This window comes from Anguilla rostrata, chromosome 3 (genome assembly GCF_018555375.3).
Source record: "Anguilla rostrata isolate EN2019 chromosome 3, ASM1855537v3, whole genome shotgun sequence".
NCBI lineage: Eukaryota > Metazoa > Chordata > Actinopteri > Anguilliformes > Anguillidae > Anguilla > Anguilla rostrata.
Window position 1 is genome coordinate 54,681,560 of NC_057935.1, and position 72,089 is coordinate 54,753,648.

Genomic DNA, 72,089 nt, shown 5'->3' on the forward strand with positions numbered 1-72,089 from the left:
TTCCTGCGTCATTTACCTCGCAATATCTTACACTTGTCTAAGTCTATTTAAAGGTGACGGATATAGTGAAGTCAAAAACTACGTTGCTCACCTTGGACAATGTGGTTTTGTGCTGCATAGAATGATCGATTAGGTCAATATTTCTAGAAGAAACTGCATTAATAAAACAACTGTCTGTTTATTTTCATCCCTCAAAATGATGCTGATAATAAAAATTTCAGTCGAGCAAAGGGACACTTGCATCTGGATTCAATGACTCAAGCACAAAGATTTTGTCAATTAAATTCGAATTCCAAAGTGCGCCGAAATGCTGACATCCGAGGGACAGTCAACGCACGTGAAGATAGCAAATTATTGCTTTCTCGCTCTGCACGGAAGAGACCAAGGGCCAGAGACCATAAATTAAAACAAGTGGCAATTAGAACGATACAACCATGTACTTAAATCCCGCTCTTGGTCGACTCTGTCCCTAATGACCTATTTTACAGGGTCGGCCTACCCAAGAATTTATCTTAAGCGGCTTAACCTCCGGAGAGGCCTCCGATTCGAAGACAAATTGAATTGCATTTTAATGGTATATTTTGCTTTATTCTGAAACGTATTTTTATTTTATTTGTACAAAGCTAAACACACCGTAACTTAAACGTAAAAAGTAGTTTCTTATATATTAGCCATATGGGCAGATGATACAAAATTTCGAAGGGGAGGGCGTATGTTGTGTATTATAAGATACATACATGGAAATATAGACTAAAATAAACCAGTAGGCCTAAAACGTTATTTTTATGTATTTTCTCAAGTTAAAACCATTTACCCAAAAGCCTGAAGCTTTGTAAAATAGATTTTGAATGGATTCCTCTTCTCTATAGCCATTACTTTGTAAGAAGCACCCATTTTCAGGACATAGCTCGACGCACCATGTAATGCCACATGTCATTCAACTGATGTTCCTTCATGTCCGTAAAATAAACACGGAAGCAGTCTTCTGTTTTATTTGTGTGAGTCCTCGGGTTGCTTAACCCCTCTCGTGCCCTCCAATTGGCGCCTAGCAGTTTGACACAGAGGGCAGGTCCTTTACCCGAAGCGCAAAACATAAGGGAGGGGAGAAAGTCTACCACTACAAACCAGCAATTGGGAGACATTAGGGTAAATGAATCTGAGATTTAAATGTCTGCGCGCGCCAGCGAGGCATGTCAAGTAAACGATTCCTCTGAAACAGAAACGGGACTCCAACGGAGCTTGTGGGCGGTGGTGTGGGCTCCGAACTTCATAGATGAGAGTGAGAAGTCCCGCAGTGAAGTTAAGCTGAGGACAGTGGATTTTGACTGGTTACAGCATGCAAGGTTTGAGCTCTCGAGCCCATGCTTTCTCGGTGGAAGCATTAGTGGGTAAGAGTATGTGCAAGAGGCTGAAAGTGGAGCACGGCAAAGAGGAAGATCCCAACGACACTGAGAATCGCAACCAGCAGGATCAATCGACGTGTACCGTCATCAGTGAAGAAGAGGACTCCGGTTAGTGCACAGCATCCATTGTCCAGTCCTGCCTGTTGCTTGGTTTTACGCATCGTTTAAGAGGATTGTTTGTGGAAAGATTAGACACATCCAGTAGCAGCTGTGCGCACGCGTACACTGCATATTCTTTCTGCCAATATTCTTCACTATAGATTTTCATTTAAGCAAAAACGAGCTACATTATAAACATCGGAATAATATAATGTTAGCAGGTTGTTATGTTTTCAATTTGGCTAAATCTATATTATTTAGACTATATATTCGTGCTATTATTTAAGTTAAGCGACCATTATAGATAGATTATTAAATAAATCACAACAAAACTAACATCTGGTTTTGAATAATCGTTCCCAAATAAAATGAACAGGCTTTATAGCCGAGTCTGTTTGAGGCTTTTAGCGGTACCCCTACATGTTTCATGTTACAATTGGTGTTTTAATTTGCGTGAAATGTAGTGAAAAATAATTGAAACTAAATTCACTATTGATTTCTAATGGACTGTGCTAGGCCACCAATGTAGCGGCGTTTAAACGGGTGCCAATAGTTTCAAATGGTATATGTATCTGAATGTTGGCTAATTTACTTTCATAATGTACACTGTGATGATAAAGATAATCAGACGGAGAAGAAAAGAAAAGGCGGCTTCATACTGAGGAATTCCAAAGAAACCGAGAGTGAGACGGAGGTGAGAGTGGAGCTTCAAGGGTCTGACCTATGGAACAGATTTCACGAGATCGGCACAGAGATGATAATAACAAAGGCTGGGAGGTAATACTAAAATGTTGAATTTATTCATTGTGGATTTATATGAAACAGTAGCCTACATGTCGTTTGATGATCTTATTAAATGGCAAGCTTTACCTGCCGCTAAAATAGCTACACAGAAAAAAATGATCAGTGTTAAATCAACTCTTACAGAGTAGGCCTACATATGGTCCCGATTGGCCACTGGGCATTTTACTGTGTGCTCTACATACATTGCATGCGTAAATACTGCAACTCCGTTTCAGTTAGATCATGCGTTAGGCTATACTGTCGCAGAGTTCGTTAATTATGCCGCTTTAGTGGAATGGACTTATATTTCCAGCGGGATACCCCTGTTCATTTACCATATAAAATTGTAACTACTTTTTATGAATGTTCTGAAAATGTGTAATGTGTTTATTTAAAAGGTATCAGGCTCTATGTCAACATGATTTTTTTCCTGCCTAAATCGAAAAGAGATTACTTGGCTTATTTTCATTGACTTAACCGCTTAGTTTGAATAATTGTAGTGGATTCTAAACGCTTGCCATATTTAGACTAAATTAAAAGAAATTCAAAGAAACCGAAAATAAATAGATGGCACGCGGCAGAACCTCATGGGTTGAAACAATGTTTCTCAGGTGTGACAGCACGAGAAGTTTCCCTTTTTTAAATTTATGGTCCCTTGGTTCCAGCAAGTGGTCGTGAAGCACCATTCAAAGCAAAATGTTCAGTGTTAAATCAACTCTTACAGAGTCGGCTACATATGGTCCAGATTGGACTCATATATACTTTGTTAGCGGTGAATTAACACTGGACATGTTACTGTGTTCAATGACGTGCTGTAAATGTTCCCTAGATTTTAGAATGTGCTTTTCTTTTATTCTAGCTCGAAAATACACTTATTTAAAATTCACATTCTCCTCATAAAATCCCGTGTTGGGACATGAGTCTCTGGTTTAAATCTCAGGAACCATATAGGCTATTTTACTATGCTGAAACCTAGACTACACGGGGAATTCAATTAAAAAATGTATATTTTTGAAAATGTTTTCACTGCAACATGAGTTTGTCATCCAAGACACTTGCATTGGGTCAAAACATTTAAATACTCAAACTTTTTCTTTCTGCCGGGTCTCAGGGGGATATAGCCTTTCCACTGATATTTGCCTATAGGCCCAGCTGTGAGTGAGCAACGGGTCCAACTGAATTCTGCTAATCATCCTCAGGTGGATAACAAAATTCTTACCAGCTATCTTCATATGGCTAAGAAATTAAGGCTCACATTCTTCAGAGTTGTTTGTTAGACGTGCTTTCAGTCACACACAATTATAAGAATTAAAATCACGGTTTCCTTAGAGAAAATTCCATATTTGCCTTCGGTAAAGCGTAATGGTTGGGGAATGTAGTGTGATTTTATGACCATGTTTCCTAGGTGGCCCATTGCGTAAAAAATGCAATGTTATGCTCAACTGGCAAACCCACAGATATGACAAAGCCAGGAAAATGCGATGTGATTAAACAAAAAATAGGCTATACAGGAAACGTTCCCCGCCGTTCTCAAGTCCCAAAAATATTATGTAGGCTAATTCAATGTAATTTAATACAGAACGTTCAGATGTACAGATGAACCATTAAATATTTTATTCAATGGTTTCGTACGAATTAACATTTTGGAATGTATTCCCTTGACAGGAGAATGTTCCCTTCAGTACGCGTAAAAGTCAGGAACCTGGATCCATTCAAACAGTACTACATCGCGATGGATATTATGCCCGTGGACTCAAAAAGATACAGGTAAGACCATATAGCGAACCAAGATATTTAATATCTGAAACCCACTTAATCTAAAATTACTCTAAATGGTAAAATAATTCAGAATAGACACAGTTTACTTAGAGAACACAGACATGCTCTGAATAAATGAGAATATCACATCTCCCATGAGTTCAGTAGGCCTAAATAGCTGCTGTTTTACAAGTAGTCGCCTTCTATGTTGTGGTGATTTAGAAGGACTTTTCACAATGGCAAACACGGACTTATTTGTTTAGAAGTTGCAAATAATTCCCAAATGAAGTAGTTTATAGACATTTAGACATTTAGACGCTTTAAATCATATTTCGAAACTAAATATTACTTTAAACGAGTCCCTGTCCAGAGGTGCAGCGATAACACGTCTGTGCGCCTGAACTCAGACATTTGATATGCGACGCGCCTTTCTGGGGAACCATAAAAGTCTGCCCTGTGCTCATATTCTTTCACGACAGTAAAATATGGACACAGTGAGCGCAGGGTTGTGTTTTTATATACACATACAGACAAGGCTCAAAATACACGACAAAATAGTACAATTTCTTATGAAACGCTGAATCCTGCCAAAAATATACTGATTTTTGACACACAGGACTTGGATTTCACAAAGGCCTCTGGTAACACGAAAAAAGTGACCTGAGAATTAGACACGTGTGTTTGCGCGCGTGCGCGTACACATTATTATTATTATTATTATTATTATTATTATTATTAATATGAATATTATTATTAGATTTGACACGAATAACTAACTACCGAACGAATTATTAAATAAAATTATTATTAATAAAAAAATATTTCCCACATTAATTTGTTAGTCTCTCCAAATGTCATTTCATATGAGCTTCAGTTTAGAGTCGACTGAATAGTCTCCATATTGACACTTACACAGGAAAAAAAGAATTTAAAAAATGGTGAATGATTTTATGAGGACAACGGGTGTTTCAGATGCTTTCGTTTCTGCGTTTCTGGTCGCAAAAGTCTGTATGCTACTTGCAGGTACGTGTACCACAGCTCGCAGTGGATGGTAGCGGGCAACACCGACCATTCATGCATTGCGCCCAGGCTCTACATACACCCCGACTCGCCCTGCTCTGGGGAGACGTGGATGCGTCAAGTCATTAGCTTCGATCGTGTCAAACTCACTAACAACGAAATGGACGATAAAGGACACGTGAGTTATTGTATTAAGAGTTTTAAAGTGATGATAACTATTGTTTAACGATGTTTTTTGAGAGAAATAGTCCAAAATCATGAAAATTGCGGGTAATGGGCACAAGCTAATCCTAACAACTGCTCATAACTTTCACGATTTAGATAATACTACAATCAATGCACAAGTACAAGCCGCGCGTTCACGTGATCTTGCACGACCCGCGACTGGACCTCTCACAGATCCCATCGCTCCCAGACGAAGGCGTGCACAGCTTCTCGTTCTCGGAGACCCAGTTCACCACTGTCACGGCCTACCAAAACCAGCAGGTAGGACAATCATTACTGTACTTTAAATTTTACTTTAATTTTACTGTACTTTAAGTTTTGATGAATAGTCTTCTATGAATAAGGTCAACACTGGAATTCTGGCATTACTGCCTCTTATTTTGATTGTTCATACATATCCTCCCTCAAAAGACTGACAGACACACACACTAAAGGATAAAGGATTTCTCATGTCCTGTAGATCTCTGTCAGCAATATTAAGAGATAAAAAATAAATAAAAATAAATAAAATTAAAAAAAATATTGAATCCTAATCTAGAGTAAAAATTGTACAGTATTGGTACCAGGGTTCTGCTAATAAATTATGAAATCAAACATGATTGGTATTGCAGGATTGGTAGACCTGAATATGTTTGGCCCAGTTTTGGGTGGACGTAAGCAGGAAGGGGGTGTAGACGCTGAAAGACCAAGAAATTGGCACATTTTGGATTCGTAGCATAAAATCCAAACTTTCAGACTGCCGTCTCTTTCTGCCACATCCATTACAAGCGATCATTTTATTATTGGAGATTTAGTAACTGCTTTTAACTGGGCCAGCTTGTCAAGTCTTGGCCATAAAAATGCTGTATAAAATCATATGTAACAAGTCCCATGCTATTGGTGTGTTGTGTTTGACCTGGCCAGGGCCCTGTGTGGTGTTGTAAATTGCAGAGCTAGAGGCACACTGCTCTGCAACATCCCATAGCAACCTAAAATCTATGTAACAAGACCAGGTCAAAACCTGATATGGCTGGCTGGACCTAACACACTTCATCCAGCCGACCAATGGTGTAACTTCATAACTCGGCCGACCAATGGTGTAACTTCATCACTCACTCAGTCACTCAGTCACCGACATTCACGTTTGTAGGGCTGGCCCCGCTGTTGCGGTCCAGCCAAAAAAAGATCACTTAATGTGTTACTGCAAATAAATGAATTAATGTTCTTATTCACATCCTTTTCTCATTCTAAGATCACAAAATTGAAGATTGACAGGAATCCATTTGCTAAAGGCTTCAGGGACCCCGGCAGGAACAGGTGAAAGATATTACACACACATGTATGCATGCAAGCACATGCACGCACACACATACACACACATGCATGCAAGCACAGGCACTTGCGCACACACACACATGCATGCAGCGCACGCATGCAAGCACATGCACACACACACATGCGCATGCAAGCACACGCACACACGCACACCCACACATACACTTGTTTATTACAATCCCACAAGCCTCTTTTCCCTGTTTTTCTTTGTAGGGGGGTTTTGGATGGGATCCTCGAGTCGTACCCATGGCGAAGCCCTCTCAGCCTTGACTTCAAGCCCTTTGCTCTAGAGACACAAGGTTCATTGCTTTTGAGCTCAGCAGCCCCCCCCCCCCAACCCCAACAAACTGGCACACATCATTTGAGGATCACACATACAGGTACAGCTCACATGTCTCACACTGTCCTATTCTATTTCTCTTCATTCCAGGAGGAACCTCCAGGTCTCTGTCGAGCTGCAGCAGCATTTCTCCCCTGAAAGACCTTTTGTCCCCGTCCTGCTCGCCCACGTCCTTCCCGTTCACTATACCCTACTCAGACGCTGGTGCCTTACACAACGTGACCTTCCCGCTCTGCTACAAGATTCCTTCTTCGGCTGCTGTGCTTGGAGGCCGACCCTATAGCCTACCAGTGGCAGACAGGCTGCGGGGCTACCCCGGGCTGCGACCGATGGTGGACTTCCCCCTTCTGTGTCCCCTGCACGGGAAGAAAGGGCCCAACTGCAGGGGCCCATGCCTCCAGGGGCCCCTTTCAGGCCCCCCCGGCCAGCTCTCTCTGTCAGGTCTCCAGGGGACTGGGGGCTCCATAGTTCACCAGTCCCCGATGCACCATGAAACTCTACCACCCCCCCTGCCTTCCGCCTACAGCGTCTGTGGCTACAGCATTCCTGTAGGTCACCGGTTTTCAGGCGTCGCTCGCCACCTTAAGTTGGCGGACGGCGTAAACCTGGCGGCCAGCGAGAGCCTGCTGTCCCAGACACCCTGGCATCCTGCCATCAACCACTGCCTCTGAGCACCCTGGCACCCTCCACCACTGCCCTCCCTACCCACGTTCCCCAAACCACCCTTGTCACTCCTGTCAAAACTGAATATTGGAAGGGGCAGCCTGCCATAAACAAACACACCTTTTTTTCATTATGAAAATAGAAGAGAAGAAGAAATATACAGGAAGTACCATTATATGGTGAAACAGCGCAATTAATACAAACTGAAGTTTAACCTGTTGAACCTTGGCTGGAGAGGAACACCTGGCGCGAAGAGAAAAGTGGGGGAGCGACAGCTGGAGATTTGGGGGGTGGGGGTGGGGGTGGGCAGAGAGACAGGCAGTTGAACAGATAAAACCTTTCACTTTTTAAGTTAGCAGGTAAGTTTGTTCTAGAGATAACCAGTACTTACATATTTACCTTTTAATATGCTTTTTGTATTTACTGGTAGGTCGGAAAATAACACATAAGCAGGGAAAGTCCTGAACGACCAAGTTTTTATTTATGTACGATGTTGTATTTTGTATAAAATGTAAATAAGACTAGACAGTGTCCCAATTTCTGTATATTTTAAATATACTGTATATAAAAAAGACAGAAACTAAATAAATGTTTTTAGCCTATCATTTTGTTAACATTGGTGCATCATTGACTGAGAATGCGTCATGTCGCCATCGTATGAGGATACATGAAAGGTCACTGTAGTTGCATTCAGATTTAAAGGTTAAAGTATAAAAGAGGAACGCAGCTATTGAAAATGAGAATGGAGTTATCCCTTTTTTAATATTCAAACCACCAAGAACAAGCACCGTAAATACTTCATACAAAATTGAAAAACGCACACATACGTGATGTAAATGAATTATATGGTAATTATGGTAATTATATTAGTGGCGGGATTGGCGGATAGGACATGAGTTTTGTTGCTAGATAGAAACCAAAATGGTGTTGACATTGATTTTGCCATCACATCATAATTTAGCTTTTGCTAATTTAGAAACATACAGAAAACTATACGCATACGTGAGCTTATGGTGTTATATTATATGAAATATGGATATATAGCTGGACGATTATATATAGGCCTATTTATTTTAAATCGCATTTAACCATTTTTCAGCAACTGTTTCATCTTGGGTGGAAATAAGAACAATACATAATCGATAGTCTTCAGAATTTATAAAATAATAGTCAGCATAGCGACGTTGCAATTGCTAAATATAAATGTATTATTTTACTCTAATGTCCAATGGTATAGGCATACTGTTCGTTGTGTTCTTACAACGGTAGGCTTATTTCGCTTAAAAAAAAAAAAAAAAAAAAAAAAAAAAAACTTACTCAAGCCTTTTTTGATCGAATTTTCATTCACTTTACTCATTTATACCCGTTATAAAGCACCCAGCCTAGTCGATTGTCAACAAAATAAATCATAGCTTACACCACTCGAATGAAATCAATGTGTGCATTGTAGGAACCAATGTGACAAAGACTACATGGTCTAAATTTTATGTGCGAGTGATAACATAATAGTGTTCTGTATTAAACTCCTAGAGTAGCCTAGGCCTACCTTTGATCCGTACTGTACTCATAAAACTTTGTTAGTATAAAATTAACATTCAACCTTACACTTTAGAGACAGTGGGATGTTTGGATTTTATTAGTGTATAGCCAACTTATGTTTTATTTTCATATGCAGCTAATTGTGGTCGAAGTCACAAACACCCCATCACTATGCCACGGTGCCATGTCAGTGTCACGAAGTAAATGTAAAATCATGCAAGTTTATCGTGTAAATGCGAGAGTCAATTCTTCCTGTATGGCGCTTTCAACGCGTTTTTCTTTCTCTGGGGAAAAAAGGACAAATCAATGGCACAATTGTGCTGGTCTCCAGTGGCTAACTACGTTTCTTGAATCGCGTCAATTATGTAATTTGTTCAGTTTAGTTAGACTGGAGAGGAAGGACATATTAAACGACATCGGTTCACATGGCTGGAACGGTTTTATATATATATATAGGTACAGGTTCGGACAAACTGAACGACAGAGAGTTGACATTTGGTAATGGAATTTCTTCTAAGGATAAAGAAAGAAAAGCAAACCACTGCAACAGCGTGGAATGAAAAAAGCAAATGGAACACGAAGTACGCCAGCGCAGGGTCTGCCTTAAGATGTCTTGAAACATACAGGCTTGAACAAGCATGACTAGTGGAATTCAATTTTAATGCTTATATTTTGCCGTTGTAAAAAAAAAAAAAAGTTTAACAAGCAACGTCTTAAAGAAGTTCTAAACACCAATTACTTCATTTAGGTAGTCATACGACGCGAGTACTTTCGCCTTCCTGTTGTTCTGCGGTGCCTGCGTGGATTTTACGCACATAGGCCTACATCAGATCCCAGCTCCCCTTTCTTCTCTTTACTTACGTCATCCCCTAACAAAAATGTTAATAAACACAATACAAATATGAATCAATAACAACAATTAATAACACAGTTTTTTTTCTATTTTTTTTTTTTAATTTTTAAAATAAGCCTAAGTATTTTGATGTTTCAAAACGTGTTACTGGCAGCTCATGCTTCATAACAGGATTTATGAATCCCTTACTTTCCCATCACTGAAAAGCCGCAAATTGCACTGGGATGATCGGATCCGTACAGATCCAGTATAAATCTAAAGGCCTATATCCAAACAATGCATCTTCATACGACTCCTTCTCCAATGATATAAACAGGCCGTGGCGTATAAGTATATAACATGCGTGTAAAGCTATGGTTTCCTTCTGCTTCAACTACATCGCCAAAAGTTTCCTCTACATCATGTGGCGCCTCCTCTACACTTTGATGCGATAATTGAAGCCCTTCCTCAGAAAGAACCGGGGTAATTTCTCCCTACTCCCAACGTCAACGGATGGGGATTATCTAAAGCGGAGGGTGGGGGTGGCCCGATCCCGATTGACGGTGAGAACCGAACAGCAATTTAGCTGCCAGGGCCGCATGACATGCCAACGAGGTAACGTCTGTACGATTTGGAAATAGCAGGAAGGAGGATAATGGTTGTGGCCTGGTGAAGCCGTGGAAGGCTTTCGTCTCGGATAGTTCAGGTGCATCGTTACTAACACAGCCCAATACGCATCAGAGCACTCCAATCAGTCAAGCCAATGTCGACTGCCTGTCGTGTGCAGGTAACTGACCCCGACTTCCCCGAGCACAAAGTCCCGCATTTGTCAAAAGCTTGCAAATTCCATCTCAATGTAATTGGTTGTGTTTTGATAACCATGTGCCAACAATAGGCACCTGTCTGATCAATTAAATCCTGTCCCTCAGTCTCACCGCCCCATTCTACACGTGACTCCCAATTTATATTGCACCAAACCAGATCCACCTGTCGTCGTTGCTTGGGCGCAAGCACTGCATGCAGTCTCCAAATGTCGTTCCAGTATACTTCCTGACATTTACCGAGACGCGTTTGAGTAACAATCTGTGGTGATTATTCGGTCTGTTTCTCATTATGGCTTTCCGCCTTGTAGTGCAGGAGAGGGATAGTCATTAATTTGCGAGGATGTTACAGGGATGTACCGAAAGCAAGTTGGAATTTCGTTCTAGAGTTTATGACATATGCTATTGTTAATACGCGTAAATATGAGATTAGCTTTGAGGATGGCAAAATTTCGATTTTTTTTTTCCATTTGGAAAGTGGGAATAAAACACAAGGTGAATTCAACAGCATATCACTTAAATCAGCATTCTCTTAAGTTAAAACATTCTCACCAGCATAGCTCATTATAATCAAACAGAATAAAGTAAATATAGAAGATGAAAAATCGAGATTCTGTGAAACTGCAACACGTTTTCTATTTCTCGTTGTATGTGAAGTAATTCCAGGCTACCAGTCCCTCTACTAAAATAACACACAGAGAACAAATAAAAGGAGCTTGTCATTGGCAAGCTTGAAGGAAAAATAATGCAATGTAATTTCACATATTTGACAGGACAAAATTACTGAGGTCACATTAAACACACACACACAAATGCGCGCACACACATCTGGTTTTACTAAAGTGAAGCTGTCTCCTCTCTATGGAGGATATATAGGATAAAATTGGACTGAAACCTGGACATAAAAATTCCCACACAAAATTCACCAAAACAGAGCCATCTGACTGATGCACCCAGAAAGGGTACACATTAATATAAATGACTTTATGCTTAGTCAGCCCCTCTGGGCAAAAAGCAATACATGCCATCACGTGGAACAGTGGAACCCAAATTCACTTAAAAAATAAAAAATAATAATAATCTTTGTCCCTAGTGGGATATAAGGCTGCAACAGTGCACTTTGATTTAACTGAAAGAAAAAATCTGACGGAAAGTGGCACTCGCTTGACAATGTTTTCATATATTTCAAACAATAATAATAATAATAAATAAAAATGCAATGGGAGAAAGGAAAAAAATGACATTTCCTTTTGAAAGTCATTGCATTTAGGCAAGTGAAAGGGGGATTTAATATCAAAATGAAAGCAAGGCAATGTATTAACACTTAAAATCTTCTCAAATTTAACTTATTGTGACGATTGCTTTCCGCTTTTACTGAGGAAACACTTTCCTGAGGTGAAACGTACAAGTACTAACTCTACACCTGCGACTGTGGTGACACAGTAGAACCAGGAGAAATCAGAGCTTTTGATCAGACTTTCGCCTTGCAGGGAAGCGCAGAACAAGAGCTGGTCGGGCCTGGGTGGGGTCTCATTCACTCAGAGTGATTGACTGCTGGAACATGGCAGAAGGTGAAATCCAATCACTGAATCAGCGAAAGGCTTGGCGGAGAGCCACCGAAAACGACCCTTTACAGGGATTCACCATCCATCTGAAAGCAGGCAGTGACAGTGCTAATGTATTTTGGCTATCAACATGGAGTGTGCACAAAATCTGCCGGGACTTAGCCTCCATGCTGACATGTCTGCATTTGTTGTACAATTAGCGTCTTGGCAGATTCCTGCCTGTGCTGTGTAATCCCATGCCCTTGTGTCCACTGCACCTCGACCACAGTGCAGCGAGTCTGCCCCTGGGCACTGCCCGTGTTTGGGTTCGATTAGCCTGCTCAGGAAAGGTTTACATTGGACTGTATTTTCTCTGCAAACTCAATAAAAGAGGATTATTTATCGGGTCAGCTTATGGGATGTGACTGAACGGTGTTGTAAAGCAGAAAGTGGAACCAGCTGCTGGTGAAATTGAATTACGCCCGGCGGATAATGTGAAAAGCAGGGGTAGTTTAACAGCTTATTAAAGAGGGCTCTCCTCTATCCCTCCTTCCCTCTCTCTTCCTGAAAAAAAAATAACAAGACCCATTCAGGCCAGGCCAAACACATTCTCCAAATGTGCAATCTATGCAAGGATCCTCAGCACCGATGCATACCTTAAATCTGGTTAGAGTCCTGACCAGTCTACACCCCCTCTTCTCCTGCTTCATATGGACAGTATCTGGAAAAGAGATGCTCATTTTTTGAGAATTTAATAAGCAATAGTTTTCAATTGTGTGAAGTCAAATACAGTTCTGATACTTATATCCATTCTTCTCCATTTTAATATATGCACCATTGCAAAAACACAGAACATCATAAGAGACAAAGCCACAAATAAGTGCATGTGCTATCATGTACTATAAGCAGTATGCTTTACATGAAGGCAGTATGTATCACAAACAAATCAATAATAATAATAATAATAATACAATAATAATACAAAGAGTTAAACAAAAAACTGTGTGACCATACCAGGCACAAATCTTTAATGCAATACTTTTCATAAACGAAAATGAATAAATAAAACAAACGAATGAAGCCCAGCTCTGTGTGGGCAAGCCCACTGCAAATCTGTGAACAAATGTGCGGCCAGCGGGGTCAAGTAGGTGTCTGTCAGGCATGTGTCGGCCCGCTGCCCCGGTTTAGAGGGGGGCGTCGGGGTCAGGCGACCCTGGAAGAAACGGCTTAAACATGTGGCCTCCCAGCCAGATCCGCGGCAGGCCTACGGGCCCAGTCCGTACTCGCCGTATTTGCACGGGCCTTGCTTTTCCCCCCTCTCCGGCGGAGCCTCTTCAGGGGCCTCCTGCTCTGATGTCATCCATCACATCACCTCCCCCGAGGAGCACGTTGAGCGTTAATGACCCGAGCAGCGCTCGCACTTCCACGCCGGCTAACCCAAACATGCGCCGGTCGAATCTGAGCGACCGTAAGGCGAACAGCGCTCGTTCAAGACCGTCCAGCTGTGCGATGGGGGTGCGGGCTGTTTCTCTCTGTGCTGAACTAGATGCGTTAAGCAGCTAAGTGCTCAGCTACATTTTTACATTCACGGTTAGTCTAGACTGATGACTGACTTCCTGCTACGTTCTATAGTAGCCAGCCATCGCGCTTCAACAAAAAGGATACAAATCCTTTCTTGATGAATGCAGATTAAAAAGCAGCGCCTCCCCTCTCAGCCCTACTGACCCCACACCCGTATAAACCCAGCCACCCCTGGTTCAGCCTCAGTGCCAAAACAGGCCCTCGCTGGTGTGAAAGGGAAGTGAACTGTAGAGAGAGCTGTCAGCAAGTCTCAGGGACTCAACCAGGACCAACAAATGCTTTCCACATTCTGACCCTGGCTGTCTGTCACCATTGGTGGAGAGTTGTGCCCCCCAGCTCCCCCCCCCAGCTCCTGTGCTCAGCTCTGATCACTTCTCCAGGCCAGCAGCCTCTGCATTCGGGGGTGGGGGGGGGGGGGGTAGTCGACCCCACACCCAGTGGAGGGACAAATCTGTTGAGGACTGAGAGGGGGGTTCCTTGTTGACAGAACTTGACGGCAGCGCAGACAGCATTACTCTCACCACTCACCCTATCCTAAAGGACATCCCAGTACCCCATATGTTTGGCCCACTCTGCCTCTTGGAATTGTAGTGTGTATGGAAAAGTGGGTTTGCTCTGTGAGCAACAGAGAAATCTTTGATTTCTTTGAAAGAGAAAACCAACTGAACATTGGAACAACTAACCTGCCCAAGAGGAGAGCAATAGCTATACTCTGTATGTGCGTGCATGAGTGCGAGCAAGTGTGTGTGTGTGTCTGTGTTGAATGTTTAATCCCACATTGTCCTGTGCCATATGCTGTCACGCAGGTCAAAGTGTTTGCAGGGGAAGGCGAACAACCTCGCGCGTTTCGCCGGTCCTGTCGAGGACGAGCCAGACAGGCTCCCTTCCTTTTGAAGTGCCGCGCTGCTCTGAAACAATCACCCGGGTCCTGACAGCCACAGCGCGGCGGGATTGATGTCCGGCGCATCTGCCCGCTTCCTGTGTGTGACAGGTTATTTATTCTGGGCGGAGAGGGGGGCATTTCTGGGCAGCGCAGGGCGCACCGGGTGGAGGATGGGTATCGGGTGGCAAGGGAGGGCGCGTGATTTAGTGCTGCCCTGTGCCCGCTCTCTCCACGGGGCCCAGCCGCTGGGCCTTTTAAGTGCTGCCCAGGGTCAGGGCAGCGGGTTGGCCGCAGATGCCGCTGTCAGTCTGGGCTCCCAGGCTCTGAACTGCAGGATGTGCAGGCCTGGCCCTCACCCCCCCACCCCACCCCCGCCCCCGCCCCCCCTTCCCCCGTCCTGGTAATTGATTTCAGGGAGAGTCCCGCACTCCCAGGCACGCTCACACCCCACCCCCAGGGCTACTGCGGATCCCCCACACTGCCCACTGTGTGCTGTCAACGGTAATTCAATTAGAGACGCAGGAGTGTGACTAACTACTCAGCGGCAAGCGCTTTCCCATCTGCCTGCAGCGCTGCTCCGCGCATTCCACACACAACCGCACACACGCATGTACACATACACGCACACACACACGCACACACACACACACACACACACACACACACAGGGACAGTTATGTGGGCTCATCTCACTTGCTTTCACTCACAAACACACAGGCATAGACATGCACACATGCACACACGACATAGCTCAGTCGGAGGGTTGCCGGTTCAAACCCCGCCCTGGGCATGTCGAAGTGTTCTTGAGCAAGACACCTAACCCCTAACTGCTCTGGCGAATGAGAGGCATCAATTGTAAAGCGCTTTGGATAAAAGCGCTATATAAATGCAGTCCATTTAACATTTACCATTACACACACACACACAGGGACAGTTACGTGCACTCATCTCACTTGCTTTCACTCACAAACACACAGACATAGACACACACACGCACACACACCTCTGAGTGCTGTCATTCAGCAGCACAAAGTGTTCCCAGCGAGCTCAAGTCAGACCGTTGCACACGTCCTTATGAGACAGCCTTCTGTCAAAGTTAAGCACGGAGTCCTGGGGACGAGGCCCTCCTTCGCCTCACACGATTCGCCGCCCCCGGACCCTTTTCCCGCTCCTCTCTCTCCCGGGCCCGGCCGCGGGCCGCCCGTCCGGCCCGCCGCTCTCCCGCTCGTCGCCTAACCCCTTCCCCGAGGTCAGCGCCATGTCATCCTGTCACCAGCCGCGCTGGGGCTGAGGTCTCATTAACCTCCCCCAACCTCGTGCCTCTGCCCCAGTAAAACACTGCTGAGGGGGAGGGGGCGGGAGCGCCATACATAAAAGGATGTTATGACACTGCCCCCCCCCCCCTTCTGTCACTGATCTGCGCTCTCCTCAGGATCATGTCATATCAGTTCCTGACAGTAAAACGCTTATTCTAGCCCATGACTGACAGCTCCAACCGTAGACAGAAATGAAATGATGGACTGGTGTTGTGGCGTGGGGTGGGGGGGGGGGGTTCTGTGATAGGGTTGTAATGAGATAGTGTGAAGGTGAACGGGCTGTAGTGGGTGAAACTAAACTGGGGGGGTGGGGGTGGGTTTGGACCTTGGGGAACGGGAATGATGGTGCCAGGTGGGACGGAGAGGGAAAAAAAAGCAATAAAAACAAATTAAAGGCAGCGTTAACACATCCGTGAGGAAGCGGCGGCCGTGGCAACGGGGTGACGGGCAGATGCCCCCTGTGTAATGGAAGCCGGGGGAAGCCCCGTGGCCGAGCGATTGGACGCGCTCTGCTCTGACATACCGAGCAGAACCAATGGACAGCGCTTCCTGTGTCAGCCGGGGCCTCTCCCACAGCCGCCGGGTGCAGGGAAAATTGAATATTTCAAACGAGATAGACGGGTGTGTGGGGTGGGTTGGGGGGGGCGAGAGGGGAACAGCCGACCTCACCTCGCCCCAGCCGCCCCGCCCGTAGCCTGGAGCCTGGCCCGGCGGAGCACACGGGGGTGGGGAGGGGTGGGGGTTGGAGTGCTCTCAGTTTCGCACCCTGGGACTACGGACGGGGGGCAGGGGAAGTGCCACGTTAGCCCCCGTGTCCCGTATCGGCCTCCCGCTGCACTCTCCAAAATCACTCGTTCCCCAATCTCCCGAACAAGCCGTAAAAGAGGGGAAGAAGGCAAAAAGAAGGCAAAAAGAAGGCAAAAAGAAGGGTTAGGGTTAGGGTTAGGGTTAGGGTTAGGGTTAGGGTTAGGGTTAGGGTTAGGGTTAGGGTTAGGGTTAGGGTTAGGGTTAGGGTTAGGGTTAGGGTTAGGGTTAGGGTTAGGGTTAGGGTTACTGTACTAGTTAGGGTTAGGGTTAGGGTTAGGGTTAGGGTTAGGGTTAGGGTTACTGTACTAGTTAGGGTTAGGGTTAGGGTTACTGTACTAGTTAGGGTTAGGGTTAGGGTTAGGGTTACTGTACTAGTTAGGGTTAGGGTTAGGGTTAGGGTATGTATGTTAGGGTAGGGTTTGGTTAGGTTAGGTTACTGTACTAGTTAGGGTTAGGGTTAGGGTTACTGTTACTGTACTGGTTAGGGTTAAGGTTAGGGTTAGGGTTACTGTACTAGTTAGGGTTAGGGTTAGGGTTACTGTACTAGTTAGGGTTAGGGTTAGGGTTACTGCTAGAGGGTTAGGGTTAGGGGGTTAGGGGTTAGGGGTTAGGGGTTAGGGGTTTAGGGGTTGGGGTTGGGTGTGGCGGCTGGGTTAGATTAGGGTTAGGGTTACTGTACAAGTTAGGGTTAGGGTTAGAGTTAGGTTACTGTATAGTTAGGGTTAGAGGTTGGGGTTGTAGGGGTTAGGTTAGGGGTTAGGGTTGGGTTGGGTTAGGGTTAGGGTAGGTTAGTGGGGTGAGGTTGGGTTGGGGTTGCTTGTGCACGTCCTCCGCCCTGCACTCTCCAAAATCACTCGTTCCCCAATCTCCTGAACAAGCCTTGAAAGAGGGGATGAAGGCAAAAAGAAGAGGGGAAGAGGTGGGGTGAGCTTTGGGGGCAGGGGGTGTTTGAACGGGATACACACTCACGCACACACTGATCCCATTCCCAATGACGCTCGCCTCCTCATGTCTGTGAACCAGCCTCCTGGTGCTCGTGTGCCGTGTTCCACAGGTGTAACGCTCTGCTGGACCACCGCAACCTCCTGCCGCCTGGAATATCCCTCAAGTGAGCTGCCAGCGAGGCAATGGCATCGCTCCACAGGAGAACACCGCACCTGTCCATAGGGGGAGGCAGGCGTGCTGAACGCAGCGGCGACGCTGTTCAGCTGTCAGTGAAGAGGCACTGGGCAAGTGGCCATTTACGTGCCTTTCTTGCACCTGTTCAAGAGAACAAGACCCACTTCCTCCCTGTGATACTGCTACCAAGGGGGAGGTATGGAGTGTGGAGCGGTGGTAGAAATGAAGCCATTTTTCACACTTTGCAAAAACTGTGTAAATGGGAGCAGGTAGAAGCATTCACATTCGCTTTTACAGCACTAATCAGCATAATCTAAACTAAAAGCTACTGCAAAAACAACAAATACATTTTCACCACTGCTTTGTGAGTAAATCTTTGGTTACAAAGTCTAGTCTGCAGAAATACCTATTGCTGGGATTATAGCGAGACACCCGTGACCCTGGTTATGAAGTACCTCAGTATATGCTGGTTTTTATTCCAACGATGATTACAATAATTGAATTATAAATGCCTGGTAGTTGTTTTTAATGTGAGACTAATATCTAATGAGGGCTGATTTATCTCTTAATGGTGCATTATGTCCAAAGACTATTCATAGTCATTTAAAAAGTTTTAAACAGCTCAGTTCTCAAAGGACTTCTCCGTTCTTCTTCTGTAATGTGCTGCCGCAAATGATTCCTCTTAATTAGGCTTCATTGTATTAATTGATGGACCTGTAGTTCAAATCAGCTCGGTAAATGCTGAAAGGTGAACATGGGGTCACAAGAACAAAAACATTTATAGGAAAAGAAGAGCTCAAAGACAAAGCAAACAGTAATGAGCCAACCTCGCACTTTGTTCAAATCTTTTAAAGCGGGTGACCTTAGAACCCTGATCAATGGAACGTCTGGAACAAAAAGCCGCACACACAGGGGTACTCTAAGACCAGGGCTGAGAGCTCCTGGACTAGAAGTACTGAGGGTTCATAATCAGGACAGGAAAAGGAGAGGTAAAATGGTCTACTAAGTATCCATGCATCAAACAAAGTAACAGAATCGTACCTGTGCAGTGGAAACTCGAGTTCCCTTTAGTATGTGTGTCTTATATCATTTTTAAAATACAGTCTGAAGCATTTGCATAATTGCTTACCGTACTTTGTCGGTAATTACATGCCGAGCCTCTTAATGCCTGCTTGATTTGACAGTCGTTGGCAGATTTTAGTTATTTTTCTGACCCAGATGAGTAGTGCTGAAGATTAGGGCCTCCCCCCCCTCACCGGCACCCCCACCCGCTCCCCTGTCCGCTGCCTCCTAGTTCTTCCTGCCCCATCAGTAGAGATGGGAGAGAATTAGGGGACGCACACGGCTCGCTTTGGAGAGAATTACACGCAGCTAATGGCATAACAACAGGCAATGAAATTGTCTGTGCCAATGATTGTAATGGGGGCTTCTGCCCAGCTGTACGGCGGTCGGGGGCTCTTGATTATAATTGGGCAGGACGCAGTTCCTCCCGCGAGGCAGAGGTCACGCGGTCCCGGGTTTGCTCGGATCCGCTCGGAGCGGGCCCGGCTCGCAGGCCTGAAAGCCGGCACCTGAAATCGTTTGCAGCTGGAAACAGATACAGCGCTCCCTTCATCGCCACGGTAATGACGGCTTGGCATGCGAGTGACTGAGGGCCGCTTCCGACGCAGGTGAGACATTTGACCCCTCATCTGTTTCCTGTTGGACCGCGGAGCGGATGGAAGCAGAAAGGGCAGGCGGGCTGGTATCAAAGCTGACCATTTAGAACTGGAGGGGTGGGAGGGCATGGGGGGGTGGGGGGGGGTAGTGTTGACTTTCCATTTTGGTTTGTGACGCAAGGACGTGTCTGCTTCTGAGATGGCGAGGGGGTTAAATGGAGAGGGAGGGTTTGGAGTGCGGGGAGCTCATCCAGCCCCAGGCTACCTCGTTAAACCCCAAGATGAGTGTTTTCTAGTTCAAGCGTAACTTGGCTTTCAAGTGGTAGCCCACTAAACCCACAGAGACCGAGACAGTGAAGCTCTCCTCACCAGCCTCCCCGCCGTCTTTCAGACAAGCCAGAGACCGACGGGCTGTTTACGGCTGGCCGTAAACAACGCTAGCAGCCCCTTAAAACCAGGTGCGCAAACAAACCGCGATTCTCTGGCAAACTTGAACTTGTCCGCAAGTTGGACTTTTTTTTTGGACGAGCTCCGACCGCGCTGTTGGTTTGTGCATTAGAGCCTCGGTATCAAAAGTGTGCTCGAAAAAGAACGTGCGTTTTTCTTTTAATAGAACCCTGGAGCCATGCGTCAGAAGTGTGGTCACACTGCCACAAGTACAGGGAAGACTAAGAAAAATACAAGTGCCATTCAAGTCAGGGAAACCAATCATTTCTGCCTTCTTACTTTCAGTCTACACTGAAGGTGTTCTGGTCCATTACCCAAAGATAAGACTCGGGCTTATTTACCGGACCGGAGGAATAAAATTACAAACAAGACAAACAAATCTATTTTTTTCAAGACAATCTATTTTGGATTAACTTTTCCCTTCCGTGCCACACCACCCTGTGGCATGCGGGGGGGAAAACAAATGAGTAAACAGAAAAAGACATAGCCTGGTACCATATGATGGGTGGGAACCAGTCATCTAATATCAGTGACAGCTTTACTCAAAGCCTACAGCGTGGTAAGCTTCTAACACACAATACGGGCATTCATCATGAGAATGGCAAGCTCTGAGCAACGCGTGTACTTTAACAAGAACAAAATGAGGCGAAACCCCTTGATAATCAGCCAGGTCATCCGTCTGAACCAGTCAGCCTCGAGGAAAGCATCGGATGGGAGTATGACCTTGACTCCCATGACAGAATGTACACCGTTAGCAGCGAGAGTGGCCACCAGCTCATAGAGAAGAACAGCTACATGGCTACAAATACCAACTAGCATGTGGAAGGCAGGTGGATAGGCTTTTAGTTCACAAGTGTAATTCTGAACTTTCAAAAATAAAAAACCTTGAAGCCTCAGAGGTGCTAAACTGCTCGTAAGTATATGTGTAAACAGCACCTGGATGCTGAGACAGTTTGCTCAACCCAACCGTTTTACCCGATGTAAATCTTCGGAAATACAGTTTCATAAATCACACAGCAAATGCCAATGACCGACTTCTGATAACTGGGCCTCAATGTTAAAAATAAGTTTATTGACTCACACCCTAATGACACCAAACAAAGTTCAAGAATGGATCCATTAGGAGCGCAAAGAATTCATATCAGAATGAGAGGCAGTCGTAAAGATCAAGGATCATATAATCAAATAAGTCATCTCTATATTATTTCACAATGCAATCTCAACAGTCATGCACAGAGAAAAAGAAAGCAAGAACGCACCTGGACTAAATATGCCAGACAGGATCTTAAGAATCTCGGTGAACATTGTGAGGTTGCTTCATTTATTGTCAGCAAATTCTTACTTACCCTCAGCCCTAACTACTTTCACTGACATGGACGCTTCAGGCTAATCAGGCAAACAATTGAAAAAAATATCTACAGTGCCATGAAAAAGTATTTTCCCCTTTCCTGGTTTCCTCTATTATTGCATATTTGTCACACTGCATGGTTTTTCTCTTTAGACAGAGAAACTGAGAAAATGCACCCTTGTGAAAAAGTAATTGTCTAACCCCTTAGTTACTCAATCAAGTAACCAAATTTAATTGATAATTACATTCAGCTGATTGAACACAGCCCTCTTGACTGTAAACCCCACTAATATTGAACCCTACCATCAGAGTCAAGTAGTCACCAAAAGATTTCTTTGAGCACACTATCCCACAATTAAAGAAAATTCCAAAGGGGAGGAGAAAGTTGTTGAAATATATCAGTCTGGAAAGGGTTACAAAGCCATTTGTAAGGCTCTGGGACTCCACCGAACCACAGTGAGAATCATTATCTCCAAATGGAAAACACTCGGTACAGTGTTGAATCTTCCCTGCAGTGGTCGGCTTGCCAAAATTTCTCCAAAGGCACACTGACAACTCATCCAGGAAGTCACAAAAGATCTCAGAAGAACATCCAAAGAACTATAGGCCTCTCTAGTATCAGCTAAGTTAAAAAATGTATTTTGAGTTTACTCAGGTTCTCTTTGTCTAATATTACATTTTATATTACAAGATCAGGAACCACTCGGTGTGACAAATATGCAATAATAAAGGAAATCAAAAAGGGGGCAAATACTTTTTCACAGCAATGTATGAACCTAAAAGTAAAGGTGACTTTGGTTTTTGCAATCCAAAGCCGTCTTTACTTAGCATTCCTTTGAATACTACTGTAGTCTATCACACAGTCAAACGAAGGTATAAACAGTGACTCAGATTTCAGACATAGTGTTTGGCTGAAAAATAAATTCTGGAGGGGGAGGTACTCGCATCTAAGTTATATTCTGCCGGTTTGTTCCAGAATTTATATGAATAAATCTCTAACAAAAAGCTGTATCTCCTGATATTTCTGCATACATATTTGCTTTGCCTTCACATACAATTGCAGTCTCCCTTTAGTGGACAGCTAGAGCAGCTGCTGCAGGCTTGATCGACAGTGATGTTGAAACCTTTCAGGTGAGAATAGCAGACCACACTCCATTACCAGGTCTGATCTTAGTCCCCAGGATTAAGATATGGAAAAAAGATACAAAATATACATTTTGATTGTTATATTTTGACCTGTAAATATATATCCATAGTTTACACTGCAATCATCTACGTACAAAGCATTTCTATTCCTTTAATGTTGTCTGAAGTGGAGTAATAACAGATTAAATTGCTGCATAATTAAATGTGGCTTCACACTCCTCTAGTTAACAGCAGGCTGAAATCTCCATCAAGCAAACTGGCAGGAAAAAAAACAAACATAAGAAAACAGAAATCAGCTGTTTTACACAAACACACATGCATATATACATTCTATATATATGCATCAAGACATTTTTGCACCCTAGGCTCTGCGCAGTTTTCGCGATTCTGAACCTCGCGCACAGAGGTAGAGTGTGACTCTATCCAAAATTGAAATGGCTGAAACTCTCAACCAAAAAAAACAAAAAAAAAAAAACAAAAATAAAAACGTCACTTTGGAGTCAACTGAGAGGACAGAGCGCCTTCTGAAAGGGAGGACCTATGAGGCAGAGAGGGGTGGGGGCAGGCTCTGGAGGATGCTACAGCCGCAGGTCCAGCGTAGTCACCACACGGCCCGAACCCACACTTTCAGTCATACAGTGCTTTTGCGCTCCTCTACACCTGGTCTCGCAGTTTCGCCAACCTCTGGGACAGCTCGTCCTGGAGACAAGCACAAGAGGGGGCTCAGGGTTAGGGAGGGCGTCGGCGTGCCAACGTCCCAGATGAAAGCAATTACCAATCAGCGAAAAGGGCCCGGTACGAAAAGTGAGCGCGTGTGAGTAGGCTGCATGCGAATGTGTGTGAGCGCGCTAGCGCGCGACGTTAGCGTACCTGCTCAGCCGATGCCACGCTGGTCCCCACGGAGCCCGTCTGGCCCTGGGGCAGCTCCATGTTCAGGTCCAGTCTGCAGTAACACACAGGAGATACAAGGAACGCCATTACACCGTGCTCGGGATACATCAGCACCTGCAGCTTATGCAATGGCCGCTCCTGTCCACAGCGCTAGTGGAGAATTCAGGAAAGCCGGAGCCCGAGCGCAGCTGTTCATCCAGATAAGGACTGTGGCCGCCGTCTGTGACCCTGGACTGCTGAGTGTACGCGTGTGCGCGTGCGCACACACACACACACACGCGCACACACACACAGGCCTGTCACATATTTCCCTCTCATACACCACACACACTCTTTCTCCCCCTTCTCCTGTCTGCTCACGCTCAGGCACTGTGCACTCACGACTGCATCTGCACATCCTTCTGAAAGCACCAGAGCTCAGGCAGGAGTATCTACGGGCAGCGCTGCCTCCCCCTGCTCTTTGGAGTCATCAGGACCGGCATGCAGGGTTCCCCTTCCCAGGCCCATCGCTGGGTTAACAGGTGCAGGTCTGCAGTGACTCATTCACACAATAAAGCACCCAGCTTACCCAGCCTCATCTGCCATTTCATGCATCAGGGAATCCACTTCATTCTGAAACACACACACGAGCACAAATAAATAAATGCATATTCTTCAGCCGCCCCTGATCAATCAATCAATCAATCAACAAATAGTGTTGTAATTCTGTTATTTGTTATTGTTAGAATGGACAGGATGGAGGGGAAAAAAAGAGACAAAATATAATACAACTGACTGTTGTTCGTATTAGTCACCACAAGAGGGCACTACTGCATAGCCCGAGGTCTTTGTATCTACTTTCGGATTACTGCTCCGTGACCAGGCCTAAAGCTGAACTGAGCTCAGATACTGAGCGGCAGCACATGCCAAATCCATTGAGACGCTGTGTCAAAGACGCCAGTGATGGAAAGGAGAAAGGGGGCGTGCCCCGAAGAATGAGGGGCGGAGCACGTCACCTGTGGGAAACTGCACAGCCAGTTCGTACCTGCGGCGTTGTGAGGGTGGTTGTACTGCTCATCGTGTCCTCCATCTGCGCCGTCTGAACGTCCAGCGTCTCAAACTGCCGCTCAAACTTATCCATTAGGGCTGAGATCTGGAGTAGAGATGGGGAGGAGCTACATCATTGCACTCGGGCCCTAACAACGGTTCTTCCCAAATATATGCACTAACAAATGTCCATTAATCTGTTAAAATTAATTCCGTAATTTTCACAAGTACGTTGATAGCATGGGATAGAATATTTTTTAGGGATTGCGAACTAAGCTTTTTAAGTGTTTTTTATACTTCAGCAAGCCTGCACTAAAATACTGAATCACAACAATGCGCAGCTTTAATTGGCAACAAATACAACAGACCTGCACACTGCAGGATACATTGCATATAATTTATTCAGTTTGATAAGAGGAAGTGCACAGATTTTAGATATGTTAATATATTCCTTCATTAAATATGAATGTAGATTCCAACCAGATCTAAAAACACAACACTGGTAAAGACAGAGAGCAACTCTAGCAACATACAGTGACACGCATGGACGCACACACAGCACATGCTACAGACCAACGTATGCACACATACATGCACACACTCCATACCTTCTCCAAGTTCATGCTTTTCAGCGTGGCATCCATGGACTTCACAACTCCGGCCATCGATTTGGTGACCTGTGAGGAAGACAAGGACACACTCTCACTGTCTGCACTGTCACCATCAAACTGCCAGGGGTGAATGGGGTGAGCACACAGGTACTGCAGGTCTCTGCCATAGCTCTCTGTGCAAACACAATTCCACAATACCATTTGTGGCCAGAGGGGGAGCCTTAATGCACAACCTAAATATGCAACAACATAAATAAAAAAAAATCATCTACATCTATGAATTATGAGGCTGTACTGAGAATACTATTATATAAACAATACATTAATTATATAATCACAGGAAGGCTACGCAGTCAATGTGAGAGAGGACCTGCCCTATTTACGCAGCTGAGTTTGACAACAGGGTAGTAGGAACAGCTTGCACAAGGGAGCAACAGCTGTGCCACAAACAAGTTTCAGAACAAAAGCACCGTCAATGCCGTAATGTATAAACACAAGAAAAACACTGCTTCATGTATCGGTGAGAGTTACAGCATTAAATAAACTGAGAGCACAGACGTAGAGTGAGGAAAGACTGATTCATTTAGTGGTAAGACCCGAAGCATTCAAAAGCACTGTCTGCATACAAAAGAAGGAATATTTAAAAAATGATTAGTAGAATGAGCAGCAGGACGTAGACTGGAGCCGATTTGCATGTCCTGGCCCCCGCTATAAATAAAACACTTAATTCCGAGGGTAGACTACAGGGTTTTAGTCACAATTTTTCAGTTTTCAAGATCTTAAGAAAATCCTAAGAAAATCTCTAGTCTTTGTGCGATCACTGCGTGCACCCGTCTCTGACGGCTGTTTAAAGTGAGACTGTCTGAGACTCAATTTCAGTTCCCCAATCCAGCCTTAAATTAGTCGACGACTCTCGTATCTAACAGATTTAATTTTATTGCAAGTCTTTAGGCATGGCTCCTAACTTGCATACAGTGTGACCCCCCGACTACGTGTGCATTTCAGTTACAGAAACGCAGCATTTGAATGTATTTTCCCACATGAAACACATCCTGTCTCTGCCGATTGGCCCCTGGGCAGCAATATTGAAATGATGCATTTCAGGCTAAATCAGTGGGTACCTTAGAAGTCTGTGCTTTTTTTGTTTTATTTTTGACAAATTAGCAATACTTCTGTCCAAATATGTATATGAATATACGTCCAGGGTAACTAGTTAGCTCACCCAGACAAAGCACTAGTCCTCGGTATACTGACGGTGAGCACAGTGTTACATAGAAATAAAATAAATAAACAGGGTTGCTAGGCTGTAAGAAACATTGTTTTTATTTCACCTTATTCATGGTGACGGCGGTTTGGACCCTGGCAGCAACCGCGTCCACGCGCGCACTCATCCTCAGGAAGTTGATGGACTGGTTCTTCTGTCGGATGGCATTTTCCGCATGTATCCTGGCAACTTCCATGTTTCCCTTCTGAATGGCCTGAGTGAGCAGATGGATTTCATTATAAGCGCCCAAATCTTCAAAGGCACGCACAATGGTGTTTGGTTCTGTGACATCACAAACAACTCATTTTCGGAGCTACCTTCTTCACTTTGACCTTCTCTGCCTTTTCCTCTTTGTCACATTTCTTGGAGTTTCGCTGGAGCTCTTTGGCAGCGAACTTCAAGTTGAAAAGGTGTTCTGTGATTGGATGTTAAGGCCTTCACTCTGTGCTCTGACTTCAAATAAGTAAGAATGTAAGCAACAGCAAGCAAGGAAGGAAGGAAGGAAGGAAGGAATAAATAAATAAATAAATAAATAAATAACCATGCACCGCAATCTCCGTTTTTCAAATTGATGGAGGTGGAAAAGTACTCTGCAAAGATGAGGTTCATCAGTAAAGCAGGCTACATGCATACAATTCATCATTCACCTCCTGCACAACTTACAGAATACAGCAACTTTGAAAATAACACTTTCTGACGAGCATTTGAAGCCTGGAAATGGTAATTTTGTCAAACAAGTGACGGCCTCATTCCCAACATAATGTACCAATGCAAATTAATGTGGCTAAATGTAGTCCACACGTAATGCGCAACGTCGTTTCCTGATTGAACTAGGCCGACGTGGTGGAAATATGAAACAACATGCATGGATCCCAGCCCTTCCGAATGAAACTTGCGGGCTAGATATTAGGAAATAACGTTGCAGTATCAAAGAAAAAGCGATAAAACATAACAACTATCAGCGAGCCATTCATAAATTTTTAAACCTACGATGGGTGGTGGCATCACATGATCAATGTAAACAACCAATCCATCGAATACGGGATTCATGGAGCTCTTTCCACTACCACAAGCGGAAATGAACAAGCTAATTAAGGCCTATCCAATTTAGAAAGAACAGGGGCACCTTATGTTTTGATGGAATCGTGTCAAACGCTGGCAACATAAACTGTACGGACAGCTAGTTAGCAAAACGCTCGAGAAAGAAACATAAGCAGGTCTGTATCAAGCAAACACAATAACACGAACGAGTACTATACTATGTACAACAGACTATTAGTGAGTTACCAGTGAACTTTAGTAAAACCAATAGATTATTAAATTTTAGTCCAATGATAGCTAAGACGGATCATAAGAACGCTCGGTTACTATATTACAATTTTCTTGAATACAATGTGAACTGTACCGACAATTTCATTATCTTGAACACAGAGACAAACAAGTAAACGAAATAATGTTATTAGGCTTGTAGTGTTATTGCTAACTAGTGGATAGCTAATTATCTATAGAAGAGTAATTCTAACTAACTAACACAGCATCGTGGCTAGGTAGCTCCCTAACAAGCCCAGGAGCTAGCAAAGTAGGCTATTGCAAAACGTCCCACTTCTAGCTAACTTCGAGCATGTAACATCGGTATCGAGTCGCTCGTCTACTGTAACGTTAGCTCCTTAGCTCCAAAGCTAACTTGTTTGCAGAAGTGCTAACACATGGACAACAAGCCAAAATAACTCAACTATTTAAATAATTTGCGCTAACCTTAACTATCCTGGTAATGTTAACTTACTAGTGAACAATAAATCACAAATAGTATTTATTCACCATACAGTTAACGTGTACATGAATATGATTTATCCGAGCAGCTAGTAAGAATCAGCTAGCTACCGTTAGCTTGTAAAAAAAACAAACATATTTGGCTAACATTAACTTGCTCGCCAGCTAGCTATCACAGATATAAACAACTCCGACAGGCCCTCTTGCTCTTTCTTCAATAAGGATACTTTCCATACTCGACATGATTGTAAATTAATCTCTGACGTTACAGTTTGCCAGCGGTCTTGGACTCCAGCTAGTGTAGGTGAAGTAGCTTGTTAGCCACCTTGCTGAAGTTACAGTTATTTCGTATGATTAAGCGTCGGTTATATTTTGACTAGCTATTTCGATTCACTCTTACTTCCGGCTATAAGCCACAACTGGAATGATGACATCACCATCACGCCTTCGAAATCGTGCCCTGTGTACGTCACAAGTGTTCGGGAACACAGTGGCGAACTGGGCGCTCATGCGATTTTTTCTAAGGCTGTGTAGAATAACTTTAATGACGTCAATTTTTTATTTTTGGAAACGAGTTGATTGACCTTTTTATGAAGCACATTTGCTTAAAGGGTTTGTGGTTTTCATCTCTTGACACCGACTCAGTTTATCCGGCAGGAAGCAATTTCCAGTGCGTATGTTATTTCAAAATTAGAATAGATAAGGTATCTTAATCGGGCTGTTTGCTGTACCAGTGTAGCCTACAGCCATGCGTAAATACATGGGAAGACGTGTGCACACACGAGACTGGGGTTGAATGCACCTAAAAACGTATTTCTGTCAAAAGGCATATAAAATAGGCTATTTTGATTCCGCGCTGAATCAGCCTAACTGACTAAATAGAATGTTCTAGGTACACAACTAACTGGCTAACGTCAGAAACCGATGGAAAATACAGGAATGCTTGTTTTTAAGCGAACTGAACGGGACACATACTAAGCTGGACATATCGGTTTGATCGGATGACTGCATCTCCCCAATGTATGTTCTTGTCCGAGCGCGCGCTATATGGTCTATATGCGGAGTCTGGTCTGGAAGGTGCCTGGACGCAGAGCCTATGCGAGCATGGGCAGGCTGGCGAGTGTGCGATGTGACAGTGGCGCATGAAAGCCCAGGTTGACTGTGAGGGGGCGGGGGAACTGGCTTGATTGATGATTAGGTTTGCGTCTCTACATCACGGGAGCAGAGACGGATGAGTCACCATCCGCTTCATATAATATTCAGTGTGATCGCGCTGCTGCAGCGCGTGTGCAGCATCTTCTTGGCTTCCCCCTCCCCCCGGCCTGCCGTGCACGCTCGCCCCCTCAGCAGGACAGGCTCTACAAACCAGCTTAAGGCTGCTGCATTTTCACATTCATGTTTACATAAAGAGCTCGAACCCCCCCCTCGCAGCTTCTCCTATGTGCAGATACTCTATGATATAGAGTGCTCATTTTTCATATGATGACAAGGAGCATGTTGTCATGCATGATGCCTTGGCTGAAGGATTTGAATAGTTCTGTCAAGTTTCTAGATTTGAATACAATGCTGTATTATAAATCTAATCTCCTTTGTTATTGGTTACGGTCATGTTTTCTTAAAAGTAGAAAAGGTCTGCTATGCACCTTTTCTGTCTGTGACATATGGCTCACAGGCTCACTGAGTCCATTTTGAAAATGTCATATTTACCCTCTTTTTGGCAGGAGTCCATGAAAGCTGTCATTTATATGCAAGCACTTTACACAATCTCTTGCTTTCAGTCAGCAGATCACATCTGTTGAGTTTTTGTGAATAGCTTAGTATTTCAACTGATCCCATGAGCTCTAGTCCTTTTTATTTCAAATGGGTTTTTTTCATTTTCAACGATCATGTGTTAAACCCGTCTTAAATAAGATAATGTGAGCCCAATAGAATGAGTGGACTAGGCAGTATGAAAGTCATTATGAAGACAAAGTGCAACAATACCTCGATTTCAGTAAGGTTTTTTGTGGCCTTTGGTCTTCTAGGTCATGGAAATGTATTGGTGGGCTGTTTTCTGACTGCCCAGGTCATTTTGCTGTAGACTGGCTGTGAACACATGTAGGTGTAAAGACACAGTTCATAGGCTGGGTTTATGTTCCAACACATTAATTACACAAAGGATTTGTTCTTTGAATTAGCTGGATAGATTGCATTGTTTTTTTTTTTTTTGTTTTTTTTTTGAAGATTTTATCTGGCTTTAAATTCAGCAGATTAGAGATGAAACCTTTACCCAATCATTTTATTGAATTTTCAAACCCTGCTCAACCATGGTTAGCTATGACTGATCTTAAACTGATACTGGTATATGCCGGTACCATATTGCATGTGAAGGCTTTCACTGTACTGTATTCAAAGGATTTTCTTCAAACGAGGATTAAGCAATACATTCTTGATGAAAACATTCACAAAGACAGACACCCTTCTGTTTGTCAGAAAAGTTAGATACTTCAAAGAGTACAGTTAAGAGAAGTTTTGCTGTAATGTAAGGTCATTTCAATTGCCCATTGATCTGTTATCCACATCTGCCAATATTAAGGGGTCCTTCAAGGTCCAAGCATTTGTTAATAATCGCTGACTTGTTTGCTGTCAGGATGGAAAGGAAACCCATAAGGTTATGATGTTAAAGTCAATGCAGAGGCAGGTTTTTTAAATGGGATGGATGGTTTTGTAAAAAAAAAAAAAAAAAAAGTCATGCCTCAGAGAAAAAAAAAGATCTATAGAGCGTGAGCCCCATCTCAGCACTCTGGCCCGCGTTAATATGTAAACCCTTTTCCTGCAGGCTAACTATTTGCCCTTTACTCTCCTGTGACACTGATGTGTACTCAGCAGTGTTCTGCCACAGCTTTTCCACTGATAAGGACGCATATCACTACCACAGTAGGGGGGATCTGTGCATGTCCCATCTAAGAACCTGTATGACAATACTTTCAATTGAAGTCAATAATAGCAATCATTTTCATGTATTATTATTATTATTATTATACTGCTATACTTTTTACACTGTTGTTACTGCTGTTTCCTTTAGCCGAGGGAAAAGAGTGTCTGAAAAAGCATACTTAAGAGCAGGAAATATAAAAAACAAACTGCCATCAAAAAGGTTTGATTACAAAGTCCAAGTGGTTGCGGTGATGTTGCTGGCCTTTGTGCACATGGACAGACTGGGTCCCAGGAGACTTGCTGTTTCAGTGAACCCAATAAACTGGTGATGTGGCTTAGCCAAGCTCAGCAGTATGACACAACACTATGAATCCTCACCTGTGGGGTAGCACTGGACACTCCTGAACCCTGCAGCAACAATGTCCCCTGAGACCCAATGGGGGTGGATATAGAAAGCCAAGAGTCTAACTCCAGGGTTCCAGGACATTCTGTGACATTCTTATTGTTTGCAGGAATTTGAATGTGTTCTGTACGATACATCTTCACAAAGCGGTGTAAGTATGGCCCTAATTATTGTCATTTTGTTACGATAATGAGTATGCTATTATAATGAGGGCGTCCAGAATGAAACCATCGAACGGACATGTACAGTAGTAGGTTGAAAGATTGCAAAATGTTTCGCCTCAATGGAATCCGTCTATTTGTCAGTATCTTGCAATATATTATAATGTAACGATTCGTGCAGGTAAAATGAGCCAATACATTTGTTTTACAGTGTTATGATTGTTTTTGCAGTCACGAAAATAATTATACCGGTGTTGGTATACAATGCTGAATGATGCATGGGTAGACAGACTCCCACCACCTGTTAAAGATCGCCCAAACCCCATTGTTGTGGTTTGTCTACCGTGTGGACTACCTTAAAATTGTGACGCCAGGTTTCCATGGAAACTGGTTTACGCTACAGGGTCTAAGAGAGAAAACAGTGCGAGATATTCCGGAGTTTCATTTCAGAACCACGCTCAGCCTGGACAGCGACCACACACGCAACTCCGGCTTCGTAATTCTCATTTTCTTGTAAATGCTTCCAGAAAAAAAAAGATATACTGACCATAGAAGGATCGTACCCACTGACAACCAACGGCGCGGTGTTATTTCAGTTTATCTGCAATTTAGGTGAGTTACTTTCTCCCTGACACTTTTCTCCTATTACTAGCACTGTCGTGGTCTATGGTTGTTGCTAGGTGTGTGACGGCATTCAGGTGAATACATGACTGACCCAGCGGCGAACAACAAGTTTGCGTCATGGTTTTCAGAACATTTTTAAATTTAGTACGACGAACTGGAACCACGGAAAGTTATTTATTAGCGATGTCAATATAGTTACAGATGCATATTCAGGCTTTGAAAGGAACGAGTGTTCCACTGTGCAGAGTGGAGCAGTTTATTGAAAGAACTTCAGACTGATCATTGTAGCTATTTCACTTGGCCCTGTTCGTTATTTTGGAAATATCCATTGCCAATACGAATTAACACAGTGTCTTCGGATGCCAGACTTTGACAATAAACAAGGGATTATCGAAACAAGTGCACTCAGACAAAACAGTAGGCTAGCCAGGCTTAGGTTACATTAGCAGTTACATTAGCGTTATTATCTTCAGTTGTTCGTTTTTATGCCAGTACACCACACGCGGTTGCTGTTTTGTTCTCAGATTATGCAAGTAGCCTACTGTTGCTCATTATGTTTATTAGCCAACCTAGAACTGTTGACGTTAGTAATGCTGGGACAAATTGTTCTAAATGATATCAAAAAAATTATATGAACTGAATCTGACAGATAGACGCCAGACAGATGTTGTGGGGGCAGCGATATGTTCTTTAATTTAAGGTTACGGAAAACAAGAGCTTGACACTTTTATGACGACCGAGCTTGAGTGTAGTTTCCACGTTTTGCGTTACATTTTGTGTCTATTTTCTTTATTTCATTTTTTTTTTTGCACCTGAATCGTAGGCGTGACACGTAACACACAATTGCCTACATCAACAAAGTTATTTTGCATGTGTGATTTCGTGGGTTATTATTTATTTATTTATTTATTTATAAGACGGTTTAATGATACGACGTTTGTTAAAGAACAATGGCCTTCAAGTTGACTAAGTCGAAGCAGCCTTTGCTATCTTGGTGAAGTTTTCAGTCTGTCAAAGACGGTGGCAAATCTAGCTTTAGCTAACTGCAGTTTATCGGCAGATCTTTCGCACTCTTTTTGTTTGAAAGCGATCCGTTGCGTTCATCAACAAAGCCTGTTAAGACTTATGCTCTGAATTTTATGTAAACATGGTATAAATCTGGTGGAGATGCGCATCTGGATGCAGTTTTTTTTTTTAAATCCAGCTATGACTCACACAGGCTTATTTGAGAGAGAGTGAGTGAGCGAGAAGGTGGTGGGGGAGGAGGAGGGTATTGGAGACGAAATCCCGCTGCATTGCTACGTTTCCAACATTTCCGACCCGAAGTGCTCTTTAAGTTCATTTTCTCCACAGACAGAGATCCCAGACATTCACCTAATAACAGCGATGACGAAGCGTGACGCACAAACAGTGGCGTATAAACCGAAAGCTCATGTTTGTGTTTGGCATATATCCCTAGTGACACGTGCAAACATGCAAACAGGGTTGGCTGTCCGTCTTAGCTCATCTTCCCCTTGGCACGGGCATGATTCTTGGCTGGATCTTACGTGTCCATGCATGTGTGAAGTCATCCTTTTTCTTTAAGTTTTTAAGACCTCATAACATTCTTACCTCATCGCTTTGGACCAGTAAACTGCACTCGGTTTCCTGAACGTGTTTCGCTTTTATCAGTACTATGCGTCTTACTTGCCGTGCTGTCTGATACACTTTAATTAGTATTGACTTTATCTCCGCTTGTGTATGATTTTTAAAATTTATAATTAAGGTTATGACAAGTTGTAAGGCTATTATGGTAAGTACAGGATATGACACGTTTCTGCCCGCCCCCCTCCCCCCTCCATATATATATATATAATAGTGCACCTAGCACTACAACTGTAAAACTCAAAACAGCCTTACTCTGTGGAAATAAAGCAAAATACTGGAGAACTGACTATAAACCTCGATCACTAAACAAATGATAGCAATAAAGACAGTGAAAGAAAACTTGCAAAACAACCCTGGCTTGTAAATGGGCAACATAATAAAGGTGAACATTGCTTTTAGAGAGGGCCCTTGGCGGTGTGCTGGCAACGCTGCCAGCTCTGGAAGCTATTACTTGCATTCATCATTACATTGAATTATTTACTTACTTAGTGGACACCCTTATGCAGACCCACTCACAGTACTTACACTACATAACTCCAAAGAATACAGCTGGATATTCACCTGGAACCTTGTGTTAACCAGTTCTTTAGTCACTCTTCACCACCACTGCCCTCAGTTCTTCCTCTCATCATTTTCCTGGCTGACCCGGTGAATTATTATACGCTGTACTGGTGAAATGGAAATCCGCATCTCATGTTGAGAGCCCGTGATCACAGTGATTTCTTCATGTCAGAATGCTGTGGGTAGGATTATGTTCAATCGCGCCAATGCATTTATGTACTTGGAAACTTTTTATTATTAGATATATTTTGTCATTCAACTAGGTAGGTCAATCATGGACCAGGGAATCAGTTTGGATAGGCATTGGAAAGAGTTGCACTCAATCAGATTGATAAGGTGTTTTTTGTTTGTCAGATGCAGGGAGATTTGTGGAAATTCGCCAGGACATTGGGGTTAGCATCCCCTCCTAGAATAGTGGCATGAGATCTTCAATGACCACAGTGAGTCAGAACCTATATTTGATGTCTCATACAAAGGATGGAACCTACTACATCACAGGGCCCCATCACTGTGCTGGGGCATTTGATTTATTTTTGTCCAGGACGAATAGTGTCCCCTACTGACCCACCAGCACCTCTTTCAGTAGCAAGTTTGGCAAGACCTAGGAGGTCTCCCTCCCAAGCACTTACCAAACCAACACCTGCCTTCCAGTTTCACGAGAAGAGCTCAGGGTGATATGGCTGCTGGGGAAGAATGAGGAAAGTAGGAAAGTGGGGGGGGTGACTTTTTTCATAACTTGAGCATGCATGTTGTGTCCATTCTGCTGGACAACCATGCACAGAACGAAACATATCAAAATTGGAATTGCAGTTTTTATGTGTGGCAATAGTCCCTATGAAAATCAGGTCAGGCGGGGGAGGGGGGGGGGGGGGGTTGGGGGGGTGGGGGGTGGTAGCCCGGACAAAAACGTTGATTGGTTTCTTTTTCAAATTAATGAACGGCGAACTGATTCTGGGAAACACAGAAGCAGATGTATTGATGAGCTGATTTTATACCAATGGCGTGCTCAGTTAAACATGGTTGTTAACTTTAATTAAGTCAGTCACACTTCAGTGCAAATACCTTATGTAGTCTTGTACTCAGACAATGTCCTTTTTGGTGCTACGTTTATTTATGAGTAGGGTGATTCATTGTTAATTCATTTATTTATGTTTTTAAAAATAAATTCCCACTAAAATGATCAATTGTTGTTTGAAGACTTTCTCTGAATTAAGTTTTTATTTTATTCATTTGTATTGATTACAAAATGTATATATGTGATACAGTTATAATTAGTAGTCAGACACCATGGAAGACCCTATCATTTCCACAATTACTCTTTTCCAGTAACTGTGGGGTATGTAAGGACATGATAGTTGTAGATATAAATTAACTCCATGGATTAGTCCATCATAGCAATATCTTTTTGAATTGAATCATTAGGCATGTAGTTACATAAGGGAAACTGAGTACTTGGCAATAATGATTAAATATAGTGTTTATGCCCTGAGGACACTTCCTTGAATGGGATTTGTGGCCAGGAAGTAAGACATGACACTTTGCTTATGAGCAATGAGAGAGGTGTGGCCAGAACAGTAGCAAAATTTGGGTTCTAAGCACGAAGACCCCCGCCCCCACCCCCCAATTTTAATATTTACTTTTTGTACACTTGGACTATTGTGGCATGGACCCATAATAAACAAACAAATAAACAGATAAATAAACAGAAATAAATAAATAAATAAAATTTACATCTGTTGCTCATTTCAAATTGAAAGACATTAAAACTGTTAAAACAAAATTAAATCAAATGAAAAGACTCTTGTCATTATGGCTTGGGATTGGAGTTGTGCAGCATGGATTCATGTTATCATCATGGTGGTGTGCAGTATTACCCACTCCCAATTGGCCACAGTGTCTAGATCAATAATAAAAATCCAGAAAGTAGCTGAAAATGAGCATAGTATTCACTGGAGTGCCATATTATATTTACAATGAAATAAAGCAGTCAATGGTCAGATAATTGGTCTGTGGGAGGTCTGGCAATTGTATAAACTCATGGGAAAATAAAGGCAGTAAAGGAATTCAGGGTAAACCCAAAGAACAAGGATTTAAGACTAAAAACTGCAGGCAAATAATAGAAAATAAAGCAAATATAAGAGTGGTGCTCTGCCTGGAACATGCCAAAAATAAACAAATAAATAATTAGGGAGATGATTAAAAAGTATTATGGAGATATACATAGAGCTTCAGAGCATCAGTTTTCTCAGACTTAAATCAAGTTAAAGAATGTATCATATCCCCAAATTGATATGAAAATAGGAGGAGTGGTGTAACATTACTTATTGCAGTGGCTGACAATACTGTGAATTGTGAAAGAGTAGCCATTTCCTTAACACAATTGGTCCATCGTCTGTGACCCTTGGTTCTAATAAATTAATTCTATTTGGAATATGTGAGGAACCAAATATCACTATATCAAATATCAGATAAAATGCATAAAAGTAAATTAAAAATGCATTTAACCTTTAGATATATGGCTTGCCCAACATATAGAAACAAGCAGAAAACCTGCATGTTTCCTTTATTGATGGTAACATATGTACGTAAATATTAACCGCAATTAATAATTAATATTGTGCACAGCAGATAAATTCCTGACAATAACAAGGTTGGAATCAAAGGTTCCAAAAGAATTGTCATAGAAAATTATTGGGTAAATTAAATGTAGTGACACCAAAACACTATTATGTCAAAGGTTAAGAAAGACAAACACAAAATTCAAATTGGTGTTCAGAAAAATATTGTTGTGGAATATATTAATTAACAAACCAATCATTGGTTTGAATATAATTCCTGGTGTTAACTTATCAACCAATCATTGGTTTGAATAGAATTCCTAGTGTGAAAAAAGACCCCATGAACATAAACCAGGGGTAAACCAGAGATAGTAACACTAAAACACAATTATCATGATAAGTAAGAAACATCATAACAAATATCGTAACTCATCATCATCATCACAAACATTCACAATTGGTGCGTTCAGGACAAATTACTCTAAGAACACATGGAATTTCAGATGATCAAATACATTTGTTGAGATGATATTGACAAAGAAAAAAAAACCATGCTTAGAGTCAAAAACTCACCCATCCATACATTTAAATGTTAAGAAACAACAATTATACCATTATGGGTAGTTGCAAGCTGTGTGCGTGATTGTGAGAGCTCCTTGTGTGTAGAATTACATTATTATTTTCAGGAATAGATGTGTCTTAGAGGGATATAGGTTCTTTTCTTTCCTTTACAAAAAAGCTTCTCGGAAGTGCTGTCGCAGCTTTTCTGGGCCTTTCATTCTGCAGATGTTTGTGACAGTTTAGGTCAGAAGCATTACAGAAGCTAGTTTTTGGCGACTTCATCAGTGCTGCACAATGAGATAATGGGGGGCCATTTTTTTTCTATTTTCTCCTTCCTTTACTTGGAGAGAATGAATGCAAGCCATAATGGATCTGCAGCCAAGGGAACTAAGTCCCTAGTCAGAAAACAGACCTTAGTTCTGACTCACTTCTTAGGCAGACATGCCCAACCATTCAGCACCATCCCAAGTGGAAAAAAAAATAGGCAGATGAGCAATATTGTCATGGATACTGCTTTTGTCTGTCCAGAGCATCATCTTGTCAACCAGAATGAATGATTGTGTGAATCGCACAAATTACAAGACTGTAGTTTTTCTTAATGTAGGGAGGTTTTTACTGTATTTATCATTTATGTAATTGTAATAAATATAACCGTCCCACCCACATTTCTTCCTGTCTCTCTTCTCTCCCAATTCCCATCAATGTGTGTGCGTGTGTGCGTGCGTGCTTGCGTGTGTGTGTGTGCGCGTGCGTGCGCGTGTGTGTGCGTCCGTGCGTGTGTGTGTGTGTGTGTGTGTGTGTACATGATGTTTTTCCATCAATGACTAGGATGATTAATGCATCAAGCCAGCAATGAGTCATTCATTTTAACCATGTTTGTTCCAGAGCAAGAAGACAATCAATACAAGCTGTTTTGGGATAGTCTGTTTCATTCTTTTTTGAATGGACTTCTAATTCTGTGCTGAGCTCAGTTTAAGAAATAAATGCATCATACTTTCAGTCTCCTCCTTTGAATCAATAGTGCCTCATTCAGCTCAGTATCAAGCAAAGAAAATGTCAGCAAGACTCTTATATTTGAAATTCAAAGCAGCATGGGGAATTGACTGTGGGTTCTTATGTTTCCCATAGCTTAATGGTGTGAACCTCAGACCTTGCTGAACTTGATTGAACTAGTTCCATGTCGAGGCCATTATCTGGAAAAGATGCCACAAGTTTAATGACAAATAGCTGTTTGTGAAACAATGCATACTAAGTAAAAAGGGGGGACACAAATATACATCATAGCTTTCTTTTCCTTTACATTGTGGATAACAGAATGGTTAGGAACCTTATCATCATAATTAAATACTTATTTGATTATTATGAACGAAACAGGTAATGTCAAGATAGAAAGACTTTTTCTTAAATATCACTCTTCACGTCAGTCCATTTGAAACATAAAATGACATGTTTTATGGCTCTCAGAAAAAAAAAAGTTTAATATACAGCAAATTGATATTTTCGCCTAAAGTTAAAAAGGCATTACTGTCTGATGTTATTTGTGATGAATCTAGGAATAAGGCCTTGTTTCTGCCTTTGTCTTTCTGGAAAATACAATCAATGACAGCAGCATATTAGCAATATTGTCATCGAAACTGTGAACCTCATGACAATTTATAGTTATACCAATCAATTCTGTAGGATAACCAGTGCTAAAGGGAAGCTGCTGACATCTCTGTAAAGCACATGTATTTTTTTGTGTGCTTCGAAAGTTTTATTAACAGCAATATTAAATTTAAACTCACCAGTGGGCCTTAAAACACAGTTTTCCTTATATTTGTAACCATCCACAGCTGAATGGCAGCCTGGTAACATCACTCTCCAAAATATAAAAGGAAGTCAAAAAAGTCAAAGAATTAAAATATATACATATTACTTAAGTAATTTAATCAATAAGGATAATTATATTGTGGAATGGGAAACACTGTTAATGAATCTGCATCTGAAAAGTGTTTATGACAAAGGTTACCTAGCTCTCACGTCACACTTCTTGGAACTCTTATTGTTTTTGCTCTTTGTGACTCTCTGTGCTCTTAATAAGTGCCACTGTGCATTTGGATGGTGGCATAACTTAAGGCATCATTCACATATCACACAAAAACAAAACAAAACAAAACAAAATAAAAAAACCAACAGCTGAAGTTATTGTTGACAGAACATGACTTGTAAAGATAGTTGAGTGGGTGGAGCATATATCAAATCAGTATAGATCATCCATATAATATGTGTGTGTTTTTTTTTTCTCTTTCAGACAGATGTAGAAGATAGTTATATATATGTATATACACACACACACACACACACACTTCCTTCTTCAGTATATCTACCTGATATATAAGAAAAATACATTTACTATCTGTACCAGGGAAAGCACCGAGTCCAGACTGAAAGATTAGGTAGATGTTCTTTTGGTGGTGTTATGACACAGAGCTGTTGCTGGGGAAAAGAGGGTCTGTCTCACACCACTTAGAAACCAAATTATACTCTGTGTTTATTTGCACAATGGAAAGCTTTTCCACCTACATTTAAGAGCTACTTAGCAACAGTGGGTTTAGCACCCTCCTCCCACTTACTCAGGTAAAACTAATGAGGGCTAAATGACCGCCTCTTATAAGAGCCATATGATATTTCTGGAATCGTAATCTGGTGCACTTTGGTTTCTAGTTTATTCAAACTGTATATTTAAGTTTCTACCCAATCCCATCCTCCCATACACATAGCTTTTGCTTCATCGTTCAAACATTTAATAATACAAAGAAAAATGTAACCCAGACACTAAAATGTTTAAATCATCAACATCCTGGCAACATGTTTTGTTTTTTAATTGTTTTGGACAATGATGTGGCAGACATGCTTCAGCCTTCTTCAGTTTCTCAAAATGCACTGAAAAGTGCAAAGTTCAATGATGACAACCCAAATGACATCATCATCGTCAATTAGATGAGAAAACAGATCATGTCAGCTGAATAATTATATGATAAACAAAAAAGTGTTTCAAAATGTTTGTACAAAAATGCAATGTGTTCCTTTCTCTCTTTGCAGAAAAGTCTGGTGAGGATGACAGAACTCAGCACAGACCGCAGGTTTCACAGTCTGACCCAGGAGCAAGTCCAGACCTTGGACCAGGTCCTGACTGCAGTCATTCCTATTCATGGGAGGGGTAACTTTCCTACCTTGGAAGTGAAACCCAAAGACATCATCCACATGGTGAGAGACAAGCTGATCGAAAAGGGTATCAAGGTGCGTGATGTGCGCCTCAATGGTTCCACTGCCAGCCATGTGCTAGTCAAGGAGAATGGCACCAGCTACAAAGATCTGGACATCATCTTTGGGGTTGAGTTGCCTAAGCAGGAAGACTTTCAGATAATCAAGGATGTTGTTCTGCGTTGCCTCCTGGACTTCTTGCCCAGGGGGGTCAATAAAGACAAGATCACTGCCCTTACTATGAAGGAGGCATACGTTCAGAAGATGGTCAAGGTCTTCACTGAACATGACCGCTGGAGCCTCATCTCCCTGTCCAACAACAGTGGCAAGAACGTGGAGCTTAAATTTGTCAACTCTCTGCGGCGGCAGTTTGAGTTCAGCGTGGACTCTTTCCAGATCATCCTGGATCGCATGCTGGAGTCCTACTTGGAGGCTGAGAGGAGGCTGGGGTCTCAGCATGAGAGGCTGGAGGACAGAGCTTCAGTGCACCAGAGGACCAGTCAACCTCGGGTTGTTCCAGCGAAGTTGCCATCCACCTCTCTGGATTTGGACAAACCCCAGAGTCTAGATAAGGATCTGGTAGGCAGGACAGATGGTGCATCAAGCTCAGGTGACAGTTCGTGCTGCTTTGCGGAGGTAGATATGAGAGAGGAGGAGCCGCCACACATGACTGAAGAGCCAGTCACAGAGACAGCACATATGGAGAAAGTCACAGACACAAAAGATATGGAGGAAGTCACAGAGACAAAAGATATGGACGAGGTCACAGAGATGGAGCAAGTTGCAGAAATGAGTGCTCTGGTTCCAGGCCCAGTCTCTGAGTCACAAGAGGAGGCAGAGTTGATGGCAAAAAAGACAGAAGCAGAGGGGAAAGTGGTATGTGTTATAGAGAATAATATGGAGACTTCAGCCCTTAAAGAACAGGTACCAAATGAGGTGTCAATAGAGGCAACAATCTCATTGAACACAATAGCTCAGGTTCACATGGAAAACTCTACAGACATAGAGCCAACAGACAGTCACTCAGTGCCCCTGATTAAAGAAACAACAGCTGAAGGACAAGTTACACTTAAGGTACTATGTGTACCACCATGCCAGTCCTGTGCATGCCTTTCTGAGGAAACACAGGACACAGAATATTCCTTGCCTCCTCCTGCAAAGAAAACCTACAAAAACTCTCAGATGGTTGTCCTTAAGCATTCTTCTCCGAAACCTCCAAGGAAAATGTCAAAGAAAGTAGCAACTGTGATATCATCTCCTGGTAAAACAAATTCCCCAGATGAACTATCTGTTGCCGGTCCAATATTAAACCTTTCTGAAGCAACCTCTGTTGAATCAGTACCGATGGTAGTTGATGTAACTGGCCCTGATACAAATCACTGCAAATCTCCAACTAGCACACCTCAGCATGACAATTGTCAAGTCAAACTGTTAAACATAGTCAACACAATCAACACTGCTGAACTCCAAGATAATGACACAGAATCACTAGTAGAGATCACATGCTCAAGTCAAAATTGTGAATTTCTCACTCAAAGTTTTACGATAACGTCTAAATGCAATGAACTTGGGGTCACACAACTCAGTGACAAAGGTCAATACAAACAGATTCCTGCTGTGGAAGTACTGCCTCCTTCTCCCCAGGCACTGGAGCTTGCTGATGAGATACCTGAGTCTGCTCAGCTGGTACCAGAACTTACTACAGTGGCACCAGAGTCCGTTGTCCAAGTACCACAAAGGGACACAGAGGTTCCTGAGTTTACTGAACATATTCTAGAATCTGCTCCTCAGGTTCCAGACTTTACTGAAGACTTGCTACAATCTGCTCTGCAGGTTCCAGAGTTTACGGAACATATACTAGAATCAGCTCCTCAGGTTCCAGGGTTTAATGTCCAGGTAGCAGTAGCTTCTTCACCAGAAACAGAGCTACCTGCTCATGTACACAAACCTAATACCCAGACTTCTAATGCACCAGAACTTGATACCCAGTCATTGGAGTCAAATGTTGATGTACCAGAACTTGCTGTCCAGACACAGGAGTCTGTTGTCCTGGAACCAGAACCTGATGTCCAGGTCCTTGAGTCTGATGTCCAGGAACCACAACCTGATGTTCAGGTACTGGAGTCTGTTGCCCAGGAACCAGAACCTGATATTCAGGTCCTTGAGTCTAATGTGCAGGAACCAGAAACTAAAGTCCAGGTACTCAAGTCTGTTGTCCAGGAACCAGAGTCCAATGTACAGGTACTTGACTGTGATGTTCAGGAGGCAGTACATGATGTCCCGGGACTAGATTCAGATTTCCAAGTAGTAGAGCCTGTGGCCCAGTGTGAGAAACTAAAGATGGAAGCAGCACCAAATATTCAAGAGACAGAGACTACAGTACCAACTAGGGACCTGACAGCCATCACAGTGGTGGCAGAGAGCATGTACGGAGATTTTGAGCAGGCTATGGACCACCTGCGATACCGGCTGATCGCCACACGCAATCCTGAGGAGATTCGAGGAGGGGGCCTGCTCAAGTACAGTAACCTGCTTGTGCGGGAGTTCAAGCCGGCCAGCGAGACAGAAATAAAGACCCTGGAACGTTACATGTGCTCACGATTCTTCATTGACTTCCCCGACGTCAATGAGCAGCAGCGCAAGATTGAGTCTTACCTGCGCAACCACTTCATTGGCGAGGAGAAAAGCAAGTATGACTACCTGATGACTCTCAGGAGGGTCGTTAATGAGAGCACAGTCTGCCTGATGGGCCATGAGCGCCGGCAGACCCTCAACATGATCACCGTCCTGGCCCTCAAGGTGTTGGGTGAACAGAACATAATCCCCAACACCACCAATGTTACCTGCTACTACCAGCCAGCACCCTATATGGCCGACCACAGTTTCAACAACTATTACATTGCCCACGGCCAGCCTCCACTCTTTTACCAGCCTTACCCTCTCCATATTCACATGCAGACTGGCCTGGTGTAGTACAAGGAAGAGGGTGAGAGCAGGAGACCACTGCCAGGGTTAACAATGCCGTTCAGTGACAAAGCACCCACCATGACCGTAATACTTAAACAAATGAGCAAACAAAATAACATCTAATAAATCAGCGTGAGAAAAGAAAAAAAAACATCAGTCCAAATACCTAACAAAATAATTGTTCACAAAATGTGCACAAACGCTGAAGTCATTTGGGGCTGATCATGGGAGCTTTTATTGCCAAAAGGATTAAATGTCACCGTCTCAGAATAATGGACCCAGCAGCTGAAAGCGCTTGTGTATGCCTCGCACAAAAGCATGGCTGTTGATCATTTGGAATTAAAAACTTAAAACAAAAAGAACTTCTGGCACATTGTGTCAGTACTTGTAGGCAGTATGTGTCCTTGACCGAGAGAGGGTGTGGCCCAGTAACCTGCAGGCTGAGCCCATTAGCTGAACTCTCCTGATAGGGTAACTCCAGTAACACTGGAGCAAGACCGTTGGTGTCACAGAAGATCCACTCAATTTACAAATTCTTCTTTTCATGTAATCACTACAGATCCTTACCAGAGAAACTGTAAGGGAATGGGGGGAGGGGAGCTGTGGCAATTTTAATTCATTTTTGTTTCAGTCAGTTGTTCCATCAGTGTCCAGGCCGAGTCCAAATGATAGCATTTTTGAAAAAAATCTGGTTGTTCCACATGTCAAGAGACTGCTATTTATGTCTGGGTTTTTGTTTATTTATTATTCTGCAGAATAATCTAATGAAAAGAAAGTTGTAATAGAAAATATGATGACATACCAATTACTATTCCATGAGATATGTCCTATATATCCTTATACAAAAGTCCGTTTTGTGCAAGAATATAGAAAGCATCATGAAATATATGTCTTTTCAAACAAAGTTTTGATCTGGATCTGTGAATTGTTCTGCATTGTCATGTCTGATCTACAGAACGTGTATAAGTCCAGGAACATGAAAGCCCATGAGATCATGACAACAGTGTATTTCTGTGGTAAGGACAGGTTAGCACATATTCAAAACCTGTTTAATATGGATTGTTCATTTCTTAGGAATTACATTTGATTACTCAGAAAATATGTGGAGGAACAACACCTGTTTTAACAAAAAAAAAATAATAATAATGTTTTAGACTTGGGGAAAATGGCCCATAAGTGGATTACACTTGATCTTTTCCATTATCCCATCTGAGGATGCATTGTGCTTGACATCAGAGACTGGCTATTAGCCTGAAACTTAAAGTAGGTAGACATCTCAGATTGAAGCACCTAGGCCAGATTCATTTTTAAATCTTCCTAATACATGTCAGTTTATTGTTATATTTAACACGTCTTAAAGAAGTGACAGTTTTAATTAAATGTAATATTTGTCCAGTATGCCCACTATAAATTGGGATACATCTGCTTCACAGTCATGACCCTTTACAAGTTTTGAAGGAAATTCTTTGCTGCCAATTTATTTCTGCTTTCTTTCTGAAGGACTGTAGGCAGGCGTGTGATTAACTTGCAAAAAAAGAAAATTAATTGTGAAAATGAATTTAATGAATTGTGTAGGTGTCTTTTGTGTATCTGCGATGCACAGTGTCGGGTTTATATAATAACAAGTAATAACCAGCCAGGAATTAATATAACCTATGACGCATTGTTCAGCCTCAAAGGACACCAACTGATGTCAGTAAGAAAGGTCTAAAGAAGCATGTACTACCCATCAGGGATTAGAAAGGAGGAATCTCTACCTTCCACACTGCCCACCCCTGTATAAAAGGCAAATACTTTATTTTCAAACTAACAAGCTGTGCCAAACACATGCACACACGTAAGCGCACTCATGCATACCCATACACGCAAAGACACATGCATGCGCACACACATGTTTACACACACAATGCTGGAAAGAGAAGGAGACAGACAGAGACTTTGTTTTGTGCAATACTGAAAACAATATGAAATATGTAGATCTTGTATGTTCGATCCTACAGTTGTGTTGAATTTTTTCAGGGGATTGTCCTGAGTTACTGCTGTAGAGACTGGTTATAAAAAAAAAATCAGATTTCCCTTGGTTGTTGTAACACTGTCAGTACTTTGTTATGTGAAGTATTTGCTTTTGACATTATTTTCTAGGCTTATCTTCAAGTCTCTCTGTTCATGTACTTGTTTGTTTAATTCATTGAAGCTATTAGATTGGCATCATTGCCAGAAGACTGATTGGCGCTGTGTTGAGGGTCCAGGATTTCTTGGACCTATGGCTGACTATGACTGACATTATCTGTCAGTATGAATGCTTTGGAAAGGGAGCTACCACCAGTATCATCCTGTCAATGCCACTCTCGTCACATATATTATAGCAGGGCTGTCAAATTCCACTTCCTGGCTGGCCTTGAGTGCAATGGTTTTACCTCACAGTTCTGCTGACGTAACTGGGCATTAGTTAATTAGTCGTATACCTATTCATCTGTGAATTTCCCAAAATGCATTGCTGTAGAATGTATCTTAAGCCACAGAGACATAGATATGAAGTATTTTTTACATATTAAAAAGAGATCATTGAATTAATGTTAGCCGAACGAGCGTACTTAAGGCCTTCCAGGAACTGTTTGACACTCTTGAACTGGACTGAAGAAAAAAAAAAAAATGAATCAGACTGTCCAGGACAGGCAACAGAATTACTGCAACTGCAATCACCCCAAACACAGCCAAAGATGGGGTTTTGCAGGAACACTCACACAAGTGCCTATAAATGATACTACAGCAGCATGTCTGGGAAACACCATTTATCCATGTATTGAATATATGGATATTTACTTGTGGGGTTACTTGTTTTTCACCTGTGTGTTATATGGTTGCCCTTCATTAGTGCTGCTTGTTTTGATGTTTATTGTAATATTTTTTCAGTCTGTGCTTGGTTATGGAAATATTAAAATAAAAAAGAACACTCCACGTTTGGAAAATGGTTTTTATTTACTCAGGAACGCTGTTAAAATAAATAAATAAATAATAATAATAAAAGATTTAAAAGCCCTGGAAAAAGCCCTGCCAAAGATACAAAGATCAACTCATTTCTATCCGCATTAAACTAGTGTCCATAAATAAATCAATTTAAAAAAATGAAAAAAGTTTGCTTTAGATAACACCTATAGTTTCATTCTAACTGGTCATTGTCTTTTTCTGTCTGACTGAGGTAGAGGCCTCACTATTTCAGGGAAGCACACCAAGAGACCACAAAAATGTCTAAACAAAATCAAATCTTTGCCCACCTCAGCCTTTTGTGATCATTTGACGTATGATTCTTGGGCATGAATTTCACTGTACTTGAGAGTAGCTGAGAAGGGTCAGGGCACTGTAGAAACACACATTTTTTGCCTACTGGCTTCAGGAGAATTGGATGATTAAACTTCGGATTCAACTCTGTTGAACTCATGTTGCTGAACACGTGGCAGGTAATGTTGGCTGTGAAAGGCCTTCCAGTGTCACTGCTCTTGATGCAAAATGATTGCGAGGACACGCGTCACATTTCCCGCTTGATGTTTGTCTGAAGTGCATTGTTTTCCCCAGCAGAGGGAGCTCTTAAGAGACACTTTAACAGAATGGGGAACTAACCAGAGGTAAACATCAACCTCTTCAACTGCTTACTCTCAGGCTAGTCTTAGAATTATGAATTTCACACTGATATGCATTTCGGAAGTTGCTTCATTTATCACTGTTGCCTGTTTGCAGTTCCTGGTTCCCAAATGTGGTTCTCATGTAATGACTAGTAATCAGAAATGAAGTTATGGACCCTTAACTGTTCCACTAGTACTTTATCTCATGTTCAAAGCTACATAGTTGGGAAGAACATTTGGCCACTTGTCCCTTCACCTCATCTCCTGCTCTCAGGGGAACAGCTGGGGAGTCACAACACTCACAACCAGAACATATTTTCCCACAATCTTTTGGACTTTTTCCAGAGCTTCTGTAACCTTTTTTGTAGTTTTGGCCCAGAATTAGCTGAAATACTCCTAGCAGAGTTTGACAAAGGCATTGTATGACATCAATATAACTTCCTTCAAATGTAAATTTAAACCCAATGGTGACTTTTGTGGGACTCCACTTCCCAGCTTACCTTGCACCTACCATTACTCTACCATGTGTGCAATTCCAACCTCACCCTCTAATAACTCTAATTATACTATCATAAGAATCAAGGCAATTTTGAAAAGGTTTGCACAGCAAGATCTTCCCCGGTGATCACAATATTGGCTATTAGTTAAGATTCCACCTTGTTCCTCATGAGATATTCTAGTATTTTAAACAGATGTAAACTGACAGGCCTGTAGTTTCTTCCTATATATGGGCACTATATCATCCTGCTTCCAGTCATCAGGCATTTCTTCAGTCAGTGGTTTAAAAGTGATCCCTCATACAAGCATGGTTACCATGTAACACTCCTTGCTTATTTTAAATGCACTTAGCCTCTCCCTTAACCTTCCTTTTCCTGCTCCAGTATTGACACTAAGGATTACTTTTAACATCTTGGGCAATTTTCCTGTCAAAGGGCCTTTAAGCTACCCATATTTCTTTTTTACCCTTAGGATGCATATTACAATATTCTACCTTATTTCTCTCAGTACTGTCCTTTTTATATATCTCACAACCTTTCTTCTTATGCCCCAAACTCCTCCACAAAAATGTATTCATCCACTGCAGACTGCTTTTTCTAAAGTTACCTTGTCTGAATTGAAAATTGTATCGTTGGAGGAGGCGGATTTAATTTAACAAAATATAAAAAGTGCTACCGTGACCTTGGCATTAAGGGAAATAGTACACCCTATTTGCGGGTGTTTGTTACTGTCCTGTTTCTTACCTAATGTAATTTAGGCAAACAGCCCGGACATGGATCTTCGTGTCCAAATGACAGTGATGGAATATTACCTGAAAAAGAAGAGTGCTGTTACAATATGGAGTCGTAGTGATTCAATAAAATAAAGGTCTGAGCTGCAGATTTGATTGGGATATATTTCTTTTTGCTGCAAGTGTTATGTTCTTACTAAATATACAATGGTGACGTCAATTGGATAGTGTAACATAAAAACCATTCAATCAATGTGTTACCATATATATATATATATATATATTCACGACCCAGAGTTCTTGTATTACTCAGCATCTCACAGGATATGAAATTCCTTTTTGTGTGATAGTATATCACTGTGATTCAATAACTATTCCTGCTATTCACACAGGATCAATAGCTCCATTTTTCTCCCACTATTATTTATCAGAGTATCTTGCCACTTTGGTCCCCGGCTGGAGCCTCAGCTGCGGGGATTTAAGTTGAATGTTATACGAGTTGATGGTCCTCCACGGGGAGCGCCAGAGAAAATCACACTGCTATTGTTAATATTCAGGAAAGAGTGTCCACAGAGTTTACATGGCTACTTGAAAAGGTCAGGCGTAGAACCCTTAAGGTAACAACAGCGAGACAAAAAAAGAGATGCGCAGGTTGTGATACTTAAGAAAAATATCAAGTTTCAATGGGAGACTTCTTAAAGGAGCTTACAGTAAGGACAGTTATTCCTAGTGACATATGCATGACACTGTGGGTTTCAAGACTTGCACAGGTTTTTTTTCCATATAGAGGTAGGCACAGGTTTGATTTATCACAGAGTGTTCTGGTCCCTCAGTGTTCCTTCCTGTCCTCCCACAGGTAAGGTTGTGTTTAAGTTAGAATGAGATAACAAAAGATGTCTTATAACACATACACTTTTTAAAGAATTAAAAACTTAATAAAGAAACCATAGGGTTTCCTGTGGGTGTCAGAGGATGAGTTTAATTACAATGGGAGATCCAGCCAATCATTTGTTCTTTATTTATTTTCATATGAGATGAGCTGCCAATTAAAATGTAAGAGGAAGAGGAAGAAGAAGAGGAATTCACATGTGTATGTTTTGTCCCTAAAACTGAACTGCAGCAACATATATTTGCGCAATGAAATGACAAACACATATTAATGTGAGTCATTTGGTTAACCTTGAAGTTGTGTACACGACAGCTGGCAACGCAATGTTCCCCAAGGCACAGAATATATTCTGCAATCCAAGAGAAAAAAGGGCTACAGTGTCTTTTTACTCAAAGCAAGCTAGGTTTGTCTGCTGACCACGTTTAATTATCTCCACAGGGGTGCATAATTTCAGCTTAAAGCAACCGTTCACTCTCTGTGTTTTCTGAGTATTATTTCAGGTTGCATGTTTTCATTGGCCCAGTTTTTGTCTGCAGTGAATGAAGGATATTTTAGATATGAGATTTGGATGACCTGTAGACTGTACAATGGCTGGTTGGGGCAATTGAGAGTTATGGACTAATGCAGAAATCACACTTCAAGTAAGTTCAAGGTATCTTATATACACTGTCACTGTATTTCATTTTCACGGTATGTCTTTTTCTGTGTGTGTGTGTGTGCCTGTGTTGGTGTTTGTGTGTGTGTGTGTGTGTGTGTGTGTATGTTTATGTACAGTATGTACATGTAAATGGCTATGTGTGTCTCTGCACTTGTTGCTCATGGGTGCAGGTGTATGTTTTTGCAGGCATACAGGTGCAAGTGTTTTTGTATGATTGTGTATATATGCATGAACAGCACATGTCCTTGTTTGTGCGTTCATGTGTATGAATGTCTCTGTGCATGTTATATTATGTCAGTTCTCCAGTGTTGGAATAAAATGTATCATGCATTATGGCTGTAAACACACCAGAAAACACACCAGAATTCAACTTTTACAACACTCCATGGAGCGCTATTATTTGAGCTGAAATTGTAAGTGTCTTAGAAAACAATTTATGTTAAATGTAAATAATTGCAGAACAATTTCTCTGCAAAAATACTATTTCCCCTGCAGCCACACTACTTGAAAAAAAAAAACCTTCAATCAGATTAAATGGCATAAGTTGACAGGTATGGTGTTTCTTGAAACTGAGGAAGGTGGAATGCAATATTGCACTGTTTCAGCACTGAGTCATAGCAGATGTGCCAAGTGAACTAATCCAATTACACTTTTCTTTACCCAGCCAGTTGCATTGATTATGGCCTTTCTTGTAATTTCCTTTTTAAATATTTTTTTTTTTCTCATTAATTTGAAATGGAATGACAGGATCCACAGAAAAATCCAAAACCATTATGAATCTGCCAAACAGCATGTCACTGAAAACATTTTTATCACTTTTCAACGTTCACGTATGACAAGTCTCATATTTTCACAAAAGTGATAAAGGTGAAATGAGTGAGTGTGTGGTGGCATTGTTCCAATTTCATGTGATTCATCCTCACAGCTCAGGCTGACAATGATTAAAGGACAACAGAAAAAGATTTTTTTTTTTTTTTTTTTTAAACTGATGATTTTTCCTACTTTAAACGTAGCCACACAATTGTAAGTGTCTCTGTTGGGTTCAGTTACATTTAAAGACCACTTAGAGAAGAAAGAAAAAAAGATATTCATTTGTTTTTTTTTTTCTTGGTTGAAAGGCTCAGTGAGTCACTGCAGGACTGACAGAGTGGAAGCCAGCAAGGACTTTCAACAGCATCACCCCCTCGACTCTCCCACCCAGCATGGCTTGAGCCACTGCTGTAATAAACCTCAGATTATTATTGATTTCAATAACAGCAAATAAGATTACAGCCTGGCGAGTTACTTTGTAACCATTCAATCCATTTAGGAGCTGACAGACAGCCAGTCGAATCATAAGTCCCAAGAGGGATTAGACACCCTCCCCCCCCACCAACAACAGCACCACACATACACCTCATCCACCCCTCCCCCTTCTCCTCTAAGGCCGCAGTGTCGTTTCTGTGTTGCTTGGTGTGAAGTGGAGACGGGAGGGCTGTAATCAGGAAGGGGAGGGGGTGAAGCGGCCTTTGTCTCTCAGCTCTCGAGCGCATGACACTCCAGTAACTGCACACAGCAACACACATGCATTGCACACGCTCAGAGTCACCCGGCAGTACCCTCGCTTCATATCAGTCCACTCCACACTCCAGAGCTCCTCTCTGAGGCGGCATCATGGGTCTGTAACTGGTGCCACAGCGGAGCTTTAAATGTTCAGCTAGAATTGCTAATAGCCCGCTGCACGATCACAGACATGCTAGCAATATCACGACGCAACAGGATCTTATCGGTCTTTTTGAAATGTTCATTTTTCCTCACTCTATCTCTCCTGCCCATCTTGCCTTTCTCTCTCTCTCTCTCTCTTTCTCTCTCTCTCTCTCTCTATCTCTCTCTCTCTCTCTCTCTCTCTCTCTCCTTTCATGGGTGATATGGGATGGAAGATGGCACCAAAACATGGTGACTTTGTGGAAGCTCTCTTGTTTGTTTATCAATTATATGTGTTGATGAGCTCTGCACTTTTTGATTCCGATGTCGTGATCACACTCTGACTCTGACTGACTCTCTCATTGCGTATACATCTCTGTGAGTCTGTCCTCACAGTTTACGCTTGTTTTCGGGACATGACGCGTTTCAAAATGGCCCACTCACTCACACTCACCACCGCCTTTCCCCCTGGAGCGAGAGAGGCTATTCGAGCATAGCTTCCCGCCCTTCGAAGGCTCCCCATTTCACTTTTTACTCCCCCGCCCATTCGCAGGCCAGCTGATTTCGCAGGGGTCACAGGGTTGAGGATTAATCAGTCGATGTTCTGGGTGAAAAAGGTGAAGGGCTGACCCATCACGCACATTAATAGGTCGCTGCTGTATGGGAATGGAGTCGAGTAATTATCCAGAATGGTACTCGGGGGGGAATGGTATGTGGAGGACCCAGGTACTCCTCCATCCTCCTGGAGTTCACTGATGACTGGAGGTGAAAGAGAAGCAGGAGCCGTCCTTTCCCTTACTCAACGCTTTACTTTGGAGTAGAGCCACAACAGAGAGTCAGCTGTGTCTGTATTTACTCTGACAGAGGGGGAGTCAATCATGTGTGAAGCTTATATGATTGGTGGGATAGAGATATGGGGGTGGGTGTTGAAGACTGTCTCTCCTGTGCTTCCTTGTAGACTCAACTCTGACAGAGGCCCCCAGGCCAGTAATTGGCTCTCAGAGATAAATAATTGGCTGACATGCTACCACAGGAGTACAGTGTTCAGCCAGACCTAATTACCCTGACAATTTCGGGGCTTCCCACAGAAAGACTATAGATGTGTCAAAGGCGTGTGTCTCCTTCCAGAATTGGTTCTAAAGAGAAGCCTTTCACAGGACCTGTTTACTGACATAATATTTAACAAGGAACAAATGGAAAATGATGAAAAAAGAAACATATGGCATCTCTACCTCCGAACATAATTTTACACCAATCACAAATACAAAGCAGGAGATTGTGGATTTATGCATTTGTACTTTTAATATGAAAATGAATCAGCACTCAGTCAAAGCTTTGAAAAACATTTACCCATGGAATAACTACAAATGCACCATGCATCTTTACAACTGTTAAATTTGTAAAGATGCATGGTGCATTTAAAAACACCTATGATTTTACTTTTATTTTAATGCCACAAATGCACTGTATTATGCAGTCTTAGTATTGAATTAAAATAACACACATTTAATTTTGTAATTTTTTTCACATTTGTTCTCTGGAATAACAAATAAATAAATAACATTTCTTTCAGTTCCTTCATGGTCAAGGACCAACAAATAAATTGTTGCTGACACAAAAAAAAAGAAAGAAAAAAAAAGAAGCAAGTTGTGGCTTAAAGTTCATTTTTGTGGTTCCCTAGCAACAGAGGAGGATCAGGACAGTATTTTGCTCAGTGAGGTAGCAGGAGTGGAAGCAAATCAGGGGAGGGTTTGAGCACGCATGCTGGATGACTTCCATACGCAGTACACACAGGTAAGTTTTCACCAGGAGTATTTTTGAGCAATCACATCCTGAATACCTCCAAACTCCATTTGGAACTCTAACTCACCACATAAGCTATGAGCAGCTTATCCATTCCAGAGTGGAAGCACTCATGAATAGCAGTGAGTAGTAATTGTGGGAATGTGCACACAGTTCTTATAAGCAATTCTTGTCTGAGCTGAGGCATTAGATCTGAGTGAACTGATGCACCCCACAGGTCAGACTGGCTGACTGTTTCCAACTGCGGCTGAGGGTCATAACAGCAGTCGTAGGATTGCCTGGGGGAGGAGGGTTTCGGGGGCGAAATGCTCAGCATTGACTCCTCTGGTCAGCCTGGCACCAGCTGCAGCAGTTGCTGATTTGTTGAGTGTAATGGAGGAACATTAAAATGCATTAAGTTGTGGACAAGAATGGACACTGCACATTCAGACCTAGGGGAGAAGAAACCGATAAGAAAGAAAATGTTAGAAATTCTGCACTCACAGCATCGCTGTTACCCGAAAATAAATACATTTTAAAAAATAAAAAATGGGGGAATCAGTAAGTCGACTATCCCTGTATCAGCTTTTTCGTTCTAATCGATGCAAACAGGAAATGGCCGACAGTGCGCGATCAAACTGCAGACACTAGCACCGCGCATTCCGCACTTTCATCTCGCGGGCAGGGAAAAACCTGTGATCTCACCCACAGCCACCTGTCTTCTCTGATGGCCAGGATCAATACCGGCTCACTGGGCGTAATGTCAGCTCCCATCGATGTACTGCAGGTGCGAATATTAACCACTGAACGCACAGCGTTTATGAATCAGGGCAAAGGTCTCGTCACAAAGAAAGAAACCACATTAGAACATTCAAAGCAAAGAGCAACAGGGTTTGTGGGGACATGTACATCAAAATGTCCCCAAAACAGAGATTACTGCCAACCCAACCGACCAAAGAAATTTCTGTAAAAGGAGAGCTCCAGGCCCAAAAATACTCAGTCAGACAAAAAAAACAAAAAACAAAAAAACAGTAGAGGCAGTTAATTGCACAATTAGCTGCTATAATGTTACTAATGTATCAGTTAGCTGCACAGTAAAATTAAAACCAGAAGACCATGTAGCCCTCACGGATGTCTCTTTTGTCAGTAATCTAAAAAGAACACTGGTGGAAGGAGCAGATGGAGTTACTATTTTTGGAAAAAAAATTACTTAACCACCAAGTCTGCCATAGAGCAGTAAAATAATATTGTACCTACTTTAAGAGCAAAAGAAGAAAAAATAGTTCAGGTCCAGGGTTTATTGAATATTTGTCCTTAACTTTGCCTAACAAATATTGCATACACATGTGCTGTTTTATTTCTTCAGGAATGTTTTGGGGTGTTCATTTTGAATTCATTGCTGAAATAATAGCTGAACTCACAGACACATTATAAACATTTGTCTATGAAGATATTTATGAGTATATGCATGAATGTGTGAATGTATGTATGAGCATGTGTGGCCCTGTAAATGTGTGTTTGTCCGTGTTTGTACTTGGCAGGGGCAAATTCCCCCGTCTCTTTTGTATCCATCAAATCATTAACAGAAGACAGACATGGGTAGGGAAGAAAGAAAAATGGGAAAAAGGAAATCTTTATTAAGTGAAATTCATTAAAACTATTTGACCATGTACACACAGCAGAACAATGGAGCTCATCTCCACTCCCCCTCTTTCCAGCTCTTCTCACTTTGCTGGCTCACTTCACTCCACCTCCACTCCAACTCCGAGTCCTTAATTTGGCTGCACCTCCAAACAATACTTGGGTGGAGGGAAGTGCAATGCTGTCAGGCCATCAGACACTCATACCCATGGAATCCCAGGCCAGCTCCCATCCCTGGAAGAGTAGTGTGGTGGAAATTCTATCTGTATCCACCGGCGGTGAGAAGAGACACAATATATTCGGTTCAAGCTTTAATGTTTACAAACAAAAGCATACATGAGAACACTCTTACCCAGTGTCCTGAGTTGCAGCTTAGGGACTTTCTCTTTTATGGGGGTTTGGCTCTTGTAAAACTGATAATTCATGCTAGGTGATTTGAAGCTGATAAAGGCTATCTAAGACGTTGCAGCTGTGTGCATCAAGGATAAATTCTTGTGGTTGGGGGGTACAAACCTGGGCGGCTGAGGAAGGACAAACAAACATGTCCTCAGGCACACAAGGTTCTGCACCTGTTCTTTCCCAACCAGCAATTTTCCATTAATATATACACAAGCATAATTTTTCTATCACAGTAGTCAGGATTCCAGTCCAGGATTTCCCCATTGCCATGCTTCACCACTCCACGATGCTGGCTGTATTTCTTCTCCTTTCCCCCCCAGATTCACTGTCCACAGGTTGGAGACCAGAGTGGGGTATTTCAAAAAGCAGGATAACTGCCCTGAGTAAAACCCAGAACAGCTCTTTTTACTTTAGTCCATGATCCAGATTTGGCAGGGTTCCAGGTTTTAGTGCAGTAATCCAGCTAACTAATCCTGCGTCATGAAACAAGGTCCTGGTAAGCTCACACCATTCACCAAAAGTTAAAAAGAATGTCATCCAACAATTACTCTCAAAATACTCCAGGTAATAGCCAATCAGGCCAGACATATACAGCCACTGATGACCTCATCCAAGGAGTGCTCTGCTTCTAATGAGGCCACACCTTTTTTTTTAAAAACCTACAGTGCCTGGCTACAGGGGTGCCCAGTTTCCTCAACCCCATAACTTCCAACTAATTACCAGGCTGGCAGGCCCATGTTGTAGCCTTTCACTACTGATGTACATATCTGTGTGAATGCTACAGTATCTGTGCGCATGACTGTGTATGTGTGTATATGTAAACTTTGTGTAGTATAGTATAATGGGTAAGGAACTGGTCAGGTATTCTGAGTTTGTGAGTGTTTATGTGCATGTTTGTGTATGCGTGCGTGCTCTCCCTTTGACAGGATGAGTCACAGAGTGTGGGGTGTCCTACAGTGTGACTTGGCAGTGATGGTGACATTAGCATGTTTATTATAAGCTGGCTGCGGCAAAGGCCGGGTCAGTCAGACATTCAGCTCACTGGATCTGCTTCTCACAAGGAGACAAATAGGCTCTCCACACATTCTCCATGCTGTCCAAGTGCATTCATATCTCACTCCTCAAAGAGATGAATGCCCAAGGAGGGGACGTACTGTCCACAGGGCACTGAAGGCTTCACAAACCTCACATCTCTTTCAAAAGTTAAGATCCATTTACAAGGCGATGGAAGAAGAATTAGGGCTAATAATGGGGGATATTATAGGACTGGGCAGGATCAACTATTCCAAAAGTCCCTTTGGAACAGAAGTTACCTATTGCCTAAAGACCTGAAGGTGACCATGTGTCAAACTTTCCTTGATTCATTTCACAGCAGATCTGCAAACTAATATTTGTACCAAGTCTAATACTGGTTTACCCTCTACTGGATTTAGATGCAACAAATTGTGTTTTTTTTTTTTTTTTTTGAAGGGCATACAAATGCAATGTGACAAAGGAAACAGTGCTCACATTTTCTCCAGTTCTCCTCTTTCAAATTACCTTCTTCATGTCTCAGATTTCATAACTCCCACAGGTAATACTAGCCCATTTAATTCAATCATTTTTTTCCCATACTGTCATATTACACATTAATTTATGATCTCTGAACAATAATCACGCAAAGCTGTTGGTATACAGAGGTTGGAGCTACTGAAACTAGCATTCTGGAATGTGAGCACTTCATCTGTACCATCTTGTTCATTAGCTACAATAGCTGACTGCTCTCCTTAGCTTTATGGTTATGGGTATGATTTGCTTTACTGCTACTTTACAAGATGTTTTTTTCAGACCGCTTGTGGCTGTCTATAAATCAGAATAATTCTGATGTGTGCATTGAAAGAATCACTTAATGTCTGCTCCAGATTACCTGCCATAAATGTGCAAATTGTGCTCGGTAAAAGGATAGGTTCAACATAACGCGACCCAGTTGGATTTGGAACATAGATAATAGGGTCAGTTTTGCAATGGGATAAGCTGAGATAAATTGTGTGGACTGAATTTTTGGGTTGCTTTGTCACCACAAACACTATGATTCAGTTAGTGTTACTTTAACAGATACAATATTGCCCGATTTGTGTAACATGTTGGTACGGCTGCCAGCTATGAACACGTGAGACATGGTGATGCGCAGTAGGGTGACCATTAAGTATTGTTGAATGTGGGATGGAAAGCTCTGGGCAGATAGTAGCTATTTTGATGCTTTATTACCAATACGCCACTGATTCACCAACCCTGTTTCTGGAGAACCAGAGGATCAAAAGTCTAGGCGGTAAGAAAATGGCCCCACTCCTAAGTTGCAAAGAGAGGTCCACATCTTTCTGGGCCTAGCCTTGTACTACAGATGCTTGATTAAACATGTTGCGAGCACCATTGCTCCGCTGCATGTCATTACTGGGAAGTCGAGGGGCTTTCAGTGGTCTCTGGCCCGTCGCCACACCCTAGCAACAGTCCATAGTCACCGCCCCCCCCCAGGGAGCCCTAGCAGCAGCAACCACTGGGTGCTGCAACCCTGTGAGTCTACAGTCATCGCCCCCCAGCGGTCCCCACGAGTAGGGAGTGGCCATGCCACCCACCTGTCTGGCTGGAGGACTGTATGGTTGAGGATGACGTAGGTTGATTTCTGCCCAAAGCACCCCACTCTCCCCCCTTGCTCTACTTGTGAGATGGAGTCCGTATGGTCCTGACACATCGTCCCACTTAGATCCACAGAGCTGGGGAGGGTGGAACAATACAGGGTTCTGTCCAATCTTCACTGTGCTGCAGCCATTGTTGCCGGGTCAACAGTGGGCTATTTTAAGAAAGACTACAGGAGAATTTCATTGTAGATTTTCTGTCCCCTTGTGGTTCAGTTCACATGAATAATATTGTACCTCCTTGCTGGAAACATCCTGCATGTATTTTTGCGTGTATTGCGCTTAAAATGCTTCCTAAGCATGGTGACAGCATCTTAAACCAATCATCATACATTTGTTTTTTGTTTTTTTATTCCTTATATCTGCACATTTCCAGAATCCCACATTTTTATAAGAAAGGGACAAAAGTAAGAAGAATTTAAGAAAAGTTTTGTTAATGAAGCCAATTGCTTCTAAAAGCAATGTGATCCTTTTCTGGCCAAGCTCAGAATGATTGTTGTCTTTATGACTTGAACTGATCTGGTGGGAGCACACACTCAAGAAAAATAAGAAGAACAGAGATTGTAGCTTGGTTGGCCTGAATTGGGGGTTGCTGAACATGAAGCTAGTTTTGAACAGTAAAAATGACAGGAATTGGTTGTTCTTCACCTTGGTTGTTTTGGCTTGAAACACCATCCGAACCACACATTTGTAAGCTGGTACTTGTACAACAATTTATTGGGCTGTGCTGCACGGGTAAAATGCCTTATGCGATACCTTTTCACTCTGGCATATTTGTAGCAATATTGATTCAATGTGTTTGAATTCTGAAATTTCTCCTCTACAGTATATGATATTTTTTACTGGTGGTGGAGTATTTGAATATGATGACGTATGTACAGAAATATTGTGGTAGATCAAGTGTCTACAATCCAAAAACATCTTTAACACTAGGTTTGGTACGTTGCTCAATATTACTATGCCAGACAACATTGTAGGTTGCCTTTGAGCAGTCTTCTTTCTCCAAAATATGCTGCTGCTGGATTGTTTTTTAAGAAAAATAAACACTTGATGTGGTCCTATAAGCTTTGTTTCAAATGGAATGGTATTTGGAGTCTGAAAATGAACTTTTGTGACCAGCAGTCAGCAGAGATTGTGCCAGATCCACCAGAATTGGAACATTCAGGATAGCCAATTTAAACTTTAGGCCATTTTCAGCAGGTTTCTGAGTATACCCTGCATAGTCCTTTCAATATAAAGTTTCCTATATTTTTTTATAGGCTAAAACAATGGTTTGAATAGGGGGTCAGTGAACATCACTGTTGAATTGTACATGTGGAACTGGAGCTGCCTGAGGTGAAACTCCATTGTAACTGCTGGATAGACAAGTTGACCGGTGCAGAGTTACAAGGGACTGCAATGAAAACTGTAATTTATAAACTATGTCACCATGCGAAACAGGGCCTCATCAATGTTGTGTGACAACTGAAGGGTAGATACGTCTTCTTACAATTGATGTTCCTTAACCTTCCTTAAAAAATAAAATGTAAGTAAACACAGATATAGTGCAAAAGTCTCAAGATAAGCTTGGGGCTACAAATCCTGCAACGTCTCTTTTTTTTTTTTTTGCTTCCGACACACGACCCTTTCAGTGGCTGTTGGCTTACAGGGACAGAGTGTAATCACAAAGCAGCGTGTGGAAATTGCAACCAAGAACCCATGTATAGTGCTAGCAATTTTCCTAGTGTCATTGGGGTGATCTGAGATATGTCAGCAGGGTATTGGTTACACAAATGGGCCAGAAACAAACAAGCTGGTGAGGCATTGCTGATATTCTTGAATTGTGTGGAAAGAGTGTGACAATTCAAAGCAGAAACAGGTCGATTGGAGTGTTTCTGCCAAGGAGAGATAAACCTTTAAAAAAAAAACCCCGAGTCTCAGCTGATGTTAACAGTGGAGGTAATTGAGCATCTTTACCTGAATTCTTTGCATGCACTGAAGCCTTGCCCTCTGTATGTAATGACAAATAGCCTGTATCACAATGGTATAGTGACACCCCAGGCATTAGTTCTACATCAGGGTGCCTTGCTTCTACACACAGCAAATGAGTAGAAGCTCCTGTCTAAGGGGCAGGAATCCACACCTGTCTTACTACTACATATGCCTTCTGGCCACACGGACTGTGTTTTCTGCCTGCAGTGCAATGCTTTCAGCATGTCAATGTCAATTTTTATTGTGGAACAGTCCCTTTTACAGAACCAGGTTACCTTCATGCCCAGAAGATGAAATATTCTGAGTAGTCTAGAGCTAAAATATTTTGAAGATGAAGAAGATATACTTTATTGAACCCCGTGGAGTAATTTGTCCTCTGCATTTGACCCATCCTTAGTTACCTAGGAGCAGTGGGCAGCTGCCTCTCATGTGCTGCGCCTTGGGACCAACTCCAGTTCTGAGGCAAGTTCCTTGGTCAAGGGCACCTGCAGGAGCGCACCTAACATGCGTGTCTTTGCTATTCAAGCGCAAATGTTCTAGCAAGTGATAGCTTTGTACCGCCAGTGCACTTCCGAAAAAGTACTGACATAGCTGCAGCCATTTGCAGGGTATTACACATCGCACAGTACCTTTGTTAGAACTGATATGATTCAATGGGGAAAGCATGACAATGCTACAGCTGAAACATATGATAAAATTAAATGGACTATAGCAAAATGGCAAGTACAAGTTATGTATTCAGTTAACTTTCCTCAAGACATTGCATTTGATGCATTTGTAAGTCTGAGGTCCAAGGTGGTTATAAGTTGTCCCCCCTCTCCCCATTTCAGAATCAATAAGAAAGGGACAGGAGACAGAAAAAAATAAAGTAAAAAAATAAATATGGATAGAAGGAAGGGAGGGCAGCTAGCTGTTTCAGAATGTCTCCAAAATGTCTGCCAATGTTTTCAGCACTCACAACTCTGTACTGACTTGCCGTATAGACACATATCAAGATCAATTATTTTACAAATAAACTGTGAATCATGTGTTCATAGAAGACATTTAAAAATCAAAGGTAAGACAAAGTGACCTTGTTTATAAGTGCATGTTGGAGTGGCTATGTAAGTTCGAAGAGCTCCTGAAAAGGGCTCATTAGACTAAACGGGGACATTGTCACTGGTGTGTGAATAAGTCACTGGCGGGCTTGATTTCTGAAACTCTGCAGCACTGCAGTGTGGATGACGCAGGTCCTTTCAAGCTTAATCGGGGAAATATAAACCCTAAACCAGTCTGTAACCGGGCCAGAGAAAACAAACACTTGCCTCTAATTATGTGAACGGAGTCACACAAGGTAAGAAAAGCTGCAAATGCTGTTTACCAGGAAAATAATGAATGCTACATCGGACTTTACTCAACTTTACTTGGGTGGCAGTGTAGTATTGTGGCTAGAGAACTGGCCGTGTAACTCAAAGGATGCAGGCATAATTCCAAGATTGAACACCACTGTTGTACCCTTGAGCAAAACATTTAACCGTAATTGCTTCATTATACATTCATCTATAAATGTATATGTATAAATCCATGTATAAATGGATGGTGTAAAAAGCTGCGTCAGTGCCTCTGGATAAGATTGCCTACTAAATGACTGTGAAGTAATGTAAACTTGAGAAAGATTTGTTTTCTTACCTGTTTGCATATAGCTGAAGTATATGAGGTACTACTGTGCATACGTTGCCATTAAAGAAAAATACAGTAAATGGAGAGTTCAATCACTCAGTAGCACTAACTCAACAATCTGAAGATTCTTAATGAGTACACATACTGTAAGAAAAAAGTCACTTCCATATCACAATTTTCTGTATTTTGACTAATACATGGCACTCATATTGACCTCCAAAGCATATTATTGTTACTTCAGGACCTTCCTCCATTGATTGTCACTTCAAGGCACTTATCACCCAGTTCACACAGTCTGAGCATTTCTATGAAAGGTATGACTGTTTCAAAGCACTGAACACTCACAAAAGCAGGGTTCCTGAGCTTTGAGCGGTCCACTAAATGTTTAAGCCTGATGCAGTGCAGTAATGATTTTGTTGCAATGTGTGAGCTCACACCTTTAAGATCTCCTCCCATGATTCTCTGTGGGCTCTCATAGTTATTTGCTCCTGACATCACAGCACTCAACAGGCGGAAAACCACCATCAGCCCACGCTTCACTGTCGCCTCGCTCTCCACAAATAAACGAATTTCAGTACAATCGGGCGCATAAGTAATTTTTAATTCCCCCATGGTGTGACAGCCTGTTTCTACATGCCTGCACAGTTGCTTCTGTGTACAGGAGACCGTGTCTGCATGTATACTTGTGCTTGTTCATACATGCATGTATGAGTTTGTGTATGTATTTATGTACTTGGGGGTGTTTGCCTGTGTATACATTATCAGTGCATTTGTTAATATACTGTGTGTGTATGTGTGTTTTTGTGTGTGTGCGTGCACATGTGTGTGTGTGTGTGTGCGTGTGCGTGTGCGTGTGTGTGTGTGTGTGTGCAGCATCTGCTGCACCGTGGGACCAATCACAGGGCCTCAGAAACCAGGGAACCTTGACAAGGCCTGTCCATATCATGTTTCCATGGAGATGCAATGACTGGAGACCACAAGGAGGATAGACGGAGGTAAAAAAAAAAAAAAAAGGAAAGATAGAGAGTGAGAGAAAGAGAGACAAAGAGGAGAGAGATTGAAATGGAAAGGAGAGATACAGAAAAATACAGAGAGTGAGTGTGTGTGTGAGAGAGAGAGAGATAGCGAGAGAGAGAGAGAGAGAGAGATGCTTCAGACTGGTGATGGTGCGAGGTAATTGCCTGGCCTTTTCCCCCCTCTAGAATCCCACGGGAGTGACTCTCAGAACCCTGCGTGACGGCAGCACTGACGTCAGCCGCAGAAAAGCACCAGAGGTATTTTCATCAATTTTCTTAATGGCCTGCCGTCCCCTGGCACGCCCCCTCCCTCCTCACGCTCGCATCGGGAGTGGGCAGGGAAATAAATAACCCAGAACAGAAAGACGGAGAGAAAGCACACGACCCACGCTCGTTTCCAACAATCCTCGGAGTGTTTCGAAAGCGGCTGTGATCCCCAGAGCACCGCGCTACACAACCGCGCTGTTTATTTACGCAAACAGCGCTGGCTCCCTCTCTGACACAAAGCAAGACAAGCCTCTGGCATTTACGCACTGATGCAACCGCTCTGACAAAGGGGCTATTAACACGTTGCAGGGTGCCCCGATGCCGGGAAGTTGTGTTGCCGTGTTAATTGACTTCTGCATGAATTGTTTGCACAAGTAATTGTCGGCTCGGAGAATGAGGCACATTATTTAAAGCTCATTTTTATCAAATTTCTAAAATCGAGAAGCTTTATTTTCATGGTCTTTCATTCAACTTTTTTTTCCCCCTCTGCAAACAGCCCACCTCTCAGAGAGGGAGAGAAAATATTGACATAAAAGCACAGGGAACAAAAAAAAACCAAAAACAACAAAAAAAACACCCCGCCTCTGTTCTCACACAAACCTTGCATTAAAGGCACTAAATGAAGGATAATAAGAATGTGCACTCGCTTGGTTTTTTTTTTTTTTTAGTGACACTGGTCTGACAGTGACCGATGCTAATCCGTGGTGTTTCCATGAAGAATGTTTACTCGTGCGATTCCAGCTCGGGGGGAGAAATCGACACGACAGATTTTGTTTATGAAAGCGATGTTTCCGATGTCGGGATCCTGCGTTCGCAGGTGGGAGACTCCGGCGCGCGAGCAGATGAAGTCGGGTGAGCGGTAGGCGAGGGGTCTTTCACGCGTCGGCGACCCGCCGGGAGATGCAAACCGTGGTCCGGTGGCGGCTCGTCGGCGTGTGCGTTACAGCTGTCTGTCCCCGTAGGCTCGCTGCTGAATGAGAAACCGGGCTGCCGGAAAGTCGTTTCCAGCAAAGCGCATCCTCTGTCCGTGATTTTGTGGTTACCAGAAGGGCTGCTTTTCTCTTTTCTTTCTTTATTTTCATTTCTTTCTTTATGGGTTTGGGGCGGGGGGGGGTAGATATTGCTAATGCCAATCGACACAAACCTGATGTGCTGTTCAGAGGATAGTCAAAACTTCTGTTTGAGCAGAGATCAAGCCTGTTAATAAAAAATGAAGTTGCTCAGAGTCACTTTGCTTGCTGTACATACGTACACGAGAAAAGAGGCAACTTTTGCGTCCAGTAAAAAAAAAAAAACATATATGAAATTGCTGAAGTGGTTATTCCTGATGTGTTTTCTCTCACTATCTCAGATTCATTTATTTAGTTGGTAAATGCTTTTTAAAACCATACAGTGAGAGTGAGGTATTTCACCCACAGCATTTGGAAAACTTAAAAATGAACTAAGAATGGGTGAATGAAGATTTCAGGGCAGTTCCAGCTGTTCTCTCTGCTGGAAAACGTCATGCAGTTTATGACACCCTGAGATGTAACCTTTTGAAGTGCAGATAAGGGAGTACCCAGGGATCTTCAAGGATTAAAATTTCTGCTCTGTCTCTCTCTCTCTCACCCTGTCTGCCTCCCCCTCCCTCACGCGTTTGCCTACACATACAGAAACCCGCGCGCACACGCACACACACACACACACGTGCGCACACACTCACACACGCACACACATGCACACACGTTCGCACACACACACACACGCACACGTGCGCACACGCTCACACACGCACACACATGCACACATGTTCGCACACATGCACACACACACACACACGTGCGCACACGCTCACACATGCACACACATGCACACACGTTCGCACACACACACACACACACACGCACAGTCTTAAATCCAGAATGGTGGCCACATGGACGTGGTGAGGCAGCTGTGCCAGTGGGAGATGAAAGACCCCAAGCTGCCAGTGTTACTTATTCATCAGTCAGTGCACCAGGAGGCCCGAATCTACAGACACAACACACACCCCTGAGGTTTTTGTCACACTAAGTGGGTGGAGGCCAGACACCAATGCAAGAATGTCATGTGAACTGTAATATGTGTGATGTGTGTAGTACTTTATACTGTGCTAAAGTCAGCAATCTATCCATCTGCAATACTTCCATCCCCCTCCCCCCGAAAGAAAAACAGTAGGGGAACCAAAATTTCTGTTGCTGTCAAGACATGAATGCTACGATGAAAAACAGTCAAATGATCAGTTTATGAGGCATAGTTCTGCTCTGACTTCTTCATAAGACCATTGGAAAACAATACTTCCACGTACAGACTATTCAGTACATCATAGAAGAAAATAACATGCATTTCTAGATTTCTGTGTAAATAAATACTTTGTTTACAACACACCTCCATCTGATTGCTCTGGTTTCATTAGTTTCACTGTCAGTCCTTGTTGCACATAACTCAGCTGTTGAGAGAAATTCCGGAACTCTCAGTATTATATGTAAATCAAATAGAAGGGAGCCACACTACTAAAAATAATTTTATTTACCGAAGCACTTGCGTAATGATTTCAGCAATATTTCAGCCAGCTGACCTTTAGCCAGTTGGTTAAAATTTTTATTGGGAAAATGAGTCTCTGTGGTCCACATTATTTTTCCTCTTTAGAGAAAATTCAAAGTTACTTATATCCCAGAGGAGCAGGTGGTATTTACACCATTGTGCTTTTTTTTAGGTGATGATTCATCTTCATGAAATGTAAATACACCAGTGAGGTGGATCTTATGGCAATACAGGCAGTCACATAACCAATGTGCATTAAATGGAAATTCTCTGTAGGGTGGAAATTTTAAGAATAATCCACATTATTCCTGTATTTCTTCTGACTGTGGGGGACACTGAATCATTGAATGCAGAGGATTTGCGACCAAGTACTAAAGATAATACCTTTATTTAAGATATATGAATTAGTCCAATTACATTTGGTCCTCTAAAATGGGCGACTATGTATTAAAAGGGCGGTAATTGGATCACCGTATGTAAATGTGTCCAAATTAAAGCTGACAGTCTGCACTTTAACCTCTTATTTATTTTTACATTTTAAATCCAAAGTGCTGGAGTACAGAGAACAAAAATAAATAAATAAATAAAATTGTCGTATTTATGTATAATGCAGAGCTCAATCTATTTATTCACCTGCTATAAGGTTAAGCTCTATTCCTACACAAAATGTAATTAGATTACAAACACACAGTGAATAGTCTGTGGGTTGTGGATTTAAACCTAGACAGAATATCAACCTGGAAGAGTTTAAAAAGGTAACTTAGTAATGTGTGGGGTTATTAATAAAATGAATGTGGTGATATATATCTTTTTTTTAAATCCATCTCCCTCAGCCAAAGCCACAAACCCCCCATTTGCAGTCTGAGACAAGCTTGGATAGATAAGACAGACAGCCTCTCTGTTTTGACAGTTTGTAAATGCTATGTGGATTCACTGCTACATCACTCCTCCGAATGTGTGAGACATAGTAATTAGCTCTGCATGAGCTCATATTCAGCTGCAATCTGACGATTTTACTCACTGTCATTCCAGCCCAATCAGGATTATTTTTTTTACCCTCTTTGTATTTCATTGTCTACTGAACTCACTTCCTAAACTGTTTCCACCACCAGCTGACTAGAGCTCAAAACAAATCGACAAGTTCAATTTAATCTGTTCATTTGTACCACACTGAGCTTCGTCCTTCATTTTTGACCACACTCAATGGTGTTTCTTTATTTCTTGCAAAATAAGCCAAAAAAGGCTCCTTAAGAAGCAAAAAAGTAACATTTATTGTATTTTTCAAAATGAGAGACAAATCAGTTGAGCTCTATAAATGGAAAACAGACTGATGTCTCAGTTCTATTCCAAGTGCTCCAGTCTTTGTCCAGGCCCAGGTCTTTGTGAGGTACCACGGGTGGTGTACAAAACATGGGAACGCAACAGTATTCAAACTGAAGGAGCTTCCTGGTGGTTCCATAATAATGTGCGCTGCATTTCCCCAGCATGATTTAGGAACACTTATGCCCTTAGAAGGCAATGTTGACGTCAATTGTTACCTAATGGTACTGAGTGATAATTTCCCCTCAATGTTGAAGCATTTTCCTGCAGAGAGAGGCGTCTTTCAGAATGAAAATGTCCACATCCACATTGCGTGAGTAGTTGCCCAGTGGTTTCAGGAGAGTGAAAACTACATTGTCCGTATGCTATAACCTTCTTAGCGCTAAATCTGAAGTCAACCTTTTATCCTCTAAAAGCACAATTGATCACAGGACTGGGAAGATGTTTTGAGCAGGAGTATGCATGACTTGAGATGTATGCATGGGTGGTAAATGAGGCTGTTCTGTATCCCTCTGGAACTCTCCCCCTGCAAATACTGCGGTGATCTTTTGAGAAAATGTTCCAACACAAAGGACTATTATCCCAAATAATATATTCCTTATCTATACATGAGGTGCAACATTTGCATTCCAAGATCAACAAATACACATATGTTGGTATTATTACATTTTGTTCTCAATCATTTGTTATACAGACAAATTCAGTTCTACAGAGACAAATTGTAAAAACGCAACCCGACAAAGTGAACATATACAACTGAAATGCTTTGTCCGTTCTGATATTCTTTAACTATTAATGATAATTTATTTTTACATCTTAATGGCTTCTTAATTGAGGACGACCCAAAAATGCAGACTGGGATTTTAATTTTCTCTGAGAGGAAGAGCAGTTACATTCTTATCACAAGTTTTTTTGGTAAGGTTTTTCGTTCTGCAGCTGTTCGACTAGGTTGAATTTAGGTGTTCCAACCTTTTCCACTGGGTTTTCTGTTGCATTTCAGTTTAGTTTATGTCACATACACAGTGCCACCTTTGTTTATTTAGATACCTGTCCCAGCAGCAGACAGTGTACCCACCATTATGTCTAGGGGAGACATTTACAATGATTGGTAAGTACTAATATCAGCCTGCAATAAAAGGCATCAGTCATAACACTGTAACATAACAATGGCTTTTTTTCTCGCATGAAAAGCCGTGCTGATGCCCTGTCTCTTCTGTGTGCATGTGGAACTCTATGGTTTCCCTCAAGTAGAATCCAAGCTTTGCAGTCCTATTTTAACATCAAATCAGTCAAAAAGCCTGAAATTCCTAAGAACCACATCAGCTGGTTCAGCACATCCCTCGGGCAGAGGAAAGTTCCGCAAAATTCTTCACTGCACATGAAAGTCAGCATGTCTACCACATGCCCGAGGCCGCCACTGGAACGATTCTCTTCCGTCGGCAAAACAGAACCGATTTTGAACCACACAAATATGATTTAAGAATAATCTGCGCACTTAAAAATTAATATCTTTGTGGTTTCCTGTTTGTTTCTGGTGAGGAAACACACCACAGCGCATGATTTACTTAGCAGATATCGCAGACATGTTTTCACAGGAAAACCTATACCGATTATAAGGCTATATATTTTACTTATTTGTGGCGCTGTGTAGTGTAGCTTGCATGAAATTTTTATGTGGTTGCAAGGCAAGCGGCAAACGCTAGGCAGGTGCCATCAGTATATATCAGCATAAATGCTGGCCCGTTAAAAGGAAACAAGAAAAAAACAACTGAAAAGAAATGAAATTGTAAAGCCCACAACAGAACATCTATTCTGGGGGGTTTCCCAGGGCTTCTTACAAAAACTACAGTAGCTGCCACAGTATGTTATGAGAAAATAAATGTTTTTTTCAGTACCACAGTGTCAGTGTAAAATCAAATTCAGAGACAGTTTGTTTGCATCTTACAAATCTGGAAATACTGGACACTAGTTTTCATAGGTAGCATTGTTTTTGTTCAGGCTGGCACAGAGCAGCCATGCCGGTCCCTGGTTGGGCAGGCACTCTGCAAAAAAAAAAAAAGGTTCCATCTCTCCCTCTGTCCAAGGTCCTGAAGTGACCTCTGCAATAACAACCACTTAGGTGATGTCCTCGTCTCTTAAAATGGGGAAAGTGCTGGAGCACACTGTCTTCCGTGGAGATAAAACTACTGCATCTAGCACAGTGCAGTTATGCTTTCCCCTCCCTGCGCCACACACAACTAAATGGATTTTTCAGAACCTTGGTCCTTGGGGGCTGCATACTTATTCTGTTGAGAGTTTTCTTTTATCCAACAAAACTCATAATTAGTTAGGTCTGATTTAACTGCTGAATGAATTTTATTAGGATCTGGTTCCCTTGGCAGGTTTGGAACGTCAGTCCTTTCTTCTTCTTTATTTATTTATTTGGGAAGCTTCTGCAATGTACACGATGTGTTTTTTTTTTTTTGTTGTTGCACATTTCTGTCTTAGAGCATGTATCTGATATTGACTGTCAGTTGTGGCTGGGTGCCTCTCTGAAGGGTACAGCAGTCATGCACAGTGTGGAATTTGTGTCGGTGAGGAAGGAGCAGCGACGCTCCCGTTGCCTGCAGCTGCGTCCGCCCAGCCCCTGTGCAGCTCCGGTGACTCACACGTCTCTGTGGCATTCACAGTCAACCTGAGGTGTAAAAATAATAAACCCGCCGAACAAGAACCCAGCCAAAAAACCTATTAGCGGCAGAAAATTACCACTACCGCGCCACCATTTAAGCATTCGCTCGTTCTGATTCCCCACCCCATCACTCCCACTAATGTATGTTTACATTTTTTTTTTTTGAGAACCACTCACAGGCTTATTTATTTATTTAAATCAGGTTTTAATTCATGTTTGTCTGTGCTACTGTCTGTCCATTGATAAGGCAAATGTCATATGATTTGGAGCGCGACATTAACACATTCTCTTAATGAGGCTTCCCATTCAGTGGAGTGCAGAGTGTATCAGTTGACTCCCTGTGGGAGCCATAAAAAGAATCCATTATGAATAAACTGTTTTCATAACATGTTTATCAGAGGAAGGCTAGCAGCGGGACCTGCAGAACTGGATAACAGTGCATTATTTCACAGATTTAAGACAAACAACTGCTGTTGTTATTCTTCTTCTTCTTCTTATTATTATTATTATTACTACTATTATTATTATTACTGCTATTATTATTATTGATTATACAAAGGCATTTCACAGATTTTCTTGCGTTTTTCTTGCACCTTGATCAGGCACACACCTGCCCGTGTTCCACCTGAGGATCAAACCTGCTGTCTTCATTCTCTTATATGCTCCCTTATCCAGGATTACTTACACTACCCAAATGGAAAGTAAACTCAGTACACATTAAGGGGGAAAAAAAAAACTATACTGGCTATTGGTAGGATACAAGCACCAAGCCAAAAGAACCAACTAAATAATGGGAAAAGCACAGGCTCTTTGCAATAAGAATTCCTATACCTGCGCTTGATCCTGTCGGAGATCCGATTTCTTGTCACATATGCATTACTGTGCGGGGCCTACTGCCAGTAAAGCACAACATTTTCCAGAATGTGATGTTTATTCATTTTGAATTTCATAATGATCGAGCAATCTTCAGTAATCTTGGGAGTCCTGGCAGCTGCACATATATAAAAGATGCACCCAAGGACGTTAATTTTAAGAGTGATTACAGTCTTGGTCTTTTTTATGGGAACTGAATTAAACCGGCCATTGGATAAACATTAAATGTTCGGTTCTGATCATAATCATCTAGAATAACCTGGGGACACCCTTGAAGCAGATATCGAGTTTCCCTGCACCCCAATAATTCTCCCTCTGTGTTTACTCTGGGAAGACAGCCCACTTCCCATCTGTGCTGATGTTTCTCCATCACGAGAGTGGCGGACATTGTGTCACTTCTCATAAATTAAACTCAAATGGCATGGATCCACGTAAGCTTGCCACATCTGCTGCACATGAATATCCTGACCCAGTCCTTCTCCCCGCTCTTTGCGTCAGTGTGACTGACCTGGGCTCCAGATGGGGGCCGCATTTATAATGCGTTGTCAAGTCCTATTCCTGTAAAATAGAGCAGTTTTTACTGGCTTTCAATCTGCTCGTACGTATGTGTGTGTGTGTTTATGTATAAGTGTATATGCAGATGCTTGTGCGTGTCACTATCTGTGCTGTACTATGAATGTGTGATTGCGTGTTACATTTATCATTATGTATACAGACCAATAAACACACACACTTAATCATATGAACAAAACAATACTGGGCATGTCTGTGTCTACTGCTCTGTACTCATAATTGTAATGCCCACAATATTCCAGTATACATAAGAAAGACCGCATGTGTTTACATGAATTAGTTGGTAACAATATTCATGTGTGTTTTAATGTGTGTGAGCATGTCTCTGTGTGCATGTGTGTATGGTCTATGTCATATTCCTGTGGATATTTACATGTGTGTGTTTGCCTCTGAGTGTGTGCGTGTGTGTTTGTTTATGTGCTCATGATTGTGTGTGTGTTTTTGTGAGTGTGTGTTTGTGTGTGTGCGTGCGTGTGCATGCGTGTGTGTATGTGTTTTTGTGTTTGTGTGTGTTTATGCGTGTGTTATTATGCATGTGTGAGTAAGTGTGTGTGCATGTGCGTGTGTGCTGTGTGTGTGTGTATGTGTGTGTGTGTATGTTTGTGAGTGTGTGTATGGGGTATGTGATTGTGTGTGTGTGCGTGCGTGTGTGCTGTGTGTGTGAGTGTGTGTATGTGGTACGTGTGTGTGTGTGTATGCGTGTGTTTGTAGGTGTGTGTTTGTGAGTGTGTGTATGTGGTACGTGTGTGTGCGTATGCATGT

The 72,089-nt window shown here is 42.3% G+C and overlaps 3 protein-coding genes and 1 long non-coding RNA gene across 6 annotated transcripts; 2 read left to right on the forward strand and 2 right to left on the reverse strand.

Annotated features, from left to right (window-relative positions):
- The first annotated feature begins 1,136 nt into the window (after positions 1 to 1,136).
- tbx22 (T-box transcription factor 22) lies at positions 1,137 to 7,880 on the forward strand. The gene is made up of 8 exons (XM_064329933.1): positions 1,137 to 1,511; positions 2,123 to 2,279; positions 3,951 to 4,052; positions 5,067 to 5,241; positions 5,385 to 5,549; positions 6,520 to 6,584; positions 6,816 to 6,901; positions 7,033 to 7,880. The coding sequence occupies exons 1-8, from the start codon at positions 1,337 to 1,339 to the stop codon at positions 7,611 to 7,613; spliced, it is 1,506 nt and encodes a 501-aa protein (XP_064186003.1). The 5' UTR covers positions 1,137 to 1,336; the 3' UTR covers positions 7,614 to 7,880.
- Positions 7,881 to 9,564: 1,684 nt separating this feature from the next.
- LOC135251175 (uncharacterized) lies at positions 9,565 to 11,219 on the reverse strand. Its single transcript, XR_010329095.1, has 2 exons — positions 10,187 to 11,219; positions 9,565 to 10,013 (listed from the first exon to the last, which is right to left on the reverse strand). It is a non-coding gene; the product is annotated as an uncharacterized LOC135251175 (long non-coding RNA).
- Positions 11,220 to 21,202: 9,983 nt separating this feature from the next.
- LOC135251176 (charged multivesicular body protein 1b) lies at positions 21,203 to 28,637 on the reverse strand. Its single transcript, XM_064328336.1, has 8 exons — positions 28,436 to 28,637; positions 26,756 to 26,853; positions 26,506 to 26,652; positions 25,172 to 25,240; positions 24,562 to 24,669; positions 24,106 to 24,149; positions 23,517 to 23,589; positions 21,203 to 23,345 (listed from the first exon to the last, which is right to left on the reverse strand). Exons 1-8 carry the CDS (start codon positions 28,449 to 28,451, stop codon positions 23,301 to 23,303), a joined length of 600 nt encoding a protein of 199 aa, XP_064184406.1. The 5' UTR covers positions 28,452 to 28,637; the 3' UTR covers positions 21,203 to 23,300.
- A 2,845-nt stretch (positions 28,638 to 31,482) lies between these two features.
- Positions 31,483 to 46,805, forward strand: LOC135251177 (uncharacterized). 3 transcript variants are annotated; one of them, XM_064328338.1, is made up of 3 exons: positions 31,483 to 31,678; positions 32,216 to 32,300; positions 40,721 to 46,805. In XM_064328338.1, exon 3 carries the CDS (start codon positions 40,736 to 40,738, stop codon positions 43,853 to 43,855), a length of 3,120 nt encoding a protein of 1,039 aa, XP_064184408.1. In that variant the 5' UTR covers positions 31,483 to 31,678; positions 32,216 to 32,300; positions 40,721 to 40,735; the 3' UTR covers positions 43,856 to 46,805. The 3 variants fall into 3 exon arrangements, with proteins under 3 accessions (XP_064184408.1, XP_064184409.1, XP_064184407.1); XM_064328339.1 differs by lacking the exon at positions 32,216 to 32,300; XM_064328337.1 differs by lacking the exon at positions 31,483 to 31,678 and having other exon boundaries at positions 31,893 to 32,300.
- The last annotated feature ends 25,284 nt before the right edge of the window (positions 46,806 to 72,089 follow it).

What these genes read in the sequence shown, in the direction of transcription:
- tbx22 (XM_064329933.1), top strand. Translation starts at nt 1,337, where the DNA reads ATGCAAGGTTTGAGCTCTCGAGCCCATGCTTTCTCGGTGGAAGCATTA. An exon ending in ATAATAACAAAGGCTGGGAG is followed by an intron (nt 2,280 to 3,950) that starts GTAATACTAAAA and finishes TTCCCTTGACAG; the next exon opens with GAGAATGTTCCCTTCAGTAC. An exon ending in CTTTGCTCTAGAGACACAAG is followed by an intron (nt 6,902 to 7,032) that starts GTTCATTGCTTT and finishes TCTTCATTCCAG; the next exon opens with GAGGAACCTCCAGGTCTCTG.
- LOC135251176 (XM_064328336.1), bottom strand. An exon ending in AAAGCATGAACTTGGAGAAG is followed by an intron (nt 24,670 to 25,171) that starts GTATGGAGTGTG and finishes TCTCTACTCCAG; the next exon opens with ATCTCAGCCCTAATGGATAA. An exon ending in GAAATGGCAGATGAGGCTGG is followed by an intron (nt 23,590 to 24,105) that starts GTAAGCTGGGTG and finishes GTGTTACTGCAG; the next exon opens with ACTGGACCTGAACATGGAGC.
- LOC135251177 (XM_064328338.1), top strand. Translation starts at nt 40,736, where the DNA reads ATGACAGAACTCAGCACAGACCGCAGGTTTCACAGTCTGACCCAGGAG.